The 70,484-nt window shown below is 40.9% G+C and overlaps 6 protein-coding genes and 1 long non-coding RNA gene across 10 annotated transcripts; 2 read left to right on the top strand and 5 right to left on the bottom strand.

Moving 5' to 3' along the window:
• Window positions 1–2,621: 2,621 nt before the first annotated feature.
• LOC103716271 (uncharacterized) lies at window positions 2,622–4,924 on the top strand. The gene is made up of 4 exons (XM_008804206.4): window positions 2,622–2,911; window positions 2,997–3,109; window positions 3,342–4,401; window positions 4,480–4,924. The coding sequence occupies exons 1-4, from the start codon at window positions 2,828–2,830 to the stop codon at window positions 4,555–4,557; spliced, it is 1,335 nt and encodes a 444-aa protein (XP_008802428.4). The 5' UTR covers window positions 2,622–2,827; the 3' UTR covers window positions 4,558–4,924.
• A 2,883-nt stretch (window positions 4,925–7,807) lies between these two features.
• Window positions 7,808–18,515, bottom strand: LOC103716247 (RNA-binding (RRM/RBD/RNP motifs) family protein). Of its 4 annotated transcripts, none has more exons than XR_605486.6 (4): window positions 18,057–18,452; window positions 10,832–12,132; window positions 9,922–10,133; window positions 7,808–8,234 (listed from the first exon to the last, which is right to left on the bottom strand). XR_605486.6 is itself a non-coding variant. In XM_008804170.6 (2 exons), the coding sequence occupies exons 1-2, from the start codon at window positions 18,276–18,278 to the stop codon at window positions 10,975–10,977; spliced, it is 1,380 nt and encodes a 459-aa protein (XP_008802392.3). In that variant the 5' UTR covers window positions 18,279–18,515; the 3' UTR covers window positions 10,517–10,974. The 4 variants fall into 4 exon arrangements, 1 of the variants encoding a protein (XP_008802392.3); XR_016400009.1 differs by lacking the exon at window positions 7,808–8,234 and adding an exon at window positions 9,679–9,752; XR_605485.5 differs by lacking the exon at window positions 7,808–8,234 and having other exon boundaries at window positions 9,768–10,133.
• Window positions 18,516–21,243: 2,728 nt separating this feature from the next.
• On the bottom strand, window positions 21,244–25,556 carry LOC103716270 (uncharacterized). The gene is made up of 2 exons (XM_008804205.6): window positions 23,048–25,556; window positions 21,244–22,289 (listed from the first exon to the last, which is right to left on the bottom strand). Exons 1-2 carry the CDS (start codon window positions 25,533–25,535, stop codon window positions 21,994–21,996), a joined length of 2,784 nt encoding a protein of 927 aa, XP_008802427.4. The 5' UTR covers window positions 25,536–25,556; the 3' UTR covers window positions 21,244–21,993.
• Window positions 25,557–27,113: 1,557 nt separating this feature from the next.
• LOC103716245 (protein NRT1/ PTR FAMILY 5.2-like) lies at window positions 27,114–35,715 on the bottom strand. The gene is made up of 4 exons (XM_008804168.6): window positions 35,498–35,715; window positions 34,757–34,974; window positions 31,133–31,686; window positions 27,114–28,351 (listed from the first exon to the last, which is right to left on the bottom strand). The coding sequence occupies exons 1-4, from the start codon at window positions 35,616–35,618 to the stop codon at window positions 27,484–27,486; spliced, it is 1,761 nt and encodes a 586-aa protein (XP_008802390.5). The 5' UTR covers window positions 35,619–35,715; the 3' UTR covers window positions 27,114–27,483.
• A 10,279-nt stretch (window positions 35,716–45,994) lies between these two features.
• LOC103715442 (uncharacterized) lies at window positions 45,995–50,919 on the top strand. Its single transcript, XM_089929840.1, has 2 exons — window positions 45,995–49,471; window positions 50,219–50,919. Exons 1-2 carry the CDS (start codon window positions 46,105–46,107, stop codon window positions 50,584–50,586), a joined length of 3,735 nt encoding a protein of 1,244 aa, XP_089785966.1. The 5' UTR covers window positions 45,995–46,104; the 3' UTR covers window positions 50,587–50,919.
• Window positions 50,920–51,300: 381 nt separating this feature from the next.
• On the bottom strand, window positions 51,301–53,567 carry LOC148714465 (uncharacterized). The gene is made up of 3 exons (XR_015976745.2): window positions 53,167–53,567; window positions 52,159–52,296; window positions 51,301–51,493 (listed from the first exon to the last, which is right to left on the bottom strand). It is a non-coding gene; the product is annotated as an uncharacterized LOC148714465 (long non-coding RNA).
• A 1,227-nt stretch (window positions 53,568–54,794) lies between these two features.
• Window positions 54,795–70,024, bottom strand: LOC103715446 (uncharacterized). Its single transcript, XM_089929958.1, has 2 exons — window positions 66,647–70,024; window positions 54,795–57,749 (listed from the first exon to the last, which is right to left on the bottom strand). Exons 1-2 carry the CDS (start codon window positions 69,756–69,758, stop codon window positions 55,108–55,110), a joined length of 5,754 nt encoding a protein of 1,917 aa, XP_089786084.1. The 5' UTR covers window positions 69,759–70,024; the 3' UTR covers window positions 54,795–55,107.
• Window positions 70,025–70,484: the final 460 nt, after the last annotated feature.

The following is a 70,484-nucleotide window of genomic DNA, read 5'->3' as shown; positions in this document are numbered from 1 at the left end:
TGAATGAAAATAGCCTCATTTTCTCTAAAGGTAAATGAGACAACTTGTTCCAGGAATATTAATTGCTTCCAAAAGACAATTTGTTTCATTAAAAATTACTAAAATAGCATCATGTCACCATGGGCAGAGTAGGCACAAAAGCAATCATGGTGGTATGCACTGAACCTTGCCATTTCATTTTTATTCTCTCTTAATGGGCAAAGTAGGAAATGGAAAAAAGATGGGAGTTTTACTTTTATTTTTAATTTCTCCCTCCATTTAATATAATATTGGAAGGATATATTACATTAAATGAAGATTCCACTTTATTTCTTGGAAAAAATATAGGGAAGATAGTTAGAGACTAATTAATATTCCTTAACCAGGCGATGGTTAGCGGGATCCATTACATTAAATGAAGATTCCACTTTATTTCTTGGAAAAAATACAGTGAAAGTAGTTAGAGACTAATTAATATTCCTTAACTATCGCCCCGGGGCCCGGGGGCGATGGTTAGCGGGATCCTTCTTTAAAACTCTAGTGTGAAGCTACGGTCAGAGCCAGGTAAGAAGCCTGGTTCTTCTTCTCCTTCTTCTTCTCTTTTTCTTCATCCTTTCCTCTCCTTCCTGCAATTGTCCTGCATCAATCTCCCTACACATTCCCTACCTAGCTTCCATGAGCAGCAGCACTTTGCTACACCCATTCACCCCCTCACCAACGTGTTGATGTTGGGGGCTTGCATGAGTCGACTAAGTCTCTCAAGTCATCCTGTGAAAGTGGTTTTGTTGGTTTCTCTACTGATAGAACATTTTTGGTTATACAACCGTGTTTATACTTGTGGCTACAGTAGCCTTTACGCTTTGTCGGCGCGAAATATGGATTGGAGGAAGGTTGAATGAAGGAGAGGATGGATGGATCTTCCGTCCATCCTTCTGTGTAGAAGGAATAGAAAAGATAAAAAGGAATAGTTTCTTTGTTTGGAGTAGAAGGAATGAAAGGGATGATGAAAGAACTGTAGTACGGGCGAGAAGAACTTACCTGGCGCTCCAAGACTGTTATCTTTTGATCTTTTTGGATGTATTCATACCAGCCATATAACAACTAGCCGGTTTGCTTTTACCAAATCCCAGAAGCTTGCAAGCAGGCAGTTTCTACAATCATGCTACAAACTATAATCTCTATCAAGTTGTTGTTACTCAGCATAACATGGACAGATGCACAATACCTGATGCTGGTTTACCATATTCTTGGCAGCTTGCATTGTGGCAACCGTCGGCTATATTGTATATGCTGATTTCATGAACAATTTGGGGCACTGCATTGTGGAAAATTACGCACCAAGGGTTTTAGTAGGAAGAATTATGTTGTATGAATATAATACACCCACACTAGCTCGTGTGATGTAAAACATGAGCATTTTAATTTTTTAATCATTCAGATTCATCGAGATTATTTTGAAGGTTTTGTCCAATGTTATCCGAACCTACGCCCTTATCTCCTAACAGCAATGTCATCAGATTTTTATCCTCAAATTATATGAAGCCCAAATTTCAGATAACAAAATATTTGACCATGCCAAATGCCAGAGCTGCTCGCCCACAACAAGAGTATCAAACCCTAATCCTCTACTATGAGCTTTAGAGAGAGAGAAAGAGAGAGAGAGAGAGAGGCGGGGTCTGACAGTAGAGCGAATGAGGGCGGAGAACTGATCCGGGGTTTGAGTTTTTGCCATGGGTTGCACGTATATTTTTATAAATAATTTTTTTTGCCAGGTTTACCTAATAATAGTATTTTCGTCATTTCAATTCTAAACTGCTAATTTTTTATCGGCGTTAGAGGGCATGGATACATACGTAAAAAAAATAAGGATATACATATAAAACAAGTATTTGATGAGTATATACATGCAAATATCAATGTTAGAAAAATATTTACGCAAATTTTAATATTTAAATTATGTATGCAAAAAATTTTATGAAATAATATTAATATTATTTGCTTCCATTGCATGATATAGATATAGGCATTCATGCATTAGAAAGCTGTGATTTGCCTGCTAATAAAGTCTCATACGTAACATAGAGATTTCTAGATTGAATTACAGATGCATCGAAATATGTTAAAAATTTGCAAAATAATTGGATATTTGAATATCAGAAAAAAGAGGCGAGAGAGAATAAACCATTAGAAGCAATACAGTCGTCTGCTACGGAGTATGGTGGGTCGGGCAATAGAGCCGGGCAATAGGCTACCCGGTCCCCCCTTTCCACACTTGGCAATCCCCCATTGGCCCGAAAGACAGTGGCGCCCACCTTTGGACCAGCCACAAGTTGACACGTCCTCGGATGCTGTGCTGGACCGACCGAACGGGCCGCGCCGGCACGTAGGCACCATTTAAGACAGCTGGATCGCAATATCCACAACCTTCCCCACTCAATCCAAACCCCCAAAACGTACCCCGAACTATAACTCTAGACGCATATAAATTCCAACGTCCACGTGGCATATTTCTATAGGATGGTGAACGGTCTGCGTATACACAGGTTAACTGTTATTTAGAAGAGAAGGCGCCCCCCTCATCATGGCTCCTCCAACGGTCATATTCGCCAAGCTCAAAAAAGTCCATCAGGACTTTGGTGACCGTTTCGTCGTCCACTTTTAAATCTTGATCTCTCTCCTATTCCTCCAAGGAAACCTCCGAAGCTTTCTTCCTCTCTTCTCCGATTCCTTCTCCCTTTCTCTTTAATCCGATCCTCCCTTTTCCTCCCATGAGGAAGCTCTAGAGGAGGCACCTTGGCTCTCTCCAAACCGATCCAAATAGAGGGCAAAGGGGTTGGTTTCCTTGCTTATGGGGTGCTTTCTTGCCTGCTTTGGGGGTGCCAAGGATCGAAAGAGACGAAGACCAGGAAATAAAACGCTATCAGTAGATCGGGTAGGTTTGATTCAGAGCTTTAACCACTTGTTTTCGCTTCATCTTATATAATCTCGATCCTTCATACTTACTATGCTCTTCTTAGGTATGCGAGAGTTACAAGCCTCTGCGACGGAGTCCTACTCCGAAGCAACTCACACCGAGTCCTCCAAAGAAACCTGTCTCAGAAGCAGTGTTAGATTCAACTTCGGAGCTGAGGTATTTTTAATTCCTTGTTCATTTGAACCCTTCTTTTGAAATTTACTAATGTTTACACCTCATCGGTACTATTCTCGATTAATTTAAGGCTTTGGACTGTGAGACTTGCGGGCTTCTGGCTACCACATTCTATATTCTTGCTAGTTTGTTACTTAATACCTCTATATTGCTTTGATCTTTTTGGCTCTTTCAGTTCGAGCTAGGATTCAGTATTTGTCTTCTATATTTGCAGAGATAATTATGAACAGGGGAGCTTTAGCAGCAGCAAGAAGAAAGTAACATTTGATTTGAACGTAAGAACATATGCAGAGGTCTTAGTCGATGAAGATCCAGGGCATTCATCGGAGGATAACAAAGAGGATGAAGCGACAGGAGAAGGAAGGAAGACTGAGGAAGGTGATGATAAATCTATTCCAAAGTCGGGAGCTGCTTTCCCCTCAAAGCATAGGTATCAAAATTGCGGAAGTAGCGATGATGATGATGATGGTGATGATATTGGCTACGGTGATGAAGAAGAAGACTTCGAGGAGGAGGAGGATTATGAGGACTCTGATTTAGATGAGGAAGATGGTGCTGTCATCATAGAGGGAAATGAGGAAGAGTCTTATGATTCTTTTTTTTCGCTACCGATGGAGAAAGAACATCAGTGTATTCAGGAAGTTAACAGTCCAAAACCCAAGAGCGTCTCTTCCCCTGATAGACAGCCATCCCTTTTGGCCATAGGTACTGCACGCGACAGGAGCCAATATGTCCATTCTGTGCTGAATCCTGTAGAAAATCTCACTCAGTGGAAGGAAGTTAAGGTGCGCGCAGCTCCAATGAAGAATCCGAAGAAGGAAAATATCAATTCAGTCATAGAGAACAAGATGACTTTCACTCCTGAGTCTACATTTAAGATCGAGAAGTTCGAAAAGCTTGCTAGTTCAAATCCAAGTCCTAATTGCCCTGCCAAACAGGATGTTGCAGTGGATGCTAGCCTTTCTAACTGGCTGGTCTCGTCGGATTATTCAACCAAGGAAGACCCCCAGAAAAGCAATTCTCATTTCTCCAACTCATCGGTCAGTCGAGAGGATCGACCTATTTTAGGTGCCTTAACTGTTGAAGATCTGAAACAATCATCAGTGACATCGTCGCCGAGAAGGTCCCCGAGCAGGAGTCCTGATGAAATCCCCATTGTGGGTACTGTTGGTAGTTACTGGAGCTGTATAAACCAGAGAAGTGATTCAGGTTCTTCTTGTCAATCTGGTTCGGAGATCAAAGGGATTCCAAATACCACAAGCAAATACAAGGAGGTATGTCAAGTAGCAGAGAACATTAGTTTTAAATATGACTGGCGAGTGCTAACCTTTTTTTTATATGTACTAATGCAGGACAAGAGAGTGAACTGGCACGCTACTCCTTTTGAGGTAAGGCTGGAAAGAGCTCTCAACAAAGGTGCTGCAGCTTAAGCTCTTGCCCAAGTGGCTGTGCTCTTGGTGGATTCTGATATGTGAGTTGAATTGTTGTGTGATTACCAGTTGAATTGTTGTGTGATTACCAAAGTTGTTTCCTTTTTCCTCATCATCATGTGGCCTGATACTTTCCACTTTTCGAATTACACTGAGCAAAGTTGTCCCTAAAGCTTGTCTGGATCATCCTTTCAGTCCAAGTTCAGTGTGAATCCAACTGTTCTACTGTATCTTCTATCACCATCTGATGGGTTATGATGTCGCTTTGTACTGTCAATAAGGTGTTGTGTCTTCATTCATGTCTGTGTGAGAAGCAAACAATAACTGAAATCAAGCGCAGTGTTGAGATATGTACCAGTTGATTTTATTTTTTCCTATTCAGAGACAAGATTTGTAATGAACTATTCTTGATAGATGGTATACATAAAAGTATGTAACAAGTGGAGCAAGAAGTCGAATTTTTAGTATATGTAATTTCAGTATTGGAAAATTGGGGGGAGAGGTTTAGGTGCTTATCGGACCAGCAGGTTTTTAGTTTTAGTCGGAATCTTAGGCGGTTCTCGAAAAAAAATAGTGAAAAAAATTATCCCTAAAGTCAAGATTAAAAGGAATGTATAAACCAATGCTTCCGGTGCAGCTCTGGAGAGTTGGATCACCATCATGATCCATGCTGGTGCAGGCTGTGATGCAGTGTTGGGGCACTCCCTGATATCACAAATCTTGAAGTTCGATAATCATGCATCGCTGCATTGGACGACCTGCTGCTCCGCTCCGATGAGCGTTGGACCTAAACCGCTCCCTGTAAAGAAGGATGGCAAAATTTGCAGTTTCTCTTGGCATTCAAAGCTAAACCGTATGCCACTTGAATGTGATATGTTTGGTTCTCTCTATGGAGCAATTCTTCGAGTCTTATTATCATTTAGTGTATGAGAGAGAGAACGAATCAAGTAGGATCAAGGTAAAGAACATTGATGCAGAACTTTCTGCAATATCAGGAATTTAACTTGATCGATCTTAGCCAACTCCTAGATCAGGTGATATATGATCAACAAATCATGTGACTATATAACAAGAGAGTCATTGGTGTAGGTCGATCATCTTAAAGTTCTGAATTGTTTCCACAGCTGCACATATTCCTTTTCTATTGATGCAACTGATAAATTGGAGACAATTTTACCAAGGGTCATGCCCATTAGAATCATGATTAACTACATAAACCAGAGTTGGCCTCACTCGACCCTCTCCTGATATGTGGAGCTTTTAAGACAATCAATTCCCTAGTTCTCCTTGTTAAAACAAAGAAGACATGACAGGCAATTTTCGCAAGAAATTATTCTCTCCATCCAAATCTAAAAAGAAAGAAAGAAAGAAAAAAAGAAGGTAAAGACAGAAGCTAAAATACCAAAGGTGATCCTCTACAACAAAGAGGAATATGTCCAAACAGCCATAGGCATCAATGCATCGTTCTAGTTGTGCCGTATTTCCGTAACAATATAATCTCAATACGTCGAGGTTTATAATTTATCAACTGAACAATTTCAAAGGTGTTTTTTTTTTGGGGGGGGGGGGGGGGGGGGGTACATCAGCAGCTCATACTGCTCTCACATGAATACAGTCAGCTACATCACTAGCAAGATTTCAAAGATGCTTTACCATAACTCTTTTTTGAGAATAGAATTGGAGGGAACAGACCAAAAATCCTCCTCGCCCCAACCCAAAAAAACAAAAAAATAAAAAATAAAAGAGAAGAGAACATGCGGAAAAGGGTGTTAGTGTTTTGGTATAACTTGAAATGTTCAGCAATAGTGTTTATGTCGCTCTATCAAAGCATAGGTTGGGTTTGTTGTAGCACAGTGTAATGACAACTAATGAGCCATGCAAAACTAAACATTTTGAATCTCCTTTTACAATGCATGTAACATGACTCGCATAAGATGCACAAGAAGCACCACATAATCCAAGACAAAGAAGAGAACACAAGACAAGGCAACAAGTACAAGGTTCAACAGAATGCTTATCTAGATGTTTTAAGGAAAATAATGCTCATACAGATAGGAAGAGAGGGTTCTTTAGAACAAGAACAGAAAAGCCTTTAACTGTTTGCCTTCTCCAGATCCAAAGCAGAAATGCTCCGCGTCCTTTATATTACTCCGAGAGTCCGAAGTGATCCTTCCACTGGCCGGATAAGGCCGGAATCTCTTCTATTTGGAGTCTTCTCCTTCTCCGCTGAGGGCTTATGTGCATGTTTAGGTGTACTAGCTTTCTAATAATTGATATGGTAATCATTCCGTTTGGTACTGTTGATTGATGATTACTTATGATATAGTAGGTCCGAATTCTTACTGAGCTGGAAAAACTCATAACCTTTCTTGCTTTTTTTTTTTCAGTCACGGAAGGCATGATTTCGATTGGAAGGGACTAAGAGTTCGCGTTGTTAGTAGTTAGTTAGCTAGATATCTTTTTTTTTTTTTTGCTGATATCGATGGATATTTGAAACTCTGTAATTGATCTAGTTGATTATTTAATATTAGTAGTATCATTGGATTGATTTGATTATTATTGGTATTTTATTGATATTGTTTATTTTAGGCCTCGCTTCGCTTTAGGGATTATGTGGCTGCATCATGTGGTCGACCCGGAAGACGGGTTCGGGGTGGTCGACCCGGAAGACGGGTTCGGGGTGTGACAGAATGATCCACAATGTTCGCTTCACCTAGGTGCTATTCTAGGGATACAACATAACTAGGGAAATCGAACCAGACCTAATATGTACAGCACTAGTAAATGCTCGTCGAGGTGGAGGTGGCTGATGATGCAAAGTGGTCTGACCGTGAGCCTAACTAATTGGAGTTGAAAAACCACTCAAAAAAAAAAAAAAAAAAAAATTTCTACTATACATCTCTATATAGCTAAAGCGTGCAATCGATGTGCGCAGACGATCATATCATTAGAACTGAACACTTAGAGTGACAAAAAATGAGATTAGATCGTTGCTAGTCCCCTTGGCTATGGGATCGCACTCCGTGTGAGCCATAAAGCCCGTACGAATCTTCTCCTCCCCCGCTTAAAGAAAGAAGATTTTTATGGATGGAGCAAGGGAATCATAGTGGTTGGTTGCATCCAGAAATAGGTGCCAAACTTCTATATGATTCTATCAACCTGATTGAATTTTGGGGTCTCAATGTCATTCCTCGATACGAAATCTCCATGATTTTACTTATATCAATCACCGTGGTGCATAACTGAATTAGAAAAGAAAGATGTAATAACCCTCTCTATATACGAAATTTTTGGCGTGTTGACGACAACGAGTTCGATAAGGAAACTTTGGCAACAGGGATAACATACTTTCAGACATGCGTCTGAGCTTCCTTGAGAAATGGATTCGGTTAGAAGTCCGTCATACTTTGAAGGTTTCTTCTACATTATGCATCTCTTGGGCTGCCCTTTGGCACATGTGGCAGAGGAGGTCGTCAACAGGGAGGTGGTGGAGATGGTCGAGGGGATAGCGGGGCTGGAGCTGCCAAAAGAGCAGCCGATAAAGCATTTCAGCATCGCTGCTTGCGAAGCGAGTGGCTCCGGAGGGGGAGGGCACGAGTGAGTTGCCAATGCCTCCGACAACAGGGAGGTGGAGCCGGGCTGACCTCAAAACAAATACTGAGGGTGCCGATCGATACCTGCAGGTTTAATGGGAAAACAGAAGGTAATGTTGAAATTTATCACGAATAATACGTAGAGAAGAGCCTTTATTTTATATTCTATTAAAATCACTATATCAAACACATCGGAATTTTAAAGCCTATCTCAATATCTTTCTATCAAGATTTTTGAGATCGCCATTACAGGTAGCTGGGACAAGCTTTTTGATGGTTAAGATAGATCACCAAAATATTGATTTAATAAACCACATTGATTTTTCAAGTCCTCAAAATAAAATGCTGCGCTGGCTATTTTAAGATCAGAAAAGAATGATAAATATGTTCTCCCTTACCATCCATTCGGTTCTATTCGTTACGGAGGTAGCAAGAATGAAACATGACAAGAACTTTTGCCTGATCTGGGAGAAACATGTTGGAACACTTGCATTGTTATCCTTGCCAAAAAATCTTTTCCAAGTGGATAAGCATTATTTAACCATCAAACATGGATTGCTAGTGGCTAAAAAGCACCAGATTCTGGAAACCCAGGTAGGAATGATGCAAGTTACCTTTGAAGAAAGAGGACACTGCAAATTAAGGTAGAATAACGTACACAGCTAATTCATACTTCATTCTCCGATTTCTACTGCCAAGGCATATTTCAAAAGATACTGTAATAATCATTTAAAATTAAGAGTTGAATGACGGGGCCAAAAGCTCATTTAAAATGAAGGCTAGTTTAGAGGTTTACTGACATCCACGCTAAAGACTATCATAAAGATTTTTCTCTATAACTCGCAACTGACAATGAGGAAACAAACAGGTAGAATTGGGTAAGCAGCAGGAAGGAAAGTAGTCCTAGAAATCCTAATCAACCAGTACGCACCAAAATCACAGTTGTTAACTTGTTATCATGCATCAACAGAAAATTTAAGGATTCTTGGTTCTACACCTGGTTGGAGGCAACTGACAGTAGTACCGTTAGGAGCCAGCTATTGGTTAAAGTGAAAATAGTGAAGTCGGATAAAGAAAACTTCATATCTTAAAGACTGCCTTCGATTAAATGATTAAAAATTTTAATAACAAGAATGCAAGATAGTTATTAGCCTACCTGATTGTGACAAAATGGCAATAGCATAAAGACAACACTAGCAGCAAAGAATCCCATTCTCTTAAATAACATCAACTTGCTTAGAGTTTCCTAAGAAGCTAGTCTAGATCAAATTCCTTAGTGCGGATGAATGGTTCTACCCGGTCCTGATCAGGGTATACCAGAGGGTTGTACAACTATGATATTCAGCATGTACGACAAAACTTCCTACACAAATGCACACCATCAGTTTTCATTTAACCAACAGTGTATGCGTGCACGACCTGCATGCATAAGCATATACACCTCCTACCAATCACATTAACGCTAAATAGTATTTCATATATCAGTAAACTGATGCATATGAAAATCTACAAAGAATGACACAATAAATAGAGCCAAACCTCACCAGCCACCTCTCTTTTGCGAGTATGGATGAAAACTGAAAAGTTTCATGGTTATCAAGCCTAATAAGACAAAGATTTGTTCAATCAAATTTTAATCAATTATTTCACAAGGCTCATTAACAATCCCTAAAATAATTTTTAAATAAATCCTATAGTATCAGCAACAAAAATGAATGAGGCTACCCAATAGGTGATGAAGGAGACGGGATCATTCACTTCAAAAAATCACCTGCTGTGAAGTGCAAGCAACACCCTTCAGCAATTGGTTTAGTCAAGAGCCACTTTCAGTGTGATGAATAAAAACAAATTATCAGGTTTGGAAGCATCCTCCAGCGCTCAAGTAATCGCCAGACTATGCATAGAGGTTCCTCAGTGCTTTACAAGCTCACCCGATGAAAGGCTTCAATGTTGGTGGAGAAGATAGAACAAGAGCAGCGGCCCCTGTACAAAAGGGAAATACAGGAGGAAAGAAACGATTATGTTTTGTACTATGAATGGCAAATTTTCTAGCTCCTACTCCATCCTTAAAACTAGCCTTCATTACCCACTACATCTCTAATTCTCTATTTCATATCGCAGTGCTAAGAAGTTACGTATAAGAAGCCATGAAGGGAGTAGTCTACATCTTTATCACAAATATAGAGTAGCTACTGAAGGAAATATAAATCTGTAACCCTCTATCACATATTGATAAACTACTGAAGGCAGTTTACATCTCTACCATCCATACCAGAGAAGGTGCTGCATGATGTTTCAGTATTTATTTCTTATCATGTGCCAAAACTAAAATAGTTCTAAGAAGTGTCAAACAGAATCAAGAGAAATTGCCAAGATCCCTATCATCAGGTTCTTAGTATTAATAGCATTACCATTAACATAGTAAATAACTATGATCAAACCACGCAAGACAGCAATAGAAAGTCTAAGATAAGCTACACTAGCTTTAAGACCAGAGGAAAACTAGGGCAATCAACTCCAGATAACTGCTTTGAAAAAACACCTACACGCCGACAAATGTAATATAAGAAACTTAAAAGCAAGCAGTAGTATGAGGCATATGCTACTCCTCATAACAGCTACTTATTATATACTAGAAAGATAGGGTACTACTAAAATACTGAGGATTTAAGCATTCCAACCCGTCCCAGAAAACTGCTTTCCTCAGCAACAGTCAGTCCTCCTAACAGGCAAGAAAACCAAGTGATGCAGGCCTCGTCACGAAATTCGACAACCAATTCTTGAGGCTGAATTCCAAGGTGGAATTATGATCCCACCATCATGATCACTGCTGCTGAGCCTGCCTTGACTGAGCACCACCATAGGCACCGCCATAACCAGTTGGCCCACCAGGAGGCCCGGTGACTTGGCTAGTTCCATAACCCACTCCTTGAGAAGGGTCAGTTCTCCAAGAATTTGGATAACCAGAGCCACCACTTGCATCGCCATAGCCGCCACCCATGTAGCCAGAACCAGCCCCTTGTTCTCCTGAGCCACCAGTTGGACCGCCACTGCCACGTCCGCCAACAGGCCCATAGCCCCCATGACTGCCATAAGAACCTTCAGCTCCACCATATCCACCATACCCATAACCCTGATTCCCATATCCAGTAGTCCCGCTGGGAGACTGACCAGTAGGTGGGGCTGCTCCACCACCACCTGCTGCATTCCATGAAGCCGGCGCCCCATAGCCTGTATTTGCACCATACCCTGCAGAGCCATAAGCAGATTGAGCTTGGCTGCTCCATGGGCTTCGAGGTGCACCTGGTGGACCACTTGCATAACCTGCAGCTGGGGCATTTGGATTTCCATAGGCTCCAGCAGGTCCACCATATCCAGCTGTAGGACTTCCATAGCCACCAACACCATAACCTCCATATCCTACACCATTGTTTGCCGCTCCATACCCATATCCAGGTGTACCATAGCCTGTTGAACCATATGCTGGGTAACCACCACCAGCAGCTTGTGGCTGCATATACCTACCGGCATCAGCTCTACCATCATAGGAACTCATATTAACACCAGAAGCACTGTTGGTTTGATAGGGACCTCCAGTTATTGAACGACCACTAGCATTGCTAGGGTTTGCATCCTTTGGGAGAGCACGCTTGACCTCCACAAGTTTCCCATTGAGCTCATGGAAGGTCTTGTGTAAAACTCGATCAACAGCATCTTCTGATTTAAAAGAGATAAAACCAAACCCTCGAGGGCGATGGGTGTTTTGATCATACATCACCACAACATCATCCACCTCTCCATAGCCCTGAAAGTACTGACGAAATGTTTCTTCTGTTAAAGTTGGGGGTAACCCTCCTACAAATATTTTTTTAGTCCTAAAGTTACCACCACTAACAGGTCCTCCGCCACTTCTGCCAACATTAGGGTTTCCAGATTTGGAGGCCTGTTGTTCCTCTCTTGAGAGAGCCCTTTTTGCTTCCACCTGGAAATCAAAGCAGAAGTTTCATAGAAACACAGGCAATAAAAGCAAATATCTAAAACCATGCAAGAAATTTGCAATGACAGAACAAAAAAAGAACCTAAAGCTTCGTCATACAACTAGCATGATATCATTCAATAATGAAAAGTATATATAAATCATGAATTTAAAAAAAAGCTACCCAAATAAACTATGAAAGAATAACTTGCAGAAACAAAATGAAAAATAAATAATAAAGGAATTTAAGAGCCAGCAAAAGAATTTCATCTTTTAAACTTTTAACATATCTCATAATATAAAAGACTTTCTTCTTATCCTATAAAAGATGGGAAAGCTCATAACCTGTCAATTAAGAGAATGACGCAAGCACACTAAAAAGGGAACTAAGGTTCCTAATGTGTGTATAATAAAAAACTACTATACACTGTTAAGGCATGCAATGGACCGAAATGTATCATTCTTTTGCCAAGAGTAACCATAAGCCATACATCATCGAATAATCTCTTCTAAATAATAACTTGTAAACAATTTAAAATAAATATCAACAATGGTAAAACAATAAAGGAGACGGATGCAGTTGGAGTATTACACAAATTGCCACTTCAAAAAAATTGAACTTAATGACCACAAAGTCAACTCTTCATGCTTCCACTACCAAAGTTCAATATGTGCATGTTACCTTAGCTGTAAAGAGAATTATCAATACATGAAAATTTACAAAATATAGCAAATAGTTGAGCAAAAAGGGAAGAGAAAAAGGTAAGATTGCCCGAAATGTCATGTCACTATCTGATTTCATAACAAGATAAAAATCAGTACAGTTCTAACAAAGTCATCCATGAAGCGCAGCAACTCTAAAAAAACACTCACAAACTTAGTATATAACCGACAATGCTGCAACTACTCTAGTAGCTGGAGGGATGATGAAGGAGAAGCATCCTCGGATATTTTGGACCTCATGTGCAGCCTATTCCATTGATTTGATGCTAAAGACACCTCCAAGTAAAGAAAGATTAAGGCTGCAATTTAAAAGGCAAAGACCCTCAAAATTGTCATATACGGTCACCACAAAAAACTAAGTTTGACGCAGAAGTATTCTCAAAAAAGGGGGATTATGAGGCCCAGAGCCACTAGATTTGCTACATCCTTCCTCACTTGGAAAGTCCTACAGATAAAAAGGAAAAATTAAGGCTCACGTTCACATCTGATGATTGGAAGGCAATAAAATGGTCTAAGAATTGCAAGGGGGAGATGGCTGCAGATATATCGTAAGCACATAATTCTGAAAACAAGCGGCGCTAGCCCTTTAGGCATTCACACCTTTAGCGAAAGACTTCAAATTGTTGATGATGACAAGAAGCCAGCAATGGGATTTATTTATGGTGGCTGAGAAGATGCTAAGAGAGACATCAAGGCATTTTCCAAAAATCTGGAGTCTCCCATAAGCCTTATGTTAATCCCACAGATCAGTACATAAAGCTTGATGATCCTTTACATGTCTCTGGCTACTATATTTATCCCTATTACTATTTCAATGAAGGCAACAATGTAGAATCAAAAAACCATTATCATGGATGTCTTATTAACGTGCATTGAGACATTGTCTCCTGAGCCTACCATTCAAAGATCATGTTATCAAAGTGGAATTGAAGGCCTATAAGGATGCAAGCGGACTTTTTGGAAGGCCAATTGCTGTGAGGCAAAGGACGGAGATTGATGATTATTATAACCCAGGAAGGAGTTTAATAGTTTAACCATAAGCTATAACTTTTACATATCTAGCTTATGACTTCATATTTCAGCTAACAGACTTCTAATATAGTTGTCGTCATTGGAATGACAGCTCATTAGTTGTCAATGTGTGGATCTCAAATGTCACATTTAAAATCAATGATGATAAAGATCCCTATCTTGACAAGCAGCTCCTCTAGATGTGAAAGGAATTGAACACATTTGAGAGGCTGAGTGCTTAGATCCTTAAAGGATGTATTTGATTAATAGATTTTGCCAATTTGATTGAATATTGAGTATCAATTAGTCACCACACTTGTTTGCATATTCATACCCCCTAAAAAGGAAGAGACTAGAAGTGTGGAGGTTGAATGATTTAGTATATATCCACTCCAATTCAAAGCTAAAGGAACGCCAGAGGGAGAAGGGGGAGATCCTATGTTGGCAAAGGAATTTCAAGGCCATGCTAGGGGGCGGTTTGTTGATGTTCCTCCAAATGAAGAAAAGGTCTTTGCTGGAACAGGTTTGACATGGGGTCTAGTTTAATTAGCTTCAGGAGCTGATGAGGTCATACAACAAGGAGGAGCCTAGGCCAACTAATGCTAGTGCTTGCGATGCTTCTGCTTTCACCTCTAGGGCTAGAAACACTAATGAGTAGTTAGATGAGTATGATGATGAGACAAAGGAGGAGAATAATTGTGGCTTTTCATGATGATTTTGATGATGGGTTGTTATTTGAGAAATCAATTCCTGGAGGAGAGGGACCTTTGATTTTAGTGTGTCTTTTTGACAATTAGCACCTTCGTACTGTGTCCATACATTATGTCACTACTTATGTTTTGTCACTGTTGTTTATGAAGTATCTGTGTCAAAGTTTAAAGTTTAAAACTTGATCTGGACTTCTAAAAACGCTTTGTGGCAACCTATTTTATATTTTCATGTTCATCAAGATAATTTGTCATTTCTTATATTGATGTTGCATCAGTATAAGCATGGATTACACTTCATAGGAATTGTGACTCTAACAGATTAACATGTCCAACCATGCTAGAATATGCACTAAAGTGAGAATGAGTATATTTAATTTTTATTATTTATTTCTGAATTTTAATGATGTAATTCTATTTTTTAACTATTTATTATTTATTTTTAAATATGAAAAAACATGAACAGCATATGCACCTACAAATGCACCCCGCATATCGCATGTCCTATGCATTGATTTGACCACCTGCATACTATGGCCGCTTTTCTAAAATACTGATCACGACCATCCATCAATCGGCTTCCTTTTGAATTAGAGTGATTGCAACCATCAAATAATCCTCAAGTCTCAAGTACACCAAAATCAAAGAAGGCAACGAGAGCATGAGAAGAGAAGAGAAGAGGAAGCTAGTGTCACCCATTTTCAAATTCACTTCTTTCTTTCTCTCCCCTATGATGGAAAGAGTGAAGAGCATTTTTCCCCTTATTATCTTCCTCTCCCCTGATAGGAAAGAAAATCATGAGGAAGGTGGGAGGAAGAAAAGTGGGATTTGCAAAGTCCTCTAATAAATTCATCAATATTTGATCCATGATCATTGGTGAGTGGCAAGGCTAACAAAATACCAGATTAGTTAGGTTTCTTCCATGCAATATCTAATCTTTTTATTTTATCTGATAATATGCAAAAAGCAGAAGTAACTGCCAATATATAAATTTTAGACGATAAAATACCCATTGAAAATTTATGGAAGGGAAGTCATTTTGTTTTCTTTTTTTTTGGGTTGGGTTGGGGGGGGGGGGTTTAGAACTTATGCAAACGAGAGTGTATATTGGTTTTTCTGGATCCAGGGAGCATGGCCCCCCAACGCCCCATTGGCTCCATCCTTCTTGGCATGCATGCACAAGCATGTGCTCATGCCACATGCAAATTAGGCCTTGCCATGGTACATGCCAATCCTTGCTTCTCCCATCTGCTTCCCCTCACCCTAATTATTTAATCAACAACGCCACTCCATTAGCAGTAGCTATTGCTACGGCCTTCACCATGTACAAGAGCCGTGCTTGCCGTTGTCATTGCTGTTGAGGCCATCATCTTAACCTCGGGACACTAGCCTTATGCTTAAGTACCCTTGGTTCAATTTCCTAGAGTCTCATAGAACAATGAGAAATATTTATTATTTTTCTTTAAATATAAAAGATGATCATTAAGCCATTAAGCAATCTGCCTAAATCACTTAAAGCTTGTCTAGCCTTGTTCATAACCTTGTCCACATGCCCCCCCTTCCCCATTATCCTACCCCTCATAAACATCATTAAAAACAACATGCTCTTCTTGCCCAACATAATTTAGCTTATCATCCCAAGTCTAACATATACCCCTTTGAACATGTTCCATTGATGCGAATCACCATTTTCCTCTTAGATTCTCCCTACAGAGGGATTACGGTTTCTTCTCTTTATCTAATGGAAAAGAGGATTTTGTAGTTAACACACCAATTTCGCAATTGCAATAAAAAATTTCCAAAGTGATCATGAGAGATGAGATTTGGTGAAAGATGGTTCAGCATAAAGGTACAAGGTGAGTATACATTTGTATGCATAGAGAGTGGAGCAAGGGACAACTATGATGTTTGCAAAGCTTTGGTGGAGAAGATAATAAGCCTTTCATGTAGGGAATTTACAGGATGAGGAGTTTGGGGATCAATAGATAGAACATGTGGAAACGGAAGCAAGAACAACACAATTATTTTAAATGGCCATGATGCTCATTTAGGGGTTTTACAGTTTGGTTTTAGTTCAAGGTTTGGGTGCTCATTAGCTAAATTGCTCATCTAGAACATTCAAGCTTAGGAACCATCTATTAGAAAAGCAAAAAAGAAAGGCACATATATCAACTCCATAGATGTAACCACTCTGATAGAAGAATGGGTAAAATTAAAAAATAAAATATGTACCAAGTACGCATGTCATATCGTATATAGATAATCAATATATGCATACTTAATTCAAGTTTTGTTCAATCATATTTTAAACACCAATTTACATATGAATTGGAATCTACATTTAGGTGTCAATCTGCAGACAATTTTGAGCCTAAACACCTGATCACTATGTCAATTTGACAGATGTAGAGCACCTTAAGCTTGATTTCAAATTTGAACATCTAGTCATGATATTAATTCTTCTTCCAAATTCAGCCACTATTCTAAGCTCAGCCCCAATCTATTCCATGTAACATTTCAACAACTACAAAACCCCACTATATGTAAGACATCTATCAGTATAAACAAAAATAATGATGATGAACACAGCCAACAAAAATAATGGTTCCATGGGTAATTAAGAGAAACAAAAAGAGGAAAAAGTAGTTAAAAGTGCCATACAATTACTCATATAACAGGAAATCGAACAAATAGAAGAGGTTAAGACCAAGTTTCCAAGGATGCCACAATAGCTCAGCAAAGACCACCAATAAAAGAAAATAGCGTAGATTCATAATTATCAATTTGAAATACGAAACATGCATAAACATAAACCGAAGCAATAAAAGTTTCACTCCAACACCCTCAGACATAAATTAAATGACCAGCAAGTGGAGGTCTCTCTTGCAAAATATAATAAAACGATGACAATAACAGCAAGAACTCGAGGACTTACTACCAAAATGTTGAGAAGCATGCATATAGTCTTTATTGGAAAAACCCCCATATTAATTATCAACAGGGGGGAGAGGGATAGAGAGAGAGTTGAAGACATCCTCTATTATTCATAACTCACAAACAACTGAATTAGTTCTCTCTCAGAATTAAAAAGAAAATGAGAAACCAATTTAAATAATTAAAAGAGACCACTAGAACTTAAATAATCAATATTTCGTTCATTGGGTCCGGAATAGAGGGGGAAACCTACAATATCAGTCGGTTAACGGAATTCGAAAGAGTTTTTCACTGCTCAGAAACCCTAAAAAAAACACGATCCATCATCCAGAGAACCAAACACATAAATAAAACCCCAAAAAAATCAATTATTTCCAAATCACGGCCACATCAGGAGTTGTCATCGCTTTAATTAAAATCAAGAAAAACCACCAGCCCAAGAACAAAACCTAAATTTTCTGCTGAAAACCTAAAAAATCGAAGTTTTAACTCGCAGGCGCTGCCGACTAGATCGGATCTGAGGGAAGGGAGGGAAGAGAGGGACTGGGGGCTCACCGTCCGGCCGTCGATGGTGTGCTTGTCCTGGAGGACGCGGTCGAGGACGGAGAGATCGGCGAAGACGACGAAGCCGAAGCCCCTGGGGCGACCCGTCATCTTATCCCTCATGATCACCGTCTGCAGCACCTCCCCGTACTCGGAGAAGTACTCCTTCATCTTCTCCTCCGTCGTCTCCCAAGATATCCCCCCGATGAACAGCTTTCCCTGATCCGAATCCATCGCTCCCTCTTCTTAAACTCCCTCCTATAGAGAGATCGAGATCGAGGGGGATTTCCTTTCTTCTAGGGTTTCTCCTTCCCACAAGAAGGAAGGAGAAGAGGAGAAGAATTTTAGGGTTTTTGAGGCGAGCCGCCAACGACGGCTATAGGAAAGACATATCCCAGAGGAGAGTTAGAAATGAATAAGAGGCGAGGGCAGAGAGGCCGAGAAATTGGACGGTGATGGTGCTTCCTGTAAGAGACAGGGGAGCGGAACGAACGGCGGAGATCTGATAGAGGGTTTTTTAGGTGCGGAACGTGCGGTGCACGTGCGGATTAGAGATGCCTTATCATAGGGGGTAAAGATTTATTTTATTTTATTTTTTATTTTTACAACCGCATAAAGAATAAAGCGTAGGCACGTGGTTCTTTCAGAAGCAAGTGGTGAGCCGCAAAAAAAACAATATACTCAGCAGTACTGATTCACCTCTCTGTAGACATGTGTATATCTGATAGGGGCTACACTCTTAAAAGTCTATGAATGTGCTTTTAAGAGCTTTTTTGTGCTCATGGTTGGAGATTCCTCTTGTATTAGGATGGTAAGGATGGTTGTGATTCTTTTAATTTCATTATCTTCTTTGTTATTTATAACTTTCATATGCCACCTCTCAACCTTATGAACTTTTTATATTATTCATAAGTTTGTCATATGTTTCCCCATGATCATGTCTAGATCGGCATGGGGTAGTCATTTATCAGCAGTCTGGTTGTATCTCTTGTTTCCTAGGGATATTATGATGAGAGATTCATGATTGCAAGGTCAAATGGAGACTTATCAGTTGGTCAGTTCATCACATAAAATAGTTGTATACAAGTGTATAAGGAAATGTAGGATAGCTTATATACATGTACTGTGAGGACAGTTGAAACTCCTTTATCATCAACTCTTATGCGACAACTTCTCGGAAAAATAAATTTGTCCTGAAACTATTTAGATGATTGAGTTAAAAATCTTATAAAATTTATGAGTTGGCCAGTATAACCAGTAAAATTATAGGATTACAGGTTAGGTTAGGTCTATATTTATAAATACCAAAAATAGCTTTGGAGTGGTTTGATCCGAATTTTACATGCGCAAAAAAAAAACTGCTGCAAAAAAAAAACTAGTCTACCTTGTAATCTTATGATTTTGTTGGTTGTATTGGTCTAATTCACGATTTTTTTAAGATTTTCAGCCTAATCGTCCAAATAGGCTCATAGTGTTTAAACTTTTCATCAAATTACCATTGATAACAAATCCCCACCACTCCTTTTTGCGGGATTTCTGTTGAAAAAAAGGGGAAAAGCAGAGCTCTACTCTCTTCATTAGTGAATAAAGATAAAGAAGAGATCACAAGAATTCATTTTAGAAGAGGAGCAGAACAACCAAAAGGATACATGAAAATTACAGAATTAAGGGGAGGAGTTCCTGTTTCAGATTTGATAGAACTATAAGAGGAGAATTTATTAGAATAAATCCGAAGTGATGACAAACTTGTGTCACACAAAATTTAATTTATAAGGATTCGAGGTCTAAGATGTCCACAAGATCAAAATGATGTTTCAATTTTACTTTCAATCTGGTGCTACCAAGACAGCTGTCAATGATATTGTTTGGAAGATAAGATCTTATAGGCTTGAATGGATCTCTATTGAATCTCCTAGAAAGTCCTTAGAATTTTTCTCTGGTGTCTATTTGATTTACTTAGACTTCTTGTACCCATTTCATTTCTAATGAAATAAATTGAACGGGCTTTGCCATCTTTATTCCGAAAAAATAAAACAAAAAAAGCCTCTCTTGATGAGTACTCCAAAGAGAGAGATGTAAGAACAACTTGATGTAAGGCCCTATCTTCTCAAATATGAGAGAGTTATTAGATGATTTTTACAAATTACAAAATAAAAAAAATAAAAGATTATAATATAAATGGTGAACAGGTGTTGGATTATAGGACGAGTTGATATACTGAGATCAATAGGTCTGATGCGAAGGAAGAGAAAGTGAATCTGTCTCTAATTGAATTTCAATCAAGAAAATTCTCAAAGGGGATTAACATGAACTATACGCAAGGGAAATATCTTTGAAAGCAGAGATCAAGATTGCAGTGGCTCAAAGAAGGAGAAAAAAATATAGAATTTTTCACATGGTAGCTTATTCTAGGAAACAGCATAATTGGATTAGCTTCTATAATTGAAACTTATATTCTCAATTGTTACTTTTTTTTTTTGTTGCTCCTTTTGCTTTCCTCAATTGTTAGAAGATGTTTTCGCTTAAGCGGAGGATAGTCTCTTATCCTTTGGCTGGAACTTGTATCCGAAGAAGCGTAGATTGATCTTTCTCAACTTGTAAATTCTCAGTATGGAGAAAGTTAAAGAAACTGTATTCTCGCTAGGCAAATCTAAATCCCTTGATATTGATGGTTTTGATCATTGCTTTCTATAAAAAATTCTGGGATAAACTTCATCTTGACCTTCCGACTCTCTTTCGAGATTTCTTCGATGAAATTTTCGGCTTAAAGTGGCTTAATTTTTCTTAACTTGCTCTAATTTTTAAGGAGGTTTAAATCGCTAGGGATGTCCTTGCAATCAGGCTAGCTAAGTTTTTATAGACGTTGGTCGACGACATCCATAGAAAAATATATGCGGACATCTGCACGTGAGATCCTTACGTGAAAACAGTAGCCAATGGCCAGAGCATCACCATAAACCCCTTGTGAGGACGCGCGCATAACATTTGCGTCTGCAGTTCGATAATCGGCATATAAATTATATGCGGGAATACGCACGACTGGCAGTGTGAATAATGAGTAGAGAGCCGCGCATAAAATCTCCATGCGGAAGTCCCGGTAGAAAGATAATCCCCAGAGCATTTCAGGGGAGCAGAGGAACTCGTTGTGTAGGGCGAGCAAATTGAGCAGCCGCTCCACGTCCTATCCTGATCTTCTGGCGGCCGTGCCTGCTCTCCGGCGAACTCCTCAGCCCTCGCCGCTGCCCTCATCTGAAGATTTGAAGAAGGTGGGCTATGTGAAAGGTGGTAGAGTAATCAAGCACGGCATGTGTTCGATGAAATGCGCGAGAGAAACTTGGCTTCGCAGTTCGTTGGTCTTGCGACCTGCGCAGTGCACGCTTGGATCGAAGTCCGCAACAGCAGTGGCTAGGTCGCCATTCTCTGCTCCTTCAACACTTGGATATACGAAAGAATGCCGACACTCTAGATTTTGGCAGCTTCCCATCTCAGACATAACGTAAGGAGAAGTTCTGGTTGGGTTGAGGGGTTCAGGGAGGCGAAGTAGGATAAGTACGTGGGTTGGCGGATTCTATACTAGCAGAGAACAGGGAGGAATGCCTGAAAGGAAGGAATAATTGATCTTACGAAAGGTATTGTTTTTTCTTAAAGCCCCCTCTCTCATCTTATTCCAATAGGTGCAGATGGAACTGACACAAGTCATTTAGTTATTCTACACAAAATCATGTAACAATATGCCATAAAGATTTTGCTGCAGGAACCCATTGCAACTGATCCAGTTCAATTTACAAACCATTTTACTATTTAATATATGCCAAGTAACATGTATTGCTATAGGCATAGTAAACTATAAGCAGAAAATCAGAGAGTAAAATAATATAACTATCATGAGCTACTAATTCAATTTACTAGCTATAGAGGATTCAATTGTGTGGAATGTATTATGAGAAGCTCATCCTCCTGCAGAAAGCTCCTGAGATATCTGTTGCATGCTTGGTCGATATTGTGGATCAGGATTTATGCATTCAACTGCCAGCGCCATTGCTGAGGTGATATCATTCATATACTCTTTCGTAGGGGGTGGGAGACGATGGTCCAATAAATCTTGTATTAATATGTTTCCATGACTTTTTGAAGGCAGAGAAGTGATTAGTTCTCCTGGGTGCCTTCCCATCAACACCTCCACTGCTACAACTCCAAAGCTATATACATCACATCTCATGGTGACTATCCCTGTGTAAGCTAGCTCTGCAAATAATTGAGCCAAATCATTTTGATAATCTTACATCGATCAACTAAATGAAGTAACTCTCATACTAGAACTAGGTGATATATGTTCTTTCAATTATTATTTGAGCTATTAAAGAAGATAACAATTTGAAAATTAACACTTTTAATGAAATTACTTACACTGCGGACAGATCAGAAACTTCAAATACAGCTAAATAAATATCTCATCTAGGAGTACAACAATGGTAACAGAAGAAACATCCCTTTCTATATATTTCTCTGTGCTCGTGCTAAGGTAATTAACATATAAAATTTCTTAAATACTATTATAATATTAATTTTTACTTAAATTTTCCCCCAAAAGGGAACTCTTTTAGAAAACCTTGTGGAGAAACATATCCAAACACAATTTATTTTGATGGTAAAATAGTTAATAACATAATTTTGAGTCTGATATATAGTAATTTGAAGCCATGATTGAGAAATATGAACCATTTTTTCTATATCACGATCATCTTTTCTTTTCTTCTCCTCTTTTTGGAGAAGATTCTATTATCACTATCATCATTATATGATAAATCTAGCTCTACATAATATCAACGTCTTGCTATTTCTAAATGTTGCACATTCGAGTACCTTCTTTTTGTGTATTTGTGTGTGTGTGTGTGTGTGTGTGTGTGAGAGAGAGAGAGAGAGAGAGAGAGAGAGAGAGAGAGATCACTACATTTATGTGCATATTATAAAAATCAAAGTTACAGGATCCTTTTACATGTTACCTGGAGCAGCATATCCATATGTGCCTGCAAATGTGGTCCAGTTTGAAGAGTCAGGCTTCAAAATCCTAGCAGTGCCAAAGTCTGAGATGACAGCCTCAAAATCGTGATTCACAAGTACATTTTTGCTTGATATGTCTCGATGTACTATCCTAGGGTTGCAGTCATTGTGCATATAAGATAAAGCATGAGCCATGCCTTTAATAATCTGGAGTCTCTTAGGCCATTCTAACTCAAGAGCTCTTTCATCACTTTCTAATATAGTTTTTAAGCTTCCTCTTTCTATGTAATCGTACATAAGAAAAAAACATTGAGCATGGGAACAGTATCCATATAGCTTCACAATGTTCCGGTGTCGAATTTTCATCAGAGTCAGTATCTCATTTTTAGATTCTTGATCAAAATAACTTCCATCTTCTGATCGATGAGGTTTTTTCACAGCTAGAACTTTTCCGTTTCGCAGTTGCGTCTTGTAAACAGTCCCACATCCTCCTACCCCAATGCAATATTTATTATCAAAATTCTCAGTTGCTTCAATGATGTCTCTGTAGACAATTCTCCCATCATAATTCCATTCTAAAAGCCGATCTTCGCTGCTCACTTGGCTATTTATGATGTGAGACCTCTTCAATCTCCATTTTGAAAAACAAAAGCCTCCAACTGATACTAGTAGGATCACAAGAGCACTTGGAATTAGAATAATTATGATCATCATATGATGCTTGTTTTTTGAATGCCTCACACTGGTATATGAGGAGTTACAAGGTGATAGACCTTTTATTTCACCGCATAGGTCTTTGTTATTCATAAATGCATCTATTGAAGCTTGCTTGAAGACTCTGCCATTTGGGAGGGGGCCTTCTAAATCATTGTAGGATAGATCAATGGTTGACAAGCTGAACATACTCCCTAAAGAGGAGGGGATAAGTCCTGATAACTTATTGTGTGACAGATTCAAGCTTTCCAACATTTGTAGATTTCCAATTTGTGGTGTTATCTCCCCACTTAGTGAGTTCTGACTAAGATCTAGTAAACTTTGTAGATGCTCTAGATTACCCATCTGATTTGGAATGCGTCCATTCAATTCATTGTTGCTCAATTTTAAGTATTGCAATTTGATGCAGTTGCCCAATTGTGTTGGTATATTTCCAGTCAAATTATTAGCTGATATGTCAAGAAGTTGTAGATTTGACAACTCTCCAATCTCAGCTGGTATCCTCCCTGCCAAATTGTTACCACTTAAGCTCAAGTTGTATAACTGGCCCAGTTTACCTATCTCCTTTGGAATATCCCCTGATAGCTGGTTCAAAGAAAGGTCAAGCACCCCTAGTTGAGTCAGTTCCCCAAGCTCAGCTGGAATGCTTCCAGAAATCCTATTCTTAGACATTTTTATCGCCGTCAAGTCTTGTAAATATCGCCAGTTCCTAGAGATTTCACCATAGAAATCGTTGGAACTGAGGTCGATATACCGTAGTCTTGGATACAGTCCAAATGCTTCAGAGATATTGCCTGTGAACTTATTTTTGTTGAGCCTTAGTCTAGTTAAACTAGTGCAGTTCGCAAGGCTTGTTGGGATGGAGCCTGTGAACTGGTTGTTATCTGCTGTAAAGAACTTCAGGGAACAGCCATAACATAATCCCTCTGGCAAAGAGCCAGAGAATTTATTCAGACTTGCATATAGTGCAACCAACTTGGTTAAATTGGCCAATTCTTGTGGCAGCGAGCCTGATAGACTGTTTTCACATATAAAGAGCACTGTCAGACTGCTCAAGTTACCGATAGCTGGAGGGAGCGAACCAGTCAGTTTGTTTATATGAAGTGCAAGTGTACTGAGGTTTCTCAAATTCCAAATTTCTGGTGGTATTGGACCATAAATCTGATTAATAGAGAGGTCTAGATAGAGTAGCCTAGCCAAGTTTCCCAAGGAAGATGGGATCAAACCATTGAAATGGTTATTGGAGAGTGATAAGTATGATAGGCTAGTTAAGTTACCCAGTGATGGGGGCACATGACCAGTGAGATCATTTGCAGCTAAATTAAGAGAGACCATGTTTTTCAAACTTGCGAGTGAAAGTGGTAAGGCACCACTGAACATATTAGAGGAGAGGTCAAGTGTACTCAGATTTGTAAGAGCACCAACGCCGGGTGGTATTGCTCCATAGAGTTCATTAAAGCTTAGATTAAGGTGGATGAGACTTGGAAAGGAGGAGAAGCTGAAGTTATTTAGCGTACCATTCAAGCTGAGGTTTTGTAGGCTTAACCCTGTAATGCTTCCAAGATTGTTGCAAGTAATTCTTGTCCAGTTGCATGGGCTTGTGCTGCTAGCATTAGCGAGCGGCCAAGAATTGAGCGGTCGATCGGAAATAGTGGATCTCCATCGGAGAAGAGCCTCGGCTTCTGATTCAGCAACTGCTCCATTGGAAGAGAGTGAGATGGCAAGATGTAAGATTAGAGGGAAAGCAAGAAAGGAGAAGCATCTTGGTGCAACCATGGTATTATTGGTTTTGGCAGATGTTGTATGCTGCTGCTGCTTTTAATGAGGTCCGGAGGATGCTTCTACCGATGTTTCATTCATCAGGTCAACATTTTTCTGTCACAAAATTCAAAGGATAAGATTCAGAACTTTCATAATATTTGTTGGTTTTGTTTAGTCCAAACAAAAAAAAGCATTTTTAATGGGATAATGAAGTTTTCACGCTGCTGCTGCTACATTGGATTAGGTGTGAATGTTGTTTCTAGTGATGTTCCATTGGTCTAGGTCAGGAGATTGGTGCCTAAAAATTCTTCGGAGAAGTCAACTAAATTGCAGTCTCTAGGTTGATTACTGGATCATTTCACACCTACCTACTTGCGACTCACTTCTAATAGCTTGGTGTCTAAGAAAAGATTATGGTTTTCTTTAGGAGAGACCTGGGAATTAATTAAGTAAACAGGAGAGTTCTGATGTAGGATGCTGATGTAAGAAATGATGGAAGGAACTTAAGTTGCATTCGTTCTTTTATTTTTTTTCCCCTTTTGATGTATCTAAGTAACACTCAGGGAACAAATATTCTTTCAGAACATTATGATCTTAGAGAAGATTTTGCCCTTCTGTGACAAGTTTCGATCCACTCTCAAGATATAAAGATTACTCAATAAAAGAGCGGTCCAGTGTATGAAGCTCCCACCATTGCAAAATTTGAGGAGGGTCGGGCATCTGCAGCCTTTCTCCTACGTACGGAGAGATGGTTTTCATGATGGAATAATATTATTGTGACACCCAGACTCAATCTCAATACAAATATTTACTCAATCCACACTTGTATTAGGAGCATTTTCTTGGGTCTGGAAGAACGGAAGTTTGCCTATATTTGTCGAGCTAATTATAGTCCTGTCTTTCCTCTTTCCTTAACCTAGCTAGATGGCTTTGATTCAGGCTCAGCTTGGTTAACCTGGTTCCCAAGCTAGGAAATGACTCGACTGAGATCTCCAGGGGCTTTCAATCAGGAGGAGAAGAAACTGAAGTAGAGATAGTATTCAATACTGTAGTCAATGCCTTCATCCCTCTCTACCAACAACTCCAAGAAACACACACATCACCAAAAAAACACTCACACCACCACCATAGAAGATAAGCCAATGAGGTGGTGGGGCAGTTCTAAAAAGCTTCTCTGTTTGGTCTTATTATTGTTTGCGTTCCAAACCAATCCGGAAAACACCAGCACCCGCCAAAGTTCCATTCTTCTTTGCATTGAGCTATTTAAAGTAAAGCAAATGAGAGAATAAGGGACTTGTAACCAGCAATCAAAAGCTGGCAAACAAATAGGCTTTGTTGAGGCAAAACCATTAACTTGTACATAATACGTGCAACCAACTACAGAGGCTCCATCTTTCTTGAAAAAAAGGAAAAGAGAGAGAGAGACTCCATGACAAGACTACTGCCGAGAGCTTGACTCATTCATCAAGAGCATAGTCTAGAAGAAGAATGAGTTGATGAAAATTTATTTGTTTTCAGACAAGTGAAGCCTATTTCCATAGAAGCACACAAAAATATAGTAGAATGTCCTCTAGTTTAACAACCCAATCTTCCTTCCACCCAAGTTTGAGCATATATAATATCAGAAGAGGCATTTACACAGTTGGAAATCCATCCTTCTCTGGAGTAGAGATTCATTTTGTAAATTGAAGGAGATATAAAGCTACTAGCATGTAGAACTTTCTTACAAGTCATATTACAAGATGAAAGCAGAAGTATTTCATATATTTAGAAAATCTACATACATAAATGTATCCTTGACCTCCCCTTATTCCCTATGCTTGTTTCCACAAGCAGGTCCTTGGAAGCAACCACCATGTAAACAGTACAACCCTTAGCTTCTCAAAGATTCACTTCAGCCATAAAATAAACTGGTCATTTGGCCTTTAATCTGCTGCACTCAATAGATTGAAAGCATTTAGCTTTAGGTACACAATTCCCTCTGAGCATATGGTGCCCCTTGATGCTCCCTAGATGCATCAACTGATTCAAATAGCTCCACTTTGTAGGAGTAAATTTTACTCACATATAAGAAGTACATGAAATTTAGGACAGTAAGGATGGTAAGGAATCCGTAATAGTAATCCAGATGAGAGGCATTCAGATTATTTAGAACCCACCCTTTACCATGTCTGCTCGTGATATTAGAGACTAACTTTAAGAGAAAACTGCTGAGGAAGTTACCCACACCAAAAGCAGTCAAAGAATATGAAGTTCCCAAGCTCTTCATGCTCTCTGGAGCTTGGTCATAGAAGAATTCTATCTTCCCCACAATCAAGAAAGCATCAGCCATTCCCATAAGCACAAACTGAGGAATTAGTATGAAGATAGTAACAGGAACTTGTCCCCCAGTCTTGTCCAGTCCATGACTTCTAGCAATGCTTAGCCTACTCTTCTCAGTTATGGAGGCGACTAGCATTAATATGATTTGGAGAACAAGTCCTACTCCCATTCTTTGAAGGAGTGTGATTCCCCTAGGATTCTTTGTCCAAACCTTCATGGCCTTCACAAAGTAACGGTCATAGAGAACAACAGAGACAAGCATGGATATTGTCACAAATGCTTGAAGGCATGCAGGGGGGATTTGGAAGTGAGGTCCAATGTGTCGATTCAGAGTGGTACCTTGTTTAATAAAAAGGGTATTGGTTTGAGCAATCACCGTGCACGGGATGAACATTGCAGTCAAAATTGGAAGCATCCGAAGGATTCGTTTTGTCTCCTCCACTTGCGTCACGGAGCACAATGTCCATGGGGTGTCGGAGCCGCCTTTGACTGCAGCTTTATTGAGGAACCTGCGTTTGTTCATGAAAAAAGGAAGCTAAAAGTTACTAGCACTAGATTTGCGAATAATGCTTATAAAGTTTGGTAAAATAATAAAATAACTTTCTTTATATTTACAGTTAACAGTCAAACTAGTTTTTAAAATCTTAATAATCACTATCCCAAAATATCTAACGTAATAATGTAGATTTTTTTTTTTGTTGTTGACCACCAACGTAATTTTGCCGGATGGAAAGTTACTAGACTGTCTTGGGAAATAATGCTTTGCCATTTGGACTATTTATATCTAGACCCCAAAAGTTAAAAAAATGCTAATTAGCCACCAAAACTTCAAGTTCGCTATCTATCTTCATAATAAAATAACTAAATTTTATAAAACATCAAAACTACCCTTCCCACCAACTTAGCAAGGGGTGTGGATGGATGCTTTGATATTAGTACAAGTAGATGAATGATAAAGAACAGACTGCTCTGAGCTCTATGCAAGATGATGGATGACAGAGGATGGAGTGTTTTGAAATCTATGCAGGCAGATGAACGGCAAAGGATGTAGTGCTTTAAGATCTGTGTAGTTGGATGGATGATAAAGAATGGGACGTTTTGAGATTTATGTAGGCGAATGGATGATAGAGGACGGGATGCTTTGAGATCTATGCAGGTGGATGGATGATAGAGGATGAAACACTTTAAGATCTATGCAAACAGATGAATGAGAGAAGATGGAGTGCTTTGAAATCTGTGCATGCGAACAAATGACAAAAGATGGAGCACTTTGAGATCTGTGCAAGTTGATGGACGACAAAGGATGGAGTGCTTTGAGATATGCACAAGCGGATGGATGACAAAGGATGGAGTGCTTTGAGATCTGTGTAGTTGGATGGATGATAGAGGATTCGAGTGCTTTGAGATTTGTGCGCTTGGATGGATGATAGAGGATGGAGCACTTTGACATCTGTGTGGTTGGATGGATGATGTAAGATGGAGCACTTTGACATCTGTGCAGGCGGATGGATTATAGAGGATGAAACGCTTTTAAGATCTGTGCAAGCAGATGGATGAGAGGATGAAGCGCTTTGAGATCTATGCAGGAGAATGGATGATAGAGAATGCAGCTCTTTGAGATTTCTGCAAGTCGATGGATGATAAAGGATGGAGTGCTATGAGATCTGTGTAAGTGGATGGATGATAAAGAATGAGGTGCTTTGAGATCTGTGAAGATGGATGAACGATAGAGGAGGTGCTTTGAAATCTGTGCAAGCAGATTTGTGTAGGTTGATGGAGTGCTTTGAGATTTATGCAGATGGATGGATGATAGAGGCTGATGTCTTGAGATTTCTGTAGGTTGGTGGATGATAGAAAACGATGCATTTTGAGATTTGTGTAGGCAGTCGAATGATAAAGAATAGTGCTTTAATATCTGTGCAAGCGGATGGATGATAGAGGAGCATTTTGAGATTTGTGTAGGAATAGATGACATACAGGATGCTTTGATATTTGCGCATATGGACAGATGAGAGGATGAGGTGCTTTGAGATCTGTGCAGGTTGATGGATGATAGAGAATGAAGCATTTTGTGATATGTGTAGCTGATTGAATGATAAAGAATGAGGTGCTTTAAGATGTGTGCAATGGATGAACGATAGATGAGGAGTGCTTTGAGATTTGTGCAGCATGAGTGGACAATAAACAGAGTGCTTTGAGATTTGTGCAGATGGATGAATGATAGATGATGGAGCGCTTTGAGATCTATGTAAGCAGATGGATAATAGAGGATAGAGTCTTTGAGATATGTGCAGGTGGATGGATGATAGAGGATAGAGCAATTTGAGATATGTACAAATGGATAAATTATATAAGATGGAGCGCTTTAAGATCTGTGCGTGGATGAATCATAAAGAATGGAGCGCTATGAGATCACATAAAAGCTACAATCAGGCCTCTCTGAGTCAAGGATATTTTGGTCTTTTTCTCAGTCTGTTAATGATGCCAAATTTTAGATAGATGGCTAGTTATATTGCAACAAAAATAAAGTTTTGTTGGCTAATTGAATTTTTTAAAACTTTTGGGATCTAAGTGTAACTAGCCCAAATTTAGAGGGGTGTCTTTGTAATTTTTCTAAACTTTATTTAGTAGCCAAACTAGTTTTATTTGATATTTGTCAACTTTAAAATTTTGTACTACAGTATCTCTATTCCGACCTTCACATGGCAACTCTGAATTTGATTTTCATATTATGGTAAAATTCTAGTTGGTGATTTTGGATTGCTAATGAGTACTGATTTAGCAAAAACTTAGAACTTTAATGGTAATGTACTTGGAAAAGAACGTATGGCCATGGCATATGTTCAGTGCACTTAAAATATAATCTAAGGTTCTGAGTTCTTGTATAAGTAAAGGTTGTGACCAAATTACTAATGAAAGATAAGAAATTTTACCAAGAGGACCACTAGTACACCACATATATGTGGGATTTTAGGCTTCAATATTCACGAAAGACTGCTAAGATAACGGGACTTAAAACATACAATTATCTCATTCGAGAACTAAAATAATTCTGCTTGCACATAATGGAAACAAATGGTGAAGATTGGCTTATTGCCATCATTGTAATAGTTTGTAAGGTGTGCAATGTGCAAGTAACAAAATCATTTTAGCAATTATATAAGAACAAGAAAAAAAGGATAAATTTGTGATTTTCTCAAATAAAAGTTAAATTTGTGAAATTGCAGAAAAATTAACCTCGAAATTCAAAGAAAGTTTCTAATTTTCGGGATAATTGTAGTGTTACTAACCTTATTGAATTGGTGGAGTCAATTCTAAACTTCCCCTTCCTTGTGTACACCTCTAAATCCAGCTCATGAAGTTCCTTTGGGTCATTTGGAATGGGAAGTTTCCACTTCCTCACTGCAGCCACCATAACCCTAACCATCCTAGTAAATGGACTTCCTTGTGACACCTTGTGCCTGTAAAATGGTGTGCCGGCCAAGAAAATGATTACTGAGATTATAAGACCAAGAGTTGGAATTCCATATCCAACAGTCCAGCCAACATTGTCCTGCAGATAGATCAGGAATGTATTGGCAAACAGTGTCCCCAGGAAGATGCTAAACATCCACCAATTGAAGAAGGAAAGCTTGTGCATCCTCTCCTTTGGATCGAACTCATCAAACTGGCCTGCACCTATGGTTGAAATGTTGGGTTTGGTTCCACCATTTCCCAGTGCAAGTATGTACAGTCCCCCAAAAAACACACATAGTTGCAATGTCGAAGCAGGTTCGCAGGTGGCTCTGCAAGGTGGTGGCTTGAATGTTGGTACAGAAACCGCTAGTGTTAGCAAGCACATTCCCTGTTAGCACATATAAGATCAGTAATGGCTGCTGTTCTGAAAAATGAAGAGTTTAATGTAGTGCATAAAAGAACATGTCTCCATTTTGAACTCGTCGTCACCGAGATCATGGAATGAGAAAACTAGCATTACATGGAATGAGCATAACGGTACTCGGTACAGGAGGCGTACTAACACTCAATATGCCAAAAAAACTCCGTGCCGTATCGTACTGATACAGTGCTAGTGTGGCACTAGTACGTGTCCGGTATCAAGACGGTGAATTTTATATTTAGAACCAGAGATAAGGTTTCACAATTAGATAGTTAGGACATATGGAGATGAATTAGTTTTTTGTATGAAAAATAAACTTCATGTTCTTTTCATATTTGAAGATTGTGGTCTAGTTCTTATGGTTGATTATTAGCACTGCTAAAATGATAGTGCCCTCTTGGAAGACTTGGATCAAATACAGATGGTTGGTTTAAACAGGAAACTGATACAAGTGACTTGGGATTTGGAATGTTTATAACCAGTTTATGTGTCAACTAAGATTATAGAGGACCCGTTGCCCAACTTCTCTGTTGGCATGGAAAGTTACTGATAACGATAGGTTGAAGAAGAAATATGTAGTGGTGTTACCTAATGCATGCATGCATGCAAGATGGCTCCAAAAGGAATAGAGAGGAGAATTCAGGCAAAGAGTGAAATGGAGATGAGCAGAATGAAAAGGATTTCTTATACTACTTCAGACCCACATGTGCTCTGCGAGATGCTTTATATATCAATCCTGATACTACTATGCTGTCCTATTTATTTGGAAACCTATAAGTTTTATTGGTATGAAATTATTCTAAGATGTCATTCCAAGTTTCAGCTAGGCATATGAGAAGTTTAAAAAAACATTGTCTCATAATTTGAGATTTCCGAAGTCGTAACCAAATTGAAAGCCATACAAGTTTTCTGGGTGGTGTTAATTAAGAGACATAAAACTAGCAGTTCTATTTTCGGCGAACAAGTAGATGATGTGTGTGAAGATCCGTGCATGCGTGTATTTAGTCCCACATCGGTTATTCGCTGGATAAATTTTGGATATTTATACAGGATTAAGGAACCCAAATAATACTTTTCGGCTAGTCATTTTTGGTGAGGTCCTAGATTGTTACAGATAGTATCAGAGCGAACTTGGCCCATAATCTACGTGAACTAGAGGACACTGCAGCACGAATTTTTTAGGGCTGATCACAAGCCGATCATGGTGCTTGTAATTAGATTTGAATAGATTATTATACTGTGTCTTTTGAAAAGGTAAATTTGTACATTCTACAAAACATACTGATGAGAGTGCCAACAATTATCTCAAATAATGAGACATACGTGTCACATGTGTCATGCACTTGGATAAACATCATGCAATATGATATGTCGAGCGGTTTCCTCCTAGTGACATCATGAGAGCTCTTCAACCCAACCCATAGAGATTGGACCATGAAGAATGATTAAATGAGAAAGAGAGAGGACGAATGGTAGTCTAAAAAGGACAAAAACATCACATGAACAAGTTGTCCAAGATTCGATATTCATTAATGTACTTTGACGCTGATCCAAGAGGTTCAGCACAATAAGTCAAGCAGATGGTTGGATCAAAAAAATCAAGACTGGACTATTCAGCACACCAATTAAGGGCAAGGGACATAAGTAACCTTGGACAGGTCTGTATGGTTACCTAAGGCCAACGGCAATGTTAGGGAGGAAAAGTCTACGGAGTAAAGACCACAGGCTAAGGACCAATCTCTTGAGTCCAGGCAACTTGGAAGGTGACTACTTTGTCCGTATGTCCTCATGGAAGTAGATTGAACTGACCATCATTGGTTAAATGGAATAAGAAACAAAATAGCTATATTTGAAATAACAATAGGTGCTCTCTGGAGTATCTGATTACTACCTATCCACTAGCATGTGAAATGTAAAGCCTGGTCAGGAGGTGCCACTTCATAAACCGAAGACTCGTTTGGTTCGCAAGAAATGAAGAGGAAAAAGTATAGTCAACGAAAAAATAAAGAAATACCTCTAGTTGAGTTTTCAAAAAAGAGCGATAGAAAAGTAGCTTTTTTATGGAAATAAGATTTCTATATTTCATGAGAAAGAAAAACTTATATAGGATATGGAAAAGTCCAATTCTCATCGGCTGAAAATTAGATTTTTTTTTCCCCAAAAATATCCTTAAGTCTGGAGATAGTATAGGATAAGGTCTTTCCTTTTATTAAAGGCATAACAGGTATTTTACACAACTTTTTTAGAAAAGTAGATACTCAATCAAACATAAGCCATCTTGAAATGTCCCATTTTTTCATAGCCAACCAAACATGCAGAAATTACTTTTCCAGGCATCATATACCCATGCATCAGTTTTTCAGAAAAAAACATTCTAGAAAGGAGAATTTTTTCCATGAACCAAATAACTCTTGAATGTGACCATGCAGCAAAGCACATATTTTGTGTTCTAATAGTACATGGTGCGAGGCCTATAGAAGTACTGACCAATTAGAACATTATGGGTTCTGCTCTAGGTTCTATTCCATGATAATCACCTAAAAGTTTCAAGTAAAAGCTTCACAAGTTGAGTTAAATATATTGTTAATCGATCACGACGGTATTTTTTCTTTTGGAAAGAGAGGACTGAAGATTGGGTTGGATTCATTAGGCTTTCATTACTATATACGAATCAACGCATCTAAATAATACATCTATTTTTAAGTTACAATTAGACCGAGTTCAGCCTGAGCTCAGCCTTTCCATAATGAAGGGAAAAAATAACCATAGAGAATAAGATTCATATAATCCATATGAAACCACTTTCACATAGAAAGGCATACACAGTTTTCTTCATTAGCCAGAAACATAAAGACGAAGAACCTGTAACTGGTGCTTAGTAAAATTAATTCATCATAACATCTGGAACATAAATAAAGAGGCAATTTTGTAGAAACAATACTAGTAATCATGCAAAGATAGAACCAAAGAATCACAACCAAATGATTTTGCTGAGATGAAACAGATCATAAATACAGATGATAAGCAAAATAATTACCACAAGATAGATGGCAGATCCGCTGACAAAGGTCCAATAACGACCTAGATGGGCATCGGCGATGTACGCACCCAATACGGGTGTCAAGAACACAGTGCCGACCCAGTTAGTCACATTGTTTGATGCAGTGACAGTGCCCTGATGAAGCACCTTTGTGAGATAAATCACCAAGTTTGATGATATGCCATAGTATGCCATCCTCTCAAACACCTCATACACTACAGCCACCATTAGAACAAATCAATAACATCAGAGGAAGAAAGACAAATTATTTAGAAAGACTACATGTTCTATGTAACTATGTTTTAAGTATTGCTGAACAGTTAAACCAAAGAAAAGAAAAAGGAAAACCAACAACAGTAAATATAAACCTGAGTTTCTTTCTAAAGGGTTTCAGACTTTCAGAAGAGAGTCATTTAAGGGTTTTTACAGGTAGCACAGTAACATGAAGGCAGCATAATGGAACATTAGCTATGCAAATCACATGGTAGGTTAAGAAGGCTCTATCAACTATATACTCTTGGAGGCTCTACCATAGTAAAAACCCTGGCTTAAATTATGCGTGAAGTGTTGAGGAGCAGCTGTTTGTAACTCAGTAGTATTGCAAAAGAGTGTACATAGTAGCTTATTTCGGTATTAAGATCATTAAAGCAGAAGCATGAGATGTAACTTAGAAAAGAATATGGGAAATGCTGAAAGCTTTGGAAGCATGGCACAAATGGAATAGTTTGGAGGCATTACCCACAACAAAAGAGCAGGCAGTCCATCCTCCTCTTTTGGACCTAAGAACAGGATTCCCACTTAGATCCACAGAGCCATCCTTGGCGTACTCACCCTGCCTTGTTTCCAAGCTCTCTGCCATTGTTTTGCTGTGACCTTAGCTTCTCTGAGAGGTAGCCATTTTATAGACTTTGTCCACTGAGATTTTGCAAAGGTGTGTTCCAGAGCAATGGAGTGTTATTACGGGACTCCCATTGCTCTCTTGTCGGTTTCATTGATGGCTCGTTGAAGCGGACAGGTGAGGAAGCTCTCAGTAATCGTAAAAAAACCTATATTCGCGGTCGCTCCAAGCGGCAATCCGCAGTCCACGCCCGCACACTGGTATGCGGTGTATGCGGTTTTGTCGCTCACTGGATTATATATGGTCAACTTGTTTTCATGCTGCATCATTTTTCCAATTTCCTTTTGCATTCTTTTTTTCTTTTAGATTTAATTAGATTAGAAAGAGACTAATTCCCAACTTTTTTTTTGAATCTTTGTACCTATACTATCTTTCAATGGCTAACTTCGATCAGAGCCGAACCTTTGTCCCCTTATCTAAGTAACAACAATCGATCTTATTTGAGCAAACATTCGGTGATGTTTTAATTATGAAATTTTTTGTATACCCAAGCATGTAACCAAAATGCATGCTAAACTAGGTTTTATTGCCATATAAGAGGTTTGCCGGACATTCTAAGGATTAATGCCTTCCGGCATAGACTAATTTGAAAGTAAAATATCTCATATTGATCCTAAATTATAGGTTGATATGATATAAAAATCAATTGATAGTTTTCAATCTCTCTCTCTCTCTCTCTCTCTCTGTTTTTTTTTTTTGAAAATTTTTTTGGTAAACATTGAACTCTTATGTTGTAACAACCCACTAATGTGGGACTAAACGCACGCTCGCATGGTTTTCACACACTCCTTCTGTTTAAGCCCTTATGTTCTCATTAGACTAAGGATTCAAATTTAATCACAAACACTATAATCGGCTTGTGGTTAGCTCCAATAGATCCATGCTGCAGTATCTTTTAGTCCATATAGGTTATGGACCGGGTCCACTTTGATACTATTTGTAACAGTCCAAGATTTTGTCCAAAATGACTAGTCGGAAGGTATTATTTGGATTTTTTTGATCATATATAAGTATCCAAAATCTATTCAATATAGAACTAAATATATGTCTATATGGGTTCTCGCATATGCTGTCATTAATTTCGTGGTTCCACTGTATATGTCGCATATGGGCACAAGTTTTGTTTGTGATTTTTTTTTTTTAATGGGAAAGGGGGTCTCCCCAGTCAACACGGTTTTGCTGACACAGTTCACAGGTTCTTGCACGCGAAACAGCCGCCTGCCAGCCTCGGTGGGGCGTACGTCGCCCGGGTCGAGAGGGATGCGATCCAAGAGCTCATTGGATCTCTTCATCGAATGGTCCAATTTAGTATTTGTAGGGCAAAATCATGTCCTCTAGTGTCTTTCCCATCTCCGTATGAGCTGTAGCATTAGACTGCCAATCATGTCCAAGAATAAGAAGAGAAAACAAATTGACACATCTCTTGGTAAAAAGTCAAATTTAAGAGAGCAGTTTAACGTCATGCTACCTGAATTGAATTCCCCTGTCAGATAGAAAGAAATGAGACCAAAAAGAAGAATAAAAAAACAAAATGCTTGTCCTAAAATGGCTAGTCCTCAGTCTTCTTTCGATTTTCGTATCACGGATCTTGGTTCGCGCTTTATGGCGAAAAATCCAATCCCATATAAAAATACGACCCATTTTCACACCATATGATTTTTGCCCCAGAAGTATACTGCAAAGCACAAGCCAGAATTATGAGATGATAGATCTTAATTGATCTTCTTTACTTGAGACGAAATTGGCCAATTGGCTAAAATGTCTTAGAGTAAATTATAAAAAAATCTCTAAAATTTATATTCATAATACTTGTCACGCCCCGAACCCGGGGCCCGAGGCGCGAGCAGACGCCGCGCACCTGCAGGGCGGACCCCGCAGGCACGCAAGGCAGATAAATCAGATTCAACATCAATAACTAAACAAAGATAAATTCCAACTTTCAATTCAAATGTCTACATATGCAAATATCAAAGGAAAAGTCCATATCCACTAGCTAACTACATCATGACCACTCCATCCCGTAATCCCTATAATCATATATCATCACCTGCAAAAATATAAATAATAGGAGTGAGCTAACAGCTCAGTAGGCGACATCATGCAATAAAGTCATCATATAACATGTCATAATGCATATAAAAGCAGCTAAACTCATAAATCCAAAAATCCACACAATAATCTGTAAACCCGATCCGAGACTCAAAATATCTCAACCGCATGACTACGGCCACATCACCCAGTGGCATGGTTACACCGAAGTGCCAATACAACTCTCCGAAGAGCCGCTCCACTGAGCCAACGCACCACTGTGCCGCACCCCCTGGTGCCAAACTCACGCTCCACTGAGCCGCTCCGAAGAGCAAAACGCACCCCTGTGCCGCCACTATTCTATCACCGGTGGTCGCGGTGTCGGAACTAGTTCCTCAGTACAAGTCGACAAGGCCAACGTATCATCCCATTGGCGGGGCCTAGACTATAGTCACGCGGATTTTAAAAATCAATAATCAACTTTCCAAATCAAGTCATGATCATACTCCCAATAGTAAAGTACATAACAGTTTATGAAATTAAATACTTAATTTTAATTCTAATACATAATGCCAATAATAAATCATATCATCCATATATGCAAGATACATGTTAAAATTCTACTTTAAAGCAATAGGTCACCTACCTGGGTTCGCTTAAAAAATCCCTGCCACAGATATCACGAACCCCTGATTAAACATAAATATTAATTATTTAATTAATTTAGAAACATAATTTAAACTAATTCCAATCCCTTAAATTCCTAAGTTCAAAGATTCAAGAATAAATAGACTAAATCCCAAAAATCAGAATCCTTTAACCCAAAACCAATTGTGGCCCAACACAGATTAGGCCCAACTGAACCAAACCAGATTACAGGTCCAGATCAGATCTTGGCCCAAGCCAACCTAGCCCACAGATCCAATCAGGCCCAACTCAGCCCAAAAATAGTTCCCTAGCCCAACCCAAACCAGATATGATCAGACCAGATCAGATCAAATTTTGACGAACCAGATTGTACCCACATCAGGCTAACCCAAACTCCTGACTCAAATTCAGACCCTAACCAAAACCCATTCACTCAAACCCAATTCATGGAGTAGGTGGAACCGGTTCACAGTTTAAACCCGGTTCAAAGTCTGGTTCACAAGTGAGGCACGGATTTCAAAGCAAGGATAAACCCAGGCCGAATAAAGAAGAAGAAAAAGAAAGAGAAGAAGAAGAAGGAAGAGAAGAAGAAGAAGAAGAAGAAGAAGAAGAAGGAGAAGGGAGGAGGGTGGCTGGTGGTTCCGGTCGGCCCTCGGCGGCCGACCGTGGCCCTCGGCGGCGGCGCTCGGCCAGCCGCCGTCGGCCATCCCACCTTCACAGGCGGCGCCGGACGGGAAGAAGAAGAGAAGAAGGAGAAGAAGAGAGGGAGGAAAGAGAGGGACCGGGGCTGGGAAGCCCGGCCCCCGTTCGCCCACCTCCGGCCGAACTCGTTTCGGCCGGATTGACCTCGGCCGGCCACCGTCGGCCGGCCGAATCCCACAAAAAAAATTTCCCAAAAACAGGGAAATAAAGTCGGTTGACATCCCTCTTTCTTTTCCCTTTTAAATCCATAAAAAAAAAGATAGATGGTTGTCTTCCTCACCTTCGGTCGTCGACGATGGATCCCCGGCGGCGTTGGCGGCTCCGGCGGCGACTACGGCTCCGGCGACCGTCTCTAGAAGAGGGAAAAATGAGGAGGAAAAATGAAATGGGAAAGGATTGGGGTTCTCAGAGAAGAGAGAAAGGGGGGGAGAGAGAGAGAGAGAGAGGGAGAGGGAAGAGGGGAAGAGGGGAGAAGGGGGGGGGGGGGGGGGGGGGGGGGGGGGGTGTGCGGAGATCCCGCTGGCCGTTCGGCCGGCGGGTTCATCGTGGGAAGACCACGATGAATAGACTGAAGTCGGCATCCATTGCCGACTTCAGTTCATTGGGCCCAAGAACGGGCCCAATTTCTGGTCTTTACAATACTTACACTCAATAATTTATAAAACCCAGACTCATTAGTTTGCTGTTATTTCATTTAAGATTATTTTAATTATTTTTAAAATTTAAGGTTAATAGTTTGATTAACGATATGTTAAGTTTTGAGTTAAAGTATTGAATAAAAATAAGTTTCATGGATAAACATAGATTTTTTAAATTATTGAATATATGTATAACTTATTTTTAATCTTATTTATTTTTGTAATTTACTTATTTTAATATATTGATATTTTAAGATCAACCGTTGACAAGTTATATGCACACGTTTCATTTACCAGCTGGAAGGAATTGTCAGCTTTTGCCTCAGAAAAGATGGTGTAAAGTTTGTACTCTGGAGGAAGAAAATGTCATGGCTGTGACAAGGAGACCAGATACTGCCGTTTTTCTAGAAGTTATGGACTTCGTTGGTGGTCCGGCATGAACGAGGGTGATTCACTGATTCTTCAGGACTCTCTATCATTAATTACGAAGCAAACGAAGATGACTGCATAGATATTGGAAGGGACGGACTCCATTTTATGGTTTGTGAGCAAGGTAAGTTAATCAATTTCAATTATAGTGCGAGTGCGTTGCTAATGGTGAGCGAGAGAGAGACTCCTGCAAAGCTGAAGCTTCGAGCGGGATTCCTGCAACTCTAATGGGTCACCCAATTGCTGCCTTGGGATCACCGCCATCACCTAGGATAACAAACCCATTTATGTTATTTTTGACAGCCGAGTTTGAGGTCAATGAAGAAATGCTATTAAGGGCTTAATTTGGATATATTCCACTGCCAAACTCCATCATGTGCTCAATGTCTGCGGGCAGGGCCGGCCCGAGCCCTAGACGATCGAGGCGGCCCCGGTCCAATGGAAGGCCCGCGGAAGGCTGACCAAAAGGAAGCAAAGGCCCCATATAAAATGGAATCAGGAGCTGGCTACGGGTCTTCCCCCTTGATGGAAGGGAGGTGGAGAGTTTCCTGGCCTGCAGAGGGGCAATTTGGGAAGTTGGGGACAATAGTTTTGTTTTGGGTGGGGAGAGAGAGGAGGGATTTGGTTGGCTTGATAGACGCCTGAAGCCACTCTTATCTTTCATCCCTTCTCTTTTTTGGTTTTGGTCTTGGTTTTCCTTCCCTCACATTACTCGTGATCCAGCTGGGCCATCCGGAAGAAAGATAGGGGGATTGGAGATGGACTTCTTGGAGGGTGGAGATTCTTTTAGTTTTCTCCTCTCGGTTTCTTCTCCCCTCTTGGGTGGTAGAGAGAGAAAAGGAGGGAGGGGATTGAATGGCTGTTGTGCTGTGATGTTGCAGTTGCTGCTTGGGTACTCACCTGAAGGGGAGATGGTGGGATGGGACTTTAATTAATTAGATGGAGTGAATTTCCCATAATGACCCTACTTTCTCTTATAGAGAGGCTCCTTTATGGACAAATTCTTTTCTTTACCTTGACCATGAAGTGTCATGGGATGACCTTTTCCTATTGAGCTCTTGCTTGACATGGTAAACAGTATTGCCAAGCATTATCTCAGTTATTTAATCAGTTTCATGACCTTTCATTTAGAGTAATTACTTTTATGTGCTTCCATTCAAGAATTATATTAAATTGAAAAGACTTTTTGTCTATCTTTGTTAGATTCATATATCTTTGTTGAAATAGTATACTTGATAGCTATCTATTTTCATATATATTTTTAAGTATTTTATATTTATTAAAAAATATTATTAAAAAGGAGGTTTCGTTCATTGGATTCGCCTTAGGCCTCAGAATGTATTGGGTCGCCCCTGTCTGCGGGCATACGTAGATGCCCATTTGTGGGCATAGAATTTCTATAAATGGGCCATATAAAAGGCTTTGCATGACCCACCACGTCAGCTTAAATTGGCATACTAAAGTGAAACAAGCGAATAACGAGGGAGAAATTTTATTTTGGTCCTCCAGGGATCAAAATAATGCTGCCACATGTCCACGAATAAAATAATTAGAAAAAAATCAAACCGGCCCAAAGTTGCTGAAGGATTGCAGTGGAGTGGTTCGGAAAGATGGGGATGGCGCAGGCGGAGATGCCGTGGTTCCAAAGCTCATCGGCGCCGGAGAAGTGGAGGCAGTGGGGTGTCGGCCTCGATGGCTGCGGCGGACAAGCGGACATGCATGGAAGGGACGAGCCATGAGGTGAACAAAGGTGACGGTTTCAGAAAAGATGATGGTGCGGAGCAGAGGGACTGGGAGCAGCACTGGTCCATGAGCTCGAAGCTGAGGATGCCCTTGGGAAAGTTGGGGAAGTCACCGCCGAGGCTGGTGCAAGTGTTGGAAAAATACCTAGAAACTATTATATCTTTATTTTATATTTTTTTTAAAAAATATAATTTATTAGAATAAAATTAAATGATTGAAAAAGCTTGGCTGAATCGAGACATATGATATATACTATTCTTACGTGATTTGCCCCCTACGTACTGGTCTATGACGATCTCGTTCCTGAGTTATGACAACCGGCTCAGCCCGATTCTCCTCTAACAAGCACGATCGCTGGGAGGTTTAACTCGACCAACTTCTTTAGATATCTAGAAAATAAAAAAATAAAAAGCAGAAAGTTAGAAGAGTGAAAAAACTTTCTATTTGTAGAAGAAATTCTTGGAAGATAGAATACGGAAAAAAATAAAAGAGATTAGATTGTTTTTGAATTAATCATGGACGAGACTATTTATATGCTCTATTTAGAAGACAGAAGATATGCGATGATTTCGAAGATATGTAATGTTTCAAAAACACCGTATCTTTTTGAAAACTAACATTCTTTTTTAAAAAGCCATGACTCTTGTAAAAAAGACATCTCACAAAAAAAAATATTTAAAATAATTAAAATTTAGAGAATAAAAAAATTTATCGGATCTACCGTTGGAGGGGAAGCGGAGATGAGGAGGGTGGTGAAAGGAGAAGAATCGAAGAGGGGGTCAGACATCCGGCATATGCTAGAAGGATGTAGCACCTTTCAGGTTGTGCATGTTTACCGGAAGGCAAACCGAGCCACCAATTGAGTGGCTACATATGCAGTTCAACATTCTGAAGAGATCCTTTAGACTTATTAGAGGATCCTTCCTGCACTGCTAGGTTAGATTCTTGCTCTTGATTCGGTTGGCTGCACCTATACTAGAATATGTTAAATAAAATAAAATAAAATAAAATAAAATAAAATAAAAGGTCAGGGTGCTGAGATAGGTTCCTTTCATTCGGAAGGGGGAGCAAAAGCATCTGCCAAATGTATTTTCCTTTTTTTTATTACGTTGAGCTGGCCAACATATTCATATGGCAGTATATTATTATCGGACCTACCGTTGAGCTGATAGATCGGATATAAGAAATAATTTCTCGACTTTCGCCAGTCCCATGCTTTAAGCGCAACCCGTCCTTTCCCTCTACGGCTCTACCTCTACCGCACAAATCTTCGCCCCCACTTGTAGGGCTGTTAATGAGCCGAGCCCGAGCCTCCCTCGGGCTCGGCTCGGCTCGTTTCAAAAAATCTCAGGCTCGGGCTTAGTACCGAGCCCTGTATTGAGCTCGAGCTCAAGCTTGTTTGGCATAGCAAAGGCTTGGATTTGAGCTCGTAAAGCTCGTTTGCCTGAGCCTGAGCCCAAACCCGAGCCCAAGCTCGAGCCCGCCCCATCCCCATCCCCGAGCTCGGTTCGTCGTCGGAGAGAAGAACGAAGGAAAGAAAAAAAGAAAGAAAAGAAGAAGAAAGAAGGAAAGAAAGAACGAAAGAAAAAAGAAAAGAGAAGAAAGGACTCACCGGTTCGTCGTCGCATGCGGCGGCCACTGGCTTCGGCCGTGAGCACCGCCGGCGCGGGCGTCGGCCGCGGGCGTTGCCGGCCGTGGCCCGACCCTCCTGTGCGAGGGACTCCTCCTCTGATTCGTCGGTGGAGGAGGCCTTCTCCTCTCCTCCTTTATCGCGTTAGAACGGAAAGGAGGAGTCGGCAAAGAGAGGAAAAGAAAGGGGGAGAAAGGGAGAACGGAGAAGAAAGAGGCGCCCTCGCTGGAAGGTTCTGGAGAAACCGAGAAGAAAGGAGAAGAAAAGAAAAAGAAAGAGGAGGAGGAGGGAATGGGTTAACGGGTTGGGTTCGGGTTAATGGGTTAAGTCCGAACCCAAACCAATCCAATCCGATTTAAAGAAATTAAATGAATTTGGGTTAGCTCGGGTTGGGTCTAATCTAAATCCAATTGGGCTCAATCAGATTGGGATTTAAATTGATTAAGCCAAATAAAATTTAATTGGGTTGAGTTCAAGTTTAGTTGGGACCCAATTAACTTGTTAATTGGACTGAGCCCTCATTTGGGCTCGTGAGCTGCTCGGGCTCGGATTTAAACGGGTCTCATTTTAGGCTCGGGCTCGGGCTTGTTTGACTAACAAGCCGAGCTCGAGCCGGACTTTTACCGAGCCGGGCCCGAGCAACTCGGCCTATTAACAGTCCTACCCACTTGTCACCTTCCGGCAGGGACAGAGAAAAGCCAGCGGCGCTGAAATCTAATCTCTAACATCTATCACTTTCATCAACCTACGTTCAAACTTCTAATAGTCTTATCTGCTTCAAAGGAAACGTTCATACCCTTCCTAAAAAAAGAGAGTCAAGGTTTTGGTTGTCGATGGAGATGACACAGAGATCTCCCTTTCCTAGGGCAGAATTAAACCCCCCACCCAACAAGATGACAAGCGGGTCAAGCAGGAGTTTTTAATATTTTTTTAATTAAAAAGTGGATATTTACCCCCCTCAGTTATTATTAGTAGGTATAATGGATGCCAAGTTACCTGACTTGTTTTATTTTTTTAATTTGAACGGCACGAATCCCTATGTAGCTCTCTCTCCCTCTCCCCTCCCACCGTTCACTGCCGTCTCTCTCTCTCTCTGTGAAGAAATTAGAATACTTTATACTTACCACACTTATATTTGACTTGCCACCATCTGCAATCGGTTGCTACGAGACAAAGCAAGATCATTTATTATACAAGGAAAAATTTCAAAAAAAATATCCTGCAAATCTTCTAGAATGCACTGCAGCAAATCCTGATCAAGTAACATCAAATCTAGCAATAACATCCATCATGATGATTAAAAAAATATCCATTATAAAATTAAAGACTTCGGAGAGCTAACATCAGATCTCTGAATTGCTTGTACTCACTTGTAACAGAACTTTGTTTCCTCTTTGGAATGCTGCGTTCTCCTCTTACAATTGACTCTTTGTACTCTTTGGCTTAATCAAAAAAAAAAAAAATCACCACCCTAAAAAATGATATAAAATTTTATTCATCATATTTAACTAAATAAAGCAATATGTTTAAATTCAAAATCTTGATCAAGTTGAAAATAATTTTTTCAGTCAACAGTCAAAACTATTTTTTTTATTCAATCTGCATTTATCGAGGTACTTCGGCATGTGGGATGACTGGTATATGATATTGCATAGCAAACTAAAAGTGTTTTCATATTTGTTTTCACAGATTTTTTTCAAAATAGCATTTTTCAGAAGATTCTAAAATCATTATATGGCCGTAAAGAAGATCACCAACAATTCAGCCCTGGGTTTCTAAGATCTCAATCAGGCATACAATGTAAACCATTTAATCCTTTTTTTTTTTTTTTTTTTTGATAGTGAGGAAGGCAACTGCCTCCCAGTATTCATTAAAATGTTAAAAAGGAACAGAGTTACAGCAGAGAGCAACAGAGGATTAGAGAATTTACTTCAGAAAGAGGAAGAAAAAATAACACTAGAGGAACAGCAACCCAGTTGCTTGGAGTGGACCAAACAGAGGGCTAGCAGATTTCTGAAGGAATTGCAGAAGGATTAGGAAACCCAAGAACAGCCAAAGTCTTGGAATTAACTCTGCTATTTTACCAACCACCACAAACTGCATAGAAACTCATATTTTCTTAGAAAGGATGGCAACTGTTATTTTGGACGTCACCATTGACGTGAACGAGGCTGCGACACGAACATGTGGGTAGATTAGAGAATGCAGCGCGAGTAATGTCAATATAGATTTATTTTAATGTGTTAGCTGCCATTGCTGACAATGTTATTAAACTCGGCAACCCCTACCCTTGGTTAATGTATTTCCAGATGATGGTTGGACTCTCTTCCAGTTGATACCAATATTCAATGAGAAAGCAAAGCCAAGAAAGTCTAAATGATTTAACATTTCCTTGTAGAAAGTCTCACAAAAACATGGCCCTGGGCCATGCATCAGGCCAGTGGGTGGGCTGTTGACTCATAACGCCATTATATTTGTCCTGGTCAAGCACTGCGACTCTGAGAGGAACCTTCTTCCCTCTGCCCTCGGCCACTAATTAATCAAAGCCACACCCCAAACCTTTCACACCCAGCAACCAAGCTTCCTTTTCTGACTCCCTCTCGGTATCCTCCCTACCACTCCCTCATTCATGATAACTATGAGCAACACTGCATTTTGCCGTGAAAACAAGGTAACAGAACCAAAACCAATCTCTCTGAAATCCTCCATCTCTGTCATGAAGACAGTCCAGATCCAACCTTTTCTCCTCCCCCTCCTTTTATTCTTCTCCCTCTCGTTTTTGGAGGCCGGAGCACAGAGCGAAGCACAAGCTCTCCTCAAATGGAAGTCCAGCTTGCTTCAGCCAGATGCTCTGAGCTCATGGTCCCTTGCCAACTCTACCAGCCCATGCAGATGGTTTGGTGTCCGCTGCAACTCCGCAGGCAGCATCGTGCAGCTGAGCCTACCCAATGCCAACCTCGACGGCACCCTCGATGAATTAGATTTTGCTTCTCTGCCCAGCCTCACCAAGCTCGACCTCAATACCAACCTCCTCAACGGCTCCATTCCTTCAAACATCTCTGTTCTCTCCAACCTCACCTCTTTGGACCTCAGCAGCAACAGCTTCGTTGAATCCGTTCCGCCAGAGATCGGTCAGCTCTCCGAGATGCTCGACCTCCGTCTCTACAACAACAATCTCGCTGGGCCGATCCCATATCAGCTCAGCAATCTCCGAAAGGTACGCCACTTTGATCTTGGATCCAATTACTTGGAGAACCCAGACTACACCAAGTTCACCCCATTGCCTTCAGTGACGCACTTATCTCTATACCTCAACAGTCTGACAGGGGAATTCCCACGATTCGTACTCAACTGCACCAATTTAACGTACCTTGACCTCTCGCAGAACAACCTCACGGGTAAAATACCCGACTCGTTGTCCACCATTCTAGTTGACCTCGAGTCCCTGAATCTTACCTCTAACTTCTTTAAAGGAGTCATTCCCGTTTCCCTCGCAAATTTGCCGAGGCTTCAAAACCTTCATCTTGGACTGAACAATCTCACCGGAGGGATCCCGCCTATCCTCGGGTCCATCTCCGGCCTTCGAATACTCGAACTCAATAACAATTCACTTGGTGGACCGATCCCTTCTTCTCTAGGACAGCTCCGGATGCTTGAGCGCATCGATATCAAAGCAGCAGCATTGAACTCCACTATTCCTCCAGAGCTCGGCCTGTGTACTAATCTCACCTACCTTGAGCTGTCCCTCAATCAACTCACAGGTGGCCTGCCACAATCCTTCTCGGAGCTAACCAAAATGAGCGAGTTTGGGATCTCGAGCAATTTGCTCTCTGGTGAGATCTCGCCGGACTTCTTCACAAATTGGACGGAGCTTATTTCCTTCCAGATACAGAACAACAAGTTCGTTGGGCAAATCCCACCGGAGATTGGATCGGCCACAAAGCTGCAAATCCTATTCCTCTACAACAACAAGCTATCAGGTCCAATCCCTCCAGAGATTGGGAGGTTGGCCGACTTGTTGCAATTGGATCTGTCGGCAAATTTTCTTAGCGGTCCAATCCCCAGAACAATAGGAAACCTCACACAGCTCACTGCCCTGGCCCTCTTCTACAACAACCTGAATGGCACAATCCCAGCAGAGATTGGAAACATGACGGCACTGGCTACTCTAGACTTCAACACCAACCAATTGGAGGGGGAGCTGCCGGCCACCATTGCTCAGCTTCCAAATCTTGAGCTCATATCAGTCTTCGACAACAACCTCAGCGGTGGCATCCCTCGAGACCTCGGCCAGAATGGGCGTCTGTACAATGTCAGCTTTTCAAACAATAGCTTCTCAGGGGAATTGCCTCCAGATTTATGTAAGGGCTTCGCTCTTCAGCACTTCACAGCGGATCACAACAACTTCACAGGCTCGCTGCCGGCGTGCTTGCGCAATTGCTCGGGACTTGTCCGAGTCCGGTTGGAGTCGAACCACTTCACTGGAGACATATCAAAAGCTTTCAGCGTCCATCCTACACTAAACTACTTGGATCTCAGCGGCAATCAGTTGATGGGCACGCTCTCTCCAGACTGGGGTGAATGCAAGAATCTCGCGTACTTGCACATGGATGGTAACAACATCTCTGGCGACATTCCTGCGGCATTCGGGAACACGACCAACTTACAAGACCTGAGCTTAGCTTCCAACTTATTGTCCGGAGCAATCCCACCTCAACTGGGGAACTTGAGTCTCTTATACAAGCTCAATTTGAGCAGTAATCAGTTGTCAACCTCCATTCCTTCAGAGTTAGGTGATCTTGCCCAGCTCGCTTCTCTTGATCTTTCAGAAAACAAGCTCACCGGTCCGATACCAACCGAGCTTGGGAATCTGAGGCGTCTTATATTGTTGGATTTAAGCAGGAATAACCTATCTGGAGAGATACCATATCAGCTTGGCAATTTGGCGGCTCTTCAAATCCTGTTAGATTTGAGTGGCAATTCCCTCTCTGGACAGATTCCTTCTAATCTAGATAAGCTCGCATCTCTGCAGACGCTCAATGTGTCCCACAATGATCTCTCCGGTCAAATTCCACCAGCTTTGGCCCGTATGTCCAGCTTAGAGTCTGTGGACTTCTCTTACAACAGTCTAACAGGAGCCATTCCGGGGGGAAAGGCCTTCAAGAATGCCTCTTCCTTTGCTGGAAACAAAGGGTTATGTGGAAATGTGAGAGGACTGCGTTCCTGTGAGTCTAGTTCCTCTGGTGGTGGTTCTCACAAGGATCATAAGAAACTCATCATTGCTATTGTTGTTCCAGTTGTGGGAGTTCTGGTGCTGGCAATTGCAGTTACAACGATTCTTCTAGCTTGCAGGAAGAGACGGCGTGAAAAGTTGGAGATGGAGAGCGCCACCAGGGAGACATCCCAGTCATTGATATGGGAAAGAGAAGGAAAGTTCGCATTTTCAGATATCATGAATGCCACAGATAACTTCAGCGAAGTCTTCTGCATTGGAAAGGGAAGCTTCGGGATCGTTTACAAAGCTGAGCTATCGTCGGGTTATGTAGTCGCTGTGAAACGCATCCAAATATCGGACCCTGATGATGTTCCAGAGGCAAACATAAAGAGCTTCGAAAACGAAATTCGAGCTCTTACAGAGGTGAGGCACCGGAACATAGTGAAGTTGCATGGGTTTTGTTTGAAGGGAGGGAACATGTACCTGGTGTACGAGTACTTGGAGAGGGGAAGCTTGGGGAAGGTGTTGTATGGGCAAGAAGAGGGGAAGAAGTTTGATTGGGCTATGAGGGTGAAGGTTCTTCGGGGTGTGGCTCATGCCTTGGCCTATTTGCACCATGACTGCAACCCACCTATTGTGCACCGGGATATAACGGTGAACAATATCTTGTTGGAGTCAGAGTTTGAGCCTCGTGTCTCTGATTTTGGGACTGCGAAGTTGCTGAATCCAAATTCTTCCAATTGGACCTCGGTAGCAGGATCTTATGGCTATATGGCACCAGGTAATTCTGCCCTCATCTGCTTTTCTTTGTTCTCGTCAATTTGTTGTCTGTGCTCTTTGTTTTTTTTTCCTGAAACTCTGCTGAACTTGGCATCTTTCTCACGGTATGATTAGGAAATAATAGCATTTACACTGGAGAGACATTTCGATAAAAAGGTTTTCGATAATCAAATTGCCAGTTCTTGATTATTACCCAGAAATTAGAGTAACCACTGTTTGCGAGATCTTTGGCAATTTTTTTTTTCATAAAAAAAAAACCATCAAGCCAATATCTGGCATACAATGTGCAACTAGCAACTTGATTTCAGCAAAACTCGACATGCACATAAATCTGATCTGGATGATTTATGCAGGTAGCCATTAAAGTTTAAACACTATGCTACCTTGGCTTTTACGATATCTTCAGCGTCTTCTTTTTTATGAGTACAATCCTGTAGTCTGATATGCATATTTTTAAGCCTCTGTCTGACAAGAATGTTATAATTCACTAATACGAAAGCATTCATTTAGAAGTGTGATTAGCTGAATTGCATGAGACTACTGAGAAGGAAAGCTGAAAATATTTAGATAATCAGCTGATCTACCGGACAAATAAATTCCTTGTGATTTTGTTTGCTTCAGAAAACTTATTTACTACGATACCCATTCTCGAGCACTTATATTTTGGAAAATCTCGGCAAATGACTAGTTCTATTCTGAGTAATGGTGTTTTACATTAACTTATTTCAATGTGTTCCATTATCTGCAGAGCTAGCTTACACGATGAAGGTCACAGATAAATGTGATGTATATAGCTTCGGAGTAGTGGCGCTCGAAGTCATGATGGGGAAGCACCCAGGAGAACTTATTTCCTCTTTACCATCTTTGTCTTCATCAGAGGGAAAGGACGTGCTGCTGATGGATGTTTTGGACCAAAGGTTAGTGCCTCCAACAGGCCAATTAGCAGAGGAGGTGGTCTTCATCATAAAGGTAGCCCTAGCATGCACTCGGACCGATCCAGAATCTCGACCTTCAATGCGTTTTGTAGCGCAGGAGTTATCTGCTCGCACACAAGCCTATCTCCCTGAACCATTGCGAATGATCACAATCAGCGAGCTGACTTCCTTCCAGAAATGATCAGTCTTCTGAAACAGTGAAGGCTCTGATTGCCTGTGGAATCACAAGGAAGAGGAATTTGTGCATAATAGTCCTTGGAAATCTTGAAGAGTAAAAGAGGGCTCAGACTGCTTCTTATGAAATGATTCATGAATATGTCTCAGCATCACATGATGGGGACGGAAGATAGGCATTTGCCTGTAGTTAGTGGGAAATGGTTGTAGAAAATGGCTCACCAACTGTGTCACTACGTAAAAATAGTTGAACTTATTATAGCTCAGAATCATACACAATCTTGCCTATTATATTATATACGATATTAGATATTACAACTGGCATTTATTGCATGCACAATCTTGGTATATCAGCTCAGTTCAATTTTCAGAAATTATGGAATCTGATTGTCATATTCGAATTTAGTATTTATTTCAAATCATAGAATTTTGCTTTTGTATTATACTATATTTGGTCTATAGTATTTTTTTCCACAGCACAAGCAATTCAAATTATATTTCCAATACAAATTTCTCAGGACTTATGATGTACCTTTCGAAATCTATTGATATAGAATCCTCTTCTGCACAAGGAGTTACATGTTAGTATATAGGTATATAATCCACTGAGAGTGTCATGCCCCGAACCCATCACCCGGGTCCGGTACGCGACCGGCCGCAGGCCCGCATGAGCCCTAGAGCAGTGTCCTAAAGATCATGCAAGGCTTAAAATAAACAAAAATTCCAATAAATCCACAACTAATTACTCAATTCAAATTGACAAATTCGAAATGTCCAAATAAACAATCGGTTCAATTACAAGATCTTCAAATGTTCATCAATAAAAGATAAGCTGCTTCTAACTATCTAGCAGTCTGACTCCAGATCGAGCTCACTTCTTGTCCCACCCGACAGATTCTACGAATCCAGTGCCTCTGAAAAAAAATGTAAGTGTAGTATGAGTTTTTCCAGCCCAGTAAGAATCCCAACAGCCACACACAATAATAATAATAAAATAATCAAAGCATCAAAATAAATGTCATTTCATCATTTCAAAGGCTCAATAAAAAACAAATATATATAACCATTTAATATTTATAAATCCTTTTTCACATTATGTGATCCATTCCCGTATTATTCTGATTCCCAAGTTTTCAGACTTTTCACTTCTGGCTTTGGACTAACCAAGTTCATGACCCAGTCCAAGACTGCACAAATCCCACGCATAAGCTCGTGGCAGCTATCCCACGCGTAAGCCCGTGGAGGCTATTCTACGCATAAGCTCGTAGAGGCTATCCCACGCGTAAGCCCGTGGAGGCTATCCTACGCATAAGCTCGTAGATGCTATCCCACGCGTAAGCCCGTGGAGGCTATCCCATGACAAGGTTAGTCCAACCCATTCTTCATGTCTAGTTTTACATGTTTAATCAAATTCCAATCACATCACATATTTTCTTAAATTCTCAAAAATATGTTAATTCTTTCCAAGTTGATTATTTCAATATTTTCATAACAAAATGCACATCTCATATGTGTCATACAAGCTCATAAAATTAATATCAACATACTGATAAGTTATAACCAACGATAATTTCCATACATGCATAAATAGGGTGCTCAGTTGTAGGAATTCTTATCGAAGTTTGTGGACTGACACAAGCACAGATCCAAATCACAACCTACGCGCTGGGGTGCTGAGTCCCCTGATCAAAATCTTCTGGCACCGCTGACTCTTCCCCTACAACATCAATTATATTTCACAGACTAAATTATTCAATATTTAAATATTCTAAAACTATAATTCACATTTACTATGGGATCCATCACCAGGTCCCCAAACATCTTAATCCCTCCAAATCTAGGGACAGTCGGGGTGGCCCGACACCCCACCTTGTACCACCGGTCTATGTCGTCGCCAGCCGTGGCTGCTGCCACGCCGGCGATGATGGCTGGTCCCGGTGAAGAGACCAAAAGAAAGGGATGATCCCTCTCTCTTCATGGTTGGGAGTACATCTCCCCTTCCTCCATTTCTTTGGTCTAAGGCAGCCGCCATGATAGCTGTGCCCTCTCCTTCCCCAACCCGACAACACCACTGGCCGAACCATCGCCGGCCGCCATTGTTGCAGTTGCCGGCGATGGTGGCCGGCCAAGAGAGAGAGAAAGAGGTGGTCCCTTCCTCTTCTTCTCCCAAGAACCGGCATGACCTCTTTCCTCCCTTCCCCCCTCCATCATCAACGGCAGACGACCCTGATGGTGGCTTGGCTCCCCCACCCGACGGTAGCCACAGTGGCTCTCACCGTCGTCACCGGCCGGCGGCCAACCGACGAGAGGAAGAGGGAAAGGGGATGGGATCACGAGGGAGAAAGCCTCGGATCCACACTTCCCATCTTCAGTTAACCCTAGAAATTCCTCACCAAAACCTCCCACAGTCCCGATTCAACCCAGCTTCCATGGATCCGGCCAACCCGGCGGCCGGCGGCGGCGGCAAGATCCGAAAAAGAGAAGCCGAAACAGGGGTTCCCTGTTTCGAACTCTTCTCCGGCGATTTCACCGGCCAAACCCCTCCAACGTCTCCCCAAATCTAGGAAATGAAGCACAAGGGACTTACCTCAGTCCGACGGGATGCTCTGGCGATCCTTCCGGCGAGGAATCGGTGGAGAAATCCGTGAGTAAACCCACGGATCCAAGGCCTCTTCGTGCGATTGGTGGGGATCCTTGTTATCCTCCTTGACCGGCCGGCTCACGAGATCTGCCGCCTTCCCCCACGATCGCCCTCTTCTCCGGCGATCAACCTCCCCCGCCGCCGCCCTCCCCTCACGCCGCCGCCCTCCCCCTGTAACCCCTTCTCCCCCGATCGTGCCCTAGGCACGATCGTAATAAGTGGATGGGCCCGGTCTTTTCGGGCCGGCCCGTCCACCACTTTTTTTTTTTTCCTGGGTTTTACAGACAGACTAGCTTTTGTTTTCAAATCTGGAATCATAGGAAGCCATTTGTTTGAGAGCAGGCGAGCAAGGGGATCTTAAGGGAATTGCCGTACTTTGTTAGTTCAATTAAGGAAAGTTTTACCCAGATATCTGCATAATATGTTCACTGAGAGCAGTTTAAAAACCACTGCCTAGAAAAGCCACAGAGCTTTCAACGCTTCTCATTATATCTGAATCTCTCTTTCCCTCGCTTACTTGCTGCTTTTCTCAGTGCTGATCCAAGGCTGGTACAAGTGAGGGAAAGGCTGTAATAACCCCCCCCCCCCCCCCCCCCCAAAAAAAAAAATTCTTTTAGGGCTCGTGGGCCGGCCCGAAGTGGCCAGGCCCAGCCAGTGGGCTTGTTGGCCGGCCGAAGAGGCGATGGGTATATAAGCTAATTAGATTTTTTACGGTGTTTATCCTTCAAAAAATATGCCCAGCGATAGGGTTTATTTCAAAAGTTGTTATCTGTATATGACTGATGTGCAATGAAGTATCATTTTGCATAATGCACGATCCTTAATGCCAAATCATCCTTATTTCCTTAGTGAATACATTGTTAATTGCTTATTTCTCACTAATAACTACATAAAAAATTCTCCTTTAAAGGGGTGTCACAAACTCCCAAACGAGTCAGCTATGAAACATTTCATGCTACTATTTTTCATAAATTGATCAATGAACATAAACTAAAAAGCCGTTAATTCGCTCTATTTGACTCATCTTGAAACAGGCCCATCATGACGTCCTCCACCATTAAAGGCATCCATAAAAATCTTGCACCGGCCTATCCATTTTTTGCACTGGTAAAAGGTCAAGGAAATTCATCTGAAGGGAAACTTATGAGTTAGCTGATTCATATGATTTGCTAACAGCTATCCATTGTTTTTTTTTCTTTTTTTGATTGACAACAAATATACAATTTTAGCAGATAAAGTTTTGTTATAATAAAACTAAATTTTATATAGAACACCACTGCAAGGGGGGTAAGTACATTGTTTGCATAGGACCAGAACTGGTGAACTGGGCAGCGATAGGATGGGAAATTTTTAGCATGGAAAATATTTCAGGGTACCCATTATGCGCGCACAAATAGTTCATAGGATCTATAATTGATGATTTGTCAACTTCATCATCAACTGAATAAATCTATGAGTTGCATTAATTATCCCTCACCATATGGCAAGAGAATTGTTCATACGCATACAAGGGGAGCAACATAGCTAGCATTACTCATTTAACATTTTTATTGTACATCGATTGATCTTGTCATGACTAAAGGAGCTTTTAATGGAAATTCTTTCTGGCCATCATAAAAAATATTATTTTGCTGCCTCCTAAAGACTCGGTAACATAAGACCCACTACTAACAGCTAGTGCACATCAGCAAATAAAGAGCTTTTAATAGAAGTTCTTTCTGGCCATCATAAAAAATATTATTTTGCTGCCTCCTAAAGACATGGTAACACAAGACCCACTACTAACAGCTAGTATACATCAGCAAATAAACAAAACTCATTCAAAATAAAAAACTGCAGACTCAACTCCACGTGCATAATAGGTGGTGTGATTTGCATCACACTTCATCACCTCATTGATATCCTAGAGAAGCTATCATATACATCATCAATGTATTGGAAATAGGCAAGCCTCAAGGATCTCTTAAAGAATAAAATACCAAAGAACCCCCAAAATCCCACCACAAATCCTGGTCCCATGCTAAGATACAACCATATTTTTTCATCATCATCATCAGTTGACAATTGAACATCGGATGCTTGGCTACTTGAACAACTTTTGGTGAGTGGAAATCCACAAAGTTCACCATTGCCACTATAGATGGATGGATCATCAAGTGTTTGTAGTTGATTGCCGGATGGTATCCGTCCCGACAAGTGGTTGTTTGATAAGTTCAAGCAATCTAAGAATGTCAGATAAGAGATGCTCAGAGGAATTGTACCTAATAAGTAATTCATGGACAAGTCAAGAATTTCTAGATTTTTTAAGTTACCGATCATCTCTGGAATACTTCCATCCAAAAGATTCCTTGAGAGATTCAGAAAAACTAGCCCTGAAAGATTTGTTAGCTCTGTAGGGATCGCATGACGGAGATTATTCCCGGAAAGATCGATTCCCACAACTGATGAAAGCGTTTTTTGGAAAACAGTCTCTCTTTGTTTCCAAACTATGGAAATGCTCTCTTTGTAGTAAAAGGGGTGCAGGGAGTTCATTGTTTTTGCCCTTTCTTGAATGCCTTCTGCCATCGCGGTGAGATTGCCCAAACTCTGCGGGATCCTTCCAGAGATATTATTGTGTGCAAGGTCTAAGAGCTGAAGCGAAGACAGGAGTGATAGCTGAGGAGGAATGCTATCGCTTAACATATTCGATCTTAGATTGAGGACCCTCAATGATGAAAGTTTCTCTCCTAACCATTTTGGAATATTTCCAGAGATTCTATTGTCCTCGAGGTCCAAAACGACCAGCTGCGTGCAGTTCTTCAATGAAGAAGGTATTTCTCCAATCAAACTGTTGTTGTTCAAGTGCAGTGATTGGAGCCGGGCAAGATTACCAAGCTTGGTTGGTATCGGACCAGTGAGTTTGTTTTTTGAAAGATCAAGAGTATTGAGCACGGCAGCATCACCTAACTCTGATGGAACCGGCCCAGAGAGGGAATTGTCGCAGACTAATAAGAGCTTAAGATTTGGAAGCTGAGCAATGGTGGCCGGCAGCTCCCCCTCCAAGTGGTTGGTGGTGAAGTCTAGAGTAGCCAGTGCCGTCATGTTTCCGATCTCTGCTGGGATTGCGCCGTTCAGGTTGTTGTAGAAGAGGGCCAGGGCAGTGAGCTGTGTGAGGTTTTCTATTGTTCTGGGGATTGGACCGCTAAGAAAATTTGCCGACAGATCCAATTGCAGCAAGTCGGACAACCTCCCAATCTCTGGAGGGATTGGACCTGATAGGGTGTTGTTGTAGAGGTATAGGATTTGCAGCTTTGTGGCCGATCTAATCTCCGGTGGGATTCGCCCAACGAACTTGTTGTTCTGTATCTGAAAGGAAATAAGCTGCGTCCAATTTGTGAAGAAGTCCGGCGAGATCTCGCCAGAGAGCAAATTGCTCGAGATCCCGAACTCGCTCATTTTGGTTAGCTCCGAGAAGGATTGTGGCAGGCCACCTGTGAGTTGATTGAGGGACAGCTCAAGGTAGGTGAGATTAGTACACAGGCCGAGCTCCGGAGGAATAGTGGAGTTCAATGCTGCTGCTTTGATATCGATGCGCTCAAGCATCCGGAGCTGTCCTAGAGAAGAAGGGATCGGTCCACCAAGTGAATTGTTATAGAGTTCGAGTATTCGAAGGCCGGAGATGGACCCGAGGATGGGCGGGATCCCTCCGGTGAGATTGTTCAGTCCAAGATGAAGGTTTTGAAGCCTCGGCAAATTCGCGAGGGAAACGGGAATGACTCCTTTAAAGAAGTTAGCGGTAAGATCCTGGGACTCGAGATAAACTAGATTGGTCGACAACGAGTCGGGTATTTTACCCGTCAGGTTGTTCTGCGAGAGGTCAAGGTACGTTAAATTGGTGCAGTTGAGTACGAATGGTGGGAATTTCCCTGTCAGACTGTTGACGCAGAGAGACAAGTCTGTCACCGAAGGCAGCGGGCTGAACTTGGTGTAGTCTGGGTTCTCCAAGTAATTGGCTCCAAGATCAAAGTGGCGTACCTTTTGGAGATTGCTGAGCTGATATGGGATCGGCCCAGCGAGATAGTTGCTGCTGAGGTCTAAAGAGGTGAGGTTGGAGAGAGCAGAGATGTTTGAAGGAATGGAGCCGTTGAGGAGGTTGGTATTGAGGTCGAGCTTGGTGAGGCTGGGCAGAGAAGCAAAATCTAATTCATCGAGGGTGCCGTCGAGGTTGGCATTGGGTAAGCTTAGCTGCACGATGCTGCCTGCGGAGTTGCAGCGAACACCAAACCATCTGCATGGGCTGGTAGAGTTGGCAAGGGACCATGAGCTCAGAGCATCTGCCTGAAACAAGCTGGACTTCCATTTGAGGAGAGCTTGTGCTTCGCTCTGTGCTCCGGCCTCCAAAAAGGAGAGGAAGAAGAACAAAAGAAGGGGGAGGAGAAAAGGTTGGATATGGACTCTCTCCATGACTAAGATGGAGGATTTCAGAGAGATTGGTTTTGTTACTTTGTTTTTACGGCTAAATGGAGTACTGCTTATATAAATTATGAATGAGGGAGGGGTGGGGAGGATGCCGAGAGGGAGTCAAACGGAAGCTTGGTTGAAGGGTGTGAAAAAATTAAAAAATCTTAGGGCTCGTTTGGTTCGCGGGAAGCATTTTCCTTCCCAGGAATATGATTCCTGGAAAACAAATTCCTAGGAAGAGGATGCCTAGAAAAGTACTTTTGGCATGTTTGGTTGACCATGGGAAAGTGACAAATTTCCAAGGTGCTTATATTTGGTTGGCCATCCACTTTTCTAGGAAAGTTATATATAATTCCTGTTATGCCCTTAATAAAAATTAGTTTTTTAATACCTCTTTAATGCTTCTTTAATGCTGAAGGGACTTTTTGGAAAAAAGTAAAAATGTAGTGATTCCCACCTCATAGGAAAGTAACTTTCCCATGTTTCTCATGGGAAAGACTTTCCCATGAAATGTGGGAATCACATTCCCATGGGAATACAACTTTCCCTTCTCTCTCCTTTGAAAACTCCAACCAAACAAGAGGCATCTCATTACTTTCCCGTTGACCACACTTTTTCCCTTTCTTTTCCCGCGAACCAAACGAGCCCTTAATGTCTGCGTGACGGTACACAGCCTCTATGTTGCTTTTGCGAATTTCTAGAGTTCATACTTTGATCAAGTAGATGAAGTCATGGCGCAGAGCACGTGGTTTGCACATTTACCTTTTAGTCAGGCAGCATGACGGCCTTTTAGAAGAACGGGATCAAATCAAGGTCTCTTTCATTGAACATTGCACCGAGCATATCGACTAAAACGAGCTTAGCTGCTCAAGATCACTATGAGAATTTATGTATTTTCCAGTTTATCGAAGGCCGAGACACCAATGATACTGGAAACTGATAAAGATCACTAAAAGAATTTATGTATTTTGCTATTAAAATAATTTATTAATAAAAAATAAATTTCAGTTTGTCTTCGGGAACTGCTGTGGCCAACACCTTCTTAGTAACTGGCCAATGCAGTTTTCCTTTGCAATATAACACTTCTGTATATATTCCCCTTTAATAAAAAAGGGTGATCTAACCCTCCCTTTGCATTAAAAAAAAAGATAATATATAACATCTGCTTCGTAAATTTCTTTAGAAGATTTTGATCCAAAGTCCGTAGTCGGGAATGACCGAGAGAAAGAGAGAGAAGAGAGAGTCATGCACGACTTTACATAGCATGACGCCTTACTTTACATGGTTATATCAATTGGGGACAATTTCTCAAGTTGGATACTTATGTTGAAAAATTTCATCGATGTTACTTTCTAAATGTTTGACCGAGTAGATTATTAGGGAACTGTGTTATTTTTGTAGATGTGCCGCATATATTGAAAATTTTGCTCTCTTAAAATGATAGAAATAGTGAAAAATTCTTTGTTGCAATGGTGGAACATTAAAGAAGAATATGAAGGTCCAATATATTTTTCAAAAAGTTATGCATAGTCTCAGCTTAGGGATCCTAATTAACTTGCAACCTCTAGAGTGACAGCATATCACTAAAGCACCTTAATTCTCTAATAATAGACTGAAAATTCTGCTTCACTATAGCAAACAAAATCTATAACGATGAAATTTTAGTAATACTCGGCAAAATCAATTACAATAAATGCTTTCTAGCAACAGTTTTAAAAATATTATAAAAGATATATCATATTTTCACGGTTCATCAGGAGTTTTTTTTTTTTTTTTTTTGAGGATAAGGGAGGCTGAAAAAAGGCCACCCAGGGTTCATCAGGAGTGTTGCTAAAAGTAACTGTATGGTAACGGCATCTTGTAATTGCTAAAAGAAATTTTTATTCTATAGTAGTTATTTTAAAAATTATTGCAAAAAATTATAATATTGTAATGATTATTTATGGATATTGCTAAAGTTTTGATGTTGCGCTTATAAGCATAGTATTTTCAGATTAAATAGAATTTAATTAGCAATATATATAGTTTTGTTGCTGAATCTCATAAAATAATATGTCAGTGATTCAAGCTTATACACAAGTCACCCATTGTGAGAAAAAGAGCGGGGCCATCTTACTAAAAGAAGATTTTGCTCCAAAATCCAAGGTCAGAGAATGAGAGAGAGAGAGAGAGAGAGAGTCATGCCCGACTTCACATGGGCATGACAGACTTAATTTGCCTGGCTATTAATTGGGGATGCTATTTTCCAGGTTAAATGACAAGTTGACAACTCGTTTTTCCAGCTTGATTCTTCTGCTGAGAAATTGCACTCACGCTGCCTTCTAACGTTAGGGAACTGAGCTGTTCTTGTAGAAGTGTTGCACACGTCGAAAATTTTGCTTTCTTGAAAATATCAGACACAGCAACTGAGGTGGTAGCCTAATTGGAGCATGGTCTTACTTCTAACCAAGTAGTTCCGAGTTCAAAACACATAGGCGTCGATTAAATTGTGGAAACCGGATGCTCTCTGCTCGGACACGGGGTCTGAAAGGGCGTATTACTATGCTGGTAGCCTCGGTGGTGCCAGATGTGACGTACTCATATGTGGTATTCGTGCCGGAGCCCAAAGAAGTAACTGAGCCGGGCCCACGGGTGGGGAGGGTATGAGTAAAACCGGCCGGGGTGCCCAACACACGGTCATTTCTGCCCGCATCGAACATTCTCCTGACAGGGTGGGGGCTGCTACGCGGGGATGGCTTATCTCTTTCTCTCCCCTTCCCCTTTTTTTCAGCAAAAAGAAATAAAAAATGACAGACACATAGATCTATAAAGTTGAAGCATCTAGCCTCACGCGATGACCTTTTCGTTGCAAATTGATTTAGGTTCATGATTGGGTCAATTTGATTAAACCAAGGATTGTGCGGATTTTAAAGACCACATGTCGTCGTAGGATGAATATGACTTAAGTCGTGTTCACACTATGCGGACTTTAAAGTCCATATGGCGTCGTAGGATGCATGCTCCCAAATCAATTAATTCTTCTAATAAGATTAGGAATCCTAATATGATTAGAAAATTAATCAATTGATTAAGTGGACACATGTCATGCATCTATGAGCACAAGGATTGGACACTTGGCATTAATCCAAGGGTGGGTTATAGTCCCATACTCCTAATAAGATTAGGAGAAGCTCTAAACCCAATCTATAAAAGGATAGCAAGGGAGACATTATTAAAAAATTCTCTCCTCTTCCTCTCCACGCCTCCCTTTCTCTTTTCTTCTCCCTTCCCACGGCAGCAAGAGGCTTCCCCTCTTCTTCCCACGGCAGCAAGGAAGATCAAGTTCATCTTCTTCCAAGTGTTGGAAAGAAAGAAAGAAGAAGAACCTAGGAAGAGATCAATTCGGCAAGGGGGTCCTTTGCATCATCTTCTTCCACGGCATCAAGGCAAGGAAGATCCACGCGCAAAGGTTCCTCCTTCCTCTTCCTCCATTGCGAGTAAGATCAAAGAAGAAAGGGTTCTTCTTCAAGGAGGTATGTTGCAGATTTCTTCCAATCTATTTGATAGTCATAAGAGGTCTTTGTAAGGAACTAGCACTCCGGTAAGACCCTATCTCAGATGATTAGATCCTCGTATGGATACCTGTAGAGGCCGAACAATTGTGCGGCTCAAACAGGAACCTAGAATAGATCATCAGGCTGCGGTGTTCTACACCTGCAGAATATTTGAAGATGAGATCTTCAAATCTAAAACTTTTGATTTTTGTTTCAGTTTCATAAATCTTAATCAACCCTCCTCAGATTCTAATCTCACCTCCCTAATGAGTTCAAAGATCTTTTGGATTTTGATCCGGAAAAATTTTTGAATTCTACGATCCGAGGCGCGTTCATACGATGAACGATGTCCCGTTCGAATTCCGCTGCGAACGTCGAATCGAACAGGGCGTAACTCAGCAGACCTGACCCAAAAAATGATTCGGATCCAATTTTAGGACCCGACCCGGATCCGCGGGTCCTAAAATTCGAGTCGGGTCAGGTCGGATCGGGTCACCGATCAACTCGACCCATTTGCAGCCTTAGTTGTGATATCATACCAAGATTGTGCATGCAATATGTAGCACTTGTGATATCATACCAAGATTGTGAATGCAATATGTGGCAGTTGTGATATCATACCAAGATTGTGCATTCAATATGTGGCAGTTGTGATATCATACTAAGATTGTGCATTCAATATGTGGCAGTTGTAATATCATACAAAGATTGTGCATGCAATATGTAGCAGTTGTGATATCATACCAAGATTGTGCATGCAATATGTAGCAGTTGTGATATCATACCAAGATTGTGCATGCAATATGTGGAAATTGTGATATCATACCAAGATTATGTATGCAATATGTAGCAAAATATCTAATAAATGTTGCAATTTAAAATCTAGTGCTAACAGCACATGAACTTTTTTGAATTGTTAGTCTAGATGCACAAATATAATTCATAAATCAATAATTCAATATTTATAATATTCATAAACAGTAAACAAGAAGAACAAACTAGCAAATTATTTACTTAACAATAGAATAAGAAAATGAAGAAATGAAGGAAGATGACCTATGGATCGAAGCACGCTGACACGCTGTCCCAAAAAAGTTTATGCCCCCCAACCCAGTACAGAACCACGTCTTCCCCATCAGTGCCCTCCAAAAAAGAAAAAAGAGCACGTTCACGCTTGCAGATAGCTCAAAAGAAACTCAGAAAAATAATTAAAATTAAGAGGAGAAGTGATTAAGAACAAGAGGGAGAAGAGAAATTTTGTATTGCGTTTGAAATGATCTTTGAAGCCCTTTATATACGCTTGTGGGCTACCAAAAAAAAATAACAGGCGTTGACCAAGTTAAAGCAGATGCGGGCCAAAAGAAGCAGAATCTCCTCCTGCGGATTGATAACATGTCTTCTTTAACTCCTTTGATCCTACCGCCTATTTTCATGTTTGTTTCCTTGTTTGCGCGCGGATGCTTGACACTTGGCCGTTGACCAAGTCAAAGCAGTCGCGGGCCAAAAGTAGCAAAGAGCCCACTGACCCGGTTCAATCGCGCGAAAAGGAAAGAAATCGGGAAAAAAAAAAGTGGGAATTAAATGCGGCGCAGTTTTCAAAAAAGTTTAAAATATTTAATTTAATTCAACATTATGATGTACCTTATGAAATCTATTGATATAGAATCCTCTTCTGCATAAGGAGTTACATGCTAGTACATAGGTATATAATCCACTGGCAGACTAGCTTTTGTTTTCAAATCTAGAATCACTTTAGGAAGCCATTTGGCTGGAGCAGGCGAGCAGGGGGGCTCTTAAGAGAATTGCAGTACTTTGTTAGTTCAATTAATGATATCTGCATTATGTCCACTGAGAGCAGTTAAAAACCACGGCCTAGAAAAGCCACAGAGCTTCTCAACGCTTCTCCTTGTAAACTCCCGAAGAGTTGCCACATTCCTAGAAAGCTCTCTTCCCACTGACGCCCTCACTCTCTCTCTCTGAATCTCTCTTTCCCTCGCTTACTTGCTGCCTTTCTCAGTGCTGATCTAAGGCTGGTGCTTGGAAGACGTACAAGTGAGGGGAAGGCTGTAATAACCCAGAACAAATTGCTTTTACGGCTCGTGGGCCGGCCCGAAGTGGCTAGGCCCAGCCCAATACTCTAGCCCAGTTAGTGGGCTTGTGGGCCGGCCGAAGACGCCTGTCCCAGCCTGATGATGCATTGGCGAAGAAGCAGACTCCGACGGGTATATAAGCTAATTAGATTTTTTTACGGTGTTTATCCTTCAAAAAATATGCCCAGCTTTATTTCAAAAGTTGTTATCTGTATATGGCTGATGTGCAATGAAGTATCATTTTGCATAATGCACGATCCTTAATGCCAAATCATCCTTATTTCCTTAGTTAATACATTGTTAATTGCTTATTTCTCACTAATAACTACATAAAAAATTCTCCTTTAAAAGGGTGTCACAACCTCCCAAACGAGTCAGCTATGAAATATTTCATGCTACTATTTTTCATAAATTGGTCAAAGAACATAAACTAAAAGCCGTTAAACAACCACTTTCACGCTCGCAAGAGCTAATTCGCTCTATTTGACTCATCTTGAAACAGACCCATCATGGCATTCTCTATTCTGCCATTAAAGACATCCATAAAAATCTTGCACCGGCCTATCCATTTTTTGCACTGGTAAAACGTCGAGGAAATTCATCTGAAGGGAAACTTATGAGTTAGCTGATTCATATGATTTGCTAACAGCTATCCATTGTCTTCTTTTTCCCTTTTTTCTGATTGATAACAAATATGCAATTTTAGTAGATAAAGTTTTGTTATAATAAAACTAAATTTGATATAGGACACCACGGAAAGGGGGGGTAAGTGCATTGTTTGCATAGGACCAGAACTGGCGAACTTGATAGTGATAGGATGGGAAATCTCTAGCATGAAAAATATTTCGGGGTACCCATTATGCACTCACAAATAGTTTATAGGGTCTACAACTGATGATTTGTCAACATCATCATCGACTGAGTACATCTATGAGTTGCACTTTTCATCTCTCGCCATATGGTAAGAGTATTGTTCCGACGCATGAAAGGGGAGCAACATAGCATTACTCATTTAACATTTTTATTTTACATCAATTAATCTTAGGGGTGCAAATGGGTCGGGTCGGGTCGGGTCCTAAGTGACCCCGATCCGACCCGATTTTTTGTTCGGGTCCTAATTTTGGACCCAGACCCGACCCGGTTGAAAATCGGGTCGGGTTGGGTCGGGTCCGAGTCGGGTCCGGATCGGGTTCGGGTCCGAGTCGGGTCGGGTTCGGGTCCGATCGGGTCCATTTTTTTGTGTTTTAGAAAAAAAATTTGGGCAAATCTAATTTGGTCATATCATAATTATGAGATGCTGGGTGACCCATGACTTGCAATTGACCTCCGGTCAGAACAGATGACCCATGACTTATAACTAAGTCGGTCTACAAGCCAAATTTCATATCACACTATTTTTTATCTATATGACTGATTGGACGGAACTTGGTGTCTTCCAGCTCCCCTCTCACGAGGACAAAAAAAATCCCAGACCTTCTTCCAAAATCCACTTCCATTGCAGAAAACTGGCGCGACCCATATTCAGTTCAGTGTTCCCTCACTTCCTCTCTGCAAAAGTTAAAAGAAACAAAAACCAGAAAACAGAAGGTAAAAAAAAAAGCCAGCTACCGAGACACCAGAGGTATCAACAGTGTAATAGATGGAGATAGAATCCTAACGGGCCGAGGTTCCTTTGGATTTTATGCTTGTTGCTATCCTTCCACGCTTGAATCCTACTCCCCCCCCAACCCACAAACACACACACACACACACAAAAAAAAAAATCTCTTTTGCTTCCCCCTCTCTCTCTCTCTCTCTCTCTCTCTCTCTCTTCGGGTCCATTCGGGTCGGGTCGGGTCCCTTCGGTAAACCCAGACCCGACCCAGAAAATGATTCGGGTCCAATTTTAGGACCCGACCCGGACCCGCGGGTCCTAAAATTCGGGTCGGGTCGGGTCTACACGGGTCGGGTCGGGTCGGGTCTCGGGTCGACCCGACCCATTTGCAGCCTTAATTAATCTGGGCATGGCTAAAGGAGATTTTAATGGAAGTTCTTTCTGGTCATCTTATAAAGTATTATTTTGCTGGCTAATCACCAACTCCTAAACCAACTCTTGATGCAGCAGATTTAAACACTGTTGTCGAACGCTTTCCATCATGATCAACTTCCTTCGCACTTCTCAGCGATCTTCATCGTCCACCACGAATGTCTCTATTCTATGGTTTTATTTGACCTAGTGGTCTTTCTTCCCCTTTTCTTTTTGAGTGAAACTACGTATTATATTAGTAAATTAAGTTCTGCTTTCAGGTCAACATAATTGATTAGGTTGTGATTATTTTGGTTAATGGTGCAGTTGAGACCATAGTTGGGACTGAATTTCTGATTTTAATTCTCATTCTGGGCATGCATGGTGAGTGCTTTTGCTTTAGCTAAATAGAGGAAGCAGAAGCCTTTATACGTTGCCATTCTACTATTTATCATATATGATCGTTCAAAAAAAAAAACTATTTATCATGCGTGCTGTCTACCCTTTTAATTTGCTTCTACAGAATTTTGGATTAAGGCCTCTAATTCAAGCGCAGGATGGCCCGGCCGCACCAAAGAAAAGAATAGAAGAAGCATTTGACTCTTTCATGCATACTCTACAAGTTGGATGTCTAATTGTCCAGGCAATAATGATAGTATACCGGTGGCTCACTTTTTCTATATAATAGGGAAGAGGATCGAAACATGCCACCAAAAGACTTTATGAGACAAAAAGATGGGTTGCCAAGAATATAGAGGAAGTAGGATTGTCAGTTGGTGAGATCAAGTTTGGATTGTACATGGATGATAGTTGGAGTCGGCGGCTCTCTTAGGTTCCTCATCTAGGATCCCTGAGGAAGAAGATCAAATTGGCCTTTGTGAATAGCTTGATGCACTATCTCTCTTCAACCCTTTGAGCGAAATGTGGCAAAAGGAAGGAAAATCCATGGACTGATCCCATCGTCTCCGCCCCATAGGAACTACGAGATTACCCCAAGGACGCCTTCAGCATTCGAGTTGTTTCTTATTTTCTGTAAAGCTTGAATCTCATTTTAATTTAGTATTTTATTTCTGCAGAACCAGCAATAATCTTCCTATAGAATACTAGTTTGGAAACATAAGGATGGAAAATTCATGTAGAACATACCAAATTTCTCATGGGAGATGAACATGCCAATCTACCAAGAACAAGTCTGCGATCCTTACATTACATCACGAAAAAAAAAGTCTGCAGTCCTTACATGTTCCTCATTGATATCCTAGAGAAGCTATCATATATATATATATATATATATATATATATATCATCAATGTATCGGAAATAGGCAAGCCTCAAGGATCTCTTAAAGAATAAAATACCAAAGAACCCCCAAAATCCCACCACAAATCCTAGTCCCATGCTAAGATACAACCATATTTTTTCATCATCATCATCAGTTAACAATTGAACATCGGATGCTTGGATACTTGAACAACTTTTGGTGAGGGGAAATCCACAAAGTTCACCATTGCCACTATAGATGGATGGATCATCAAGTGTTTGTAGTTGATGACCGGATGGTATCCGTCCCGACAAGTGGTTGCTTGATAAGTTTAAGGAATCTAAGAATGTCAGAGAAGAGATGCTCGGAGGAATTGTACCTGACAAGTAATTCATGGACAGGTCAAGAATTTCTAGTTTTTTTAAGTTACCGATCATCTTTGGAATACTTCCATCCAAAAGATTTCTTGAGAGATTCAGAAAAACCAGCCCTGAAAGATTTGTTAGCTCTGTAGGGATCGCATGACGGAGATAATTCCCGGAAAGATCGATTCCCACAACTAATGAAAGCGTTTTTTGAAAAGCAGCCTCTCTTCCTTTCCAGACTATAGAAACGCTCTCTCTGTAGTAAAAGGGGTACAAGGAGTTCGTTGTTTTTTTCCTTTCTTGCATGCCTTCTACCATCGCAGTGAGTTTGCCCAAACTCTGCGGGATACTTCCAGAGATATTATTGTCTGCAAGGCCTAAGAGCTGAAGCGAAGACAGAAGTGATAGCTGAGGAGGAATGCTACCACTTAACATATTCGATCTTAGACAGAGGACCCTCAATGATGAAAGTTTCTCTCCTAACCATTCTGGAATATTTCCAGAGATTCCATTGTCCCCGAGGTCCAAAACAACCAGCTGCTTGCAGTTCTTCAATGAAGAAGGTATTTCTCCAATCAAATTGTTATTGTTCAAGTGCAGTGATTGGAGCTGGGCAAGACTACCAATTTCGTTTGGTATTGGACCAATCAAACTGTTTTTGTTCAAGTGCAGTGATTGGAGCTGGGCAAGATTACCAAGCTTGGTTGGTATCGGACCGGTGAGTTTGTTTTCTGAAAGATCAAGATAAGTGAGCTGGGCAAGATTACCAAGCTTGGTTGGTATCGGACCAGTGAGTTTGTTTTCTGAAAGATCAAGATAAGTGAGCTGGGCAAGATTACCAAGCTTGGTTGGTATCGGACCGGTGAGTTTGTTTTCTGAAAGATCAAGATAAGTGAGCTGGGCAAGATTACCAAGCTTGGTTGGTATCGGACCAGTGAGTTTGTTTTCTGAAAGATCAAGATAAGTGAGCTGGGCAAGATTACCAAGCTTGGTTGGTATCGGACCGGTGAGTTTGTTTTCTGAAAGATCAAGATAAGTGAGCTGGGCAAGATTACCAAGCTTGGTTGGTATCGGACCAGTGTATTTGTTTTCTGAAAGATCAAGATAAGTGAGCTGGGTAGCATCACCTAACTCTGAAGGAATCGACCCAAAGAAGTGGTTCGACCCCAACTGGAGTCGGAGAAGTCCCGAGCAGTTGCCCAAGCAAGCCGGCAGCGAGCCTGTGAAGTTGTTGTGATCCGCTGTGAAGTGCTGAAGAGCGAAGCCGTTGCATAAAGCTGGAGGCAATTCCCCTGAGAAGCTATTGTTTGAAAAGCTGACATTGTACAGACGCCCATTCTGGCCGAGGTCTCGAGGGATGCCACCGCTGAGGTGGTTGTCGAAGACTGATATGAGCTCAAGATTTGGAAGCTGGGCAATGGTGGCCGGCAGCTCCCCCTCCAATTGGTTGGTGTTGAAGTCTAGAGTAGCCAGTGCCGTCATGTTTCCGATCTCTGCTGGGATTGTGCCGTTCAGGCTGTTGTAGAAGAGGGCCAGGGAAGTGAGCTGTGTGAGGTTTCCTATTGTTTTGGGGATTGGACCGCTAAGAAAATTTGCCGACAGATCCAACACCTGCAAGTCGGCCAACCTCCCAATCTCTGGAGGGATTAGACCTGATAGGTGGTTGTTGTAGAGGAATAGGAATTGCAGCTTTGTGGCCGATCCAATCTCCGGTGGGATTCGCCCAACGAACTCGTTGTTCTGTATCTGGAAGGAAATAAGCTCCGTCCAATTTGTGAAGAAGTCCGGCGAGATCTCACCAGAGAGCGAATTGCCCGAGATCACGAACTCGCTCATTTTGGTTAGCACCGAGAAGGATTGTGGCAGGCCACCTGTGAGTTGATTGAGGGACAGCTCAAGGTAGGTGAGATTAGTACACAGGCCGAGCTCCGGAGGAATAGTGGAGTTCAATGCTGCTGCTTTGATATCGATGCGCTCAAGCATCCGCAGCTGCCCTAGAGAAGAAGGGATCGGTCCACCGAGTGAATTGTTATAGAGTTCGAGTATTCGAAGGCCGGAGATGGACCCGAGGATAGGCGGGATCCCTCCGGTGAGATTGTTCGATCCAATATGAAGGTTTTGAAGCCTCGGCAAATTTGCAAGGGAAACGGGAATGACTTCTTCAAAGAAGTTATCGGTAAGATTCAGGGACTCGAGGTAAAATAGATTGGTCGAGAGTGAGTCGGGTATTTTACCCATCAGGTTGTTATATGAGAGGTCAAGGTACGTTAAATTGGTGCAGTTGAGTACGAATGGTGGGAATTTCCCTGTCAGACTGTTGTTGTATAGAGATAAGTTTGTCACTGAAGGCAATGGGGTGAACTTGGTGTAGTCTGGGTTCTCCAAGGAATTGAATCCAAGATTTAAATGGCGCACTTTTCGGAGATTGCTGAGCTGATATGGGATCGGCCCAGCGAGATAGTTGCTGCTGAGGTCTAAAGAGGTGAGGTTGGAGAGAGCAGAGATATTTGAAGGAATGGAGCCGTTGAGGAGGTTGGTATTGAGGTCGAGCATGGTGAGGCTGGGCAGAGAAGCAAAGTCGAATTCATCGAGGGTGCCGTTGAGGTTGGCATTGGGTAAGCTCAGCTGCACGATGCTGCCTGCGGAGTTGCAGCGGACACCAAACCATCTGCATGCGCTGGTAGAGTTGGCAAGGGACCATGAGCTCAGAGCATCTGCCTGAAACAAGCTGGACTTCCATTTGAGGAGAGCTTGTGCTTCGCTCTGTGCTTCGGCCTCCAAAAAGGAGAGGGAGAAGAACAAAAGGATGGGGAGGAGAAAAGGTTGGATATGGACTCTCTCCATGACTAAGATGGAGGATTTCAGAGAGATTGGTTTTGTTACTTTGTTTTCACAGCTAAATGGAGTATTGCTTATATATATAATGAATGAAGGAGGGGTAGGGAGGATGTCGACAGGGAGTCAAAGGAAGCTTGGTTGAAGGGCGTGAAAAAATTAAAAAATCTTAATGTCTGCCCTCTATGTTGATTTTGCCAATTTTTAGAGTTCATACTTTGACCTTTTTGTCAAGCACCATGACGTCCTTTTAGTCAAACAGGATCAAATCAAAGTCTCTTTCATTGAACATTGCACCGAGCTCTTTGGATCTTTGGCTAAAACGAGCTTAGCCGCCCAATGGGAAAATTTATTCGCGAGTGAGCATACCGACTTAGCTGACTTGGATCAACGAAGAGATCAGCAACGCATTTCCAGTTTATCAAGGACGAGACACCAATGATACTGGAAACTGATAAAGATCACTATAAGAATTTATGTATTTAGCTATTAAAAAAAATTATTAATAAAAAATAAATTTTATTTGTGTCTTCGGGAACTGCCTTCTTGGTAACTGGCCAACGCAGTTTTCCTTTGTAATACAAAACTTCTGTATATATTCCCCTTTAATAAAAAAAGGTGGTCTAACCCTCCCTTTGCATTAAAAAAAATAATAATATATAACATCCGGCTTCGTAAATTTCTTAAGAAGATTTTGATCCAAAGTCCATAGTCGAAAATGAGAGAGAGAGAGAG

This window comes from Phoenix dactylifera, chromosome 3, assembly GCF_051530095.1.
Source record: "Phoenix dactylifera cultivar Ajwa chromosome 3, Ajwa_hap1_PhDact_Kaust_v1.1, whole genome shotgun sequence".
Taxonomy (NCBI): Eukaryota; Viridiplantae; Streptophyta; class Magnoliopsida; order Arecales; family Arecaceae; genus Phoenix; species Phoenix dactylifera.
Note: the sequence above shows the minus strand (reverse complement) of the source record. Positions and strands in the feature narration are given on the sequence as shown.

Coding starts and splice junctions, on each gene's coding strand:
- LOC103715442 (XM_089929840.1), top strand. CDS start 46,105: ATGATAACTATGAGCAACACTGCATTTTGCCGTGAAAACAAGGTAACA. Junction 49,472..50,218: donor TTATGGCTATATGGCACCAG/GTAATTCTGCCC, acceptor CATTATCTGCAG/AGCTAGCTTACACGATGAAG.
- LOC103716270 (XM_008804205.6), bottom strand. CDS start 25,535: ATGGTTGCACCAAGATGCTTCTCCTTTCTTGCTTTCCCTCTAATCTTA. Junction 22,290..23,047: donor ATATGGATATGCTGCTCCAG/GTAACATGTAAA, acceptor AATTATTTGCAG/AGCTAGCTTACACAGGGATA.
- LOC103716247 (XM_008804170.6), bottom strand. CDS start 18,278: ATGGATTCGGATCAGGGAAAGCTGTTCATCGGGGGGATATCTTGGGAG. Junction 12,133..18,056: donor ACACCATCGACGGCCGGACG/GTGAGCCCCCAG, acceptor TTTGATTTCCAG/GTGGAAGCAAAAAGGGCTCT.
- LOC103715446 (XM_089929958.1), bottom strand. CDS start 69,758: ATGGAGAGAGTCCATATCCAACCTTTTCTCCTCCCCATCCTTTTGTTC. Junction 57,750..66,646: donor GGGATTTTGGGGGTTCTTTG/GTATTTTATTCT, acceptor CCACCCCTCCCT/CATTCATAATTTATATAAGC.
- LOC103716245 (XM_008804168.6), bottom strand. CDS start 35,618: ATGGCAGAGAGCTTGGAAACAAGGCAGGGTGAGTACGCCAAGGATGGC. Junction 34,975..35,497: donor TGCCTGCTCTTTTGTTGTGG/GTAATGCCTCCA, acceptor TGGTGGCTGTAG/TGTATGAGGTGTTTGAGAGG. Junction 28,352..31,132: donor GACTCCACCAATTCAATAAG/GTTAGTAACACT, acceptor GAACAAACGCAG/GTTCCTCAATAAAGCTGCAG.
- LOC103716271 (XM_008804206.4), top strand. CDS start 2,828: ATGGGGTGCTTTCTTGCCTGCTTTGGGGGTGCCAAGGATCGAAAGAGA. Junction 2,912..2,996: donor AAACGCTATCAGTAGATCGG/GTAGGTTTGATT, acceptor TGCTCTTCTTAG/GTATGCGAGAGTTACAAGCC. Junction 3,110..3,341: donor GATTCAACTTCGGAGCTGAG/GTATTTTTAATT, acceptor CTATATTTGCAG/AGATAATTATGAACAGGGGA.